Consider the following 72,089-nt stretch of genomic DNA (forward strand, 5'->3'; position numbering starts at 1 on the left):
TGGCTTGGACATGTTGTCTAAGTATGGCATGACAAGTTATAAGCGTATTTAAATGCCATTAGAGCAGAACACAAAGCTTTACGTAGATACATGTGAGCTTTTGGAGGACCCCACTATGTACATGCGCATTAGTGTGTCGCTTGATCTACTAGGCCAAACTTAAGCTATGCTATTAGACTTGTGAGTTAGTTATACACACCCCCAAGAAGCCAGACTTTTATGTGGCTAGACGGTTTCTTATGTACATAAAGTCCATAGTTGATTATGGACATTTCTATGAGGCTGGCACAAAGATACAACTACATGGGTGCACATATGCTAATTGGGTTGGCAGCATCACAAACTAGAGACCTATCATTAGCGGATTTATGGTGTTTTTTTTTTAGTGTTGTTATGGATTAGAGCAGCAAAAAACAATTGACATCAACCTTGTTGAGTATAAGAGTGCTCCTAAGGGAGCTTATAAGGTAGCTTGGTTTCAAAAGCTACTTGGTGATATGGATGAGCCTATAGATACAGCTGTTATCATTTATTGTGACAACATGAGAACCATACAGCTGGCTAGTAACCTAGTATACCATGTTAGGACGAAGCACATTAAGATACATTATCACTTTATGACGCAAAAAGTTCTACCAAGTGATATAGATTTGGTATATATGTCAGGACAGAGGATCGGTGGTTGACATCTTTTTAAAGGCATTGGATATACAGAAGCTGCACAAGTTTAGGACCTTACTTGGAGTGCAGTGTATGGAGTTGAGCTCAAGGAGAAGTGTTGAGATATTAAGCTCAACTAGTGTTGCAGACATTGATGACCCACTTGGGTAATAGCTTCCGCACTTATGCCACTACTAGCACAGTGAGAGATTATGGTTGATATACCGCCAGTGGATGACAAGTTGTGTGACAATCACATTTAGATTATTAGAGTATTGTATAGTTATAGCATCAACTCGTATAGTCGGATTCACACTATGGAGAACTGATCATCGTATATTATAGTAAAAGAGTACTATAATTATAGTACTCTAGTCATAGTAGGAGAGTACTATATTCATAGAGTATGACATAATTATAACGCCAACTCATAGTCAAGTTCACACTATGGATCGACCATTGTATATTACAGTAAAAGAGTACTTTCCCTTATAGGATGTACTCTTATCTCTTTAATTTATAGTTATAGAGAAGAGAAGAAGATTCAGCCACCCATCTCTCTCTTGTGTATGCTCTATTGTGTGTGTCTGTTTACTTGCAAGGAACTCAAGCTCTCCCTCTCCCTCACATGCCACATATGTGCTTTAGTGTGTGTTGAGTAGGGATGCTAAGGGCTAGGTGATGCGCACATAACCTATGTAAGATTGAGACTAGATGGCACCAATAGAGCATGGCTAGATAGTAGGGGTTGCTCTGTCATAGCCAACTAGTTGTAAACGAGAGGCTGTGATTGAAAAGGAGCTGCCATGTGTAAGGAGGCAAAGTCAGGGCCACGAGGTTGCACAAAGGCAGTGTGTGTGGAGAAGCCCATCATGGAGAAGAGGGTGCTCAATGCGTGTTGCAAAGGAGGACCAATGGGCGACCATGTGGCTAAGAGACCCGCGTGTGAGGGCATGCAAGACTACACAAGAGACAAGGCCCCCTACTATAGGAGGGCAACTGAAGCACCGCATGGAGAAAGGCCAATGGTGTCGTATGTCGAGCCTAGGGAGGAGATCAGTCCCCCTTGTGTTGGGGAGAAGCACAACCAGAGTGTTGTTTAGAGGACCTCCACCTGTGGAGGGAACAAATGCTTGATGCTGAAGGAGCTTGTTCCTTAACCCACCATCGCTTGAGGGGAGTGAAACAAACAATGCCCCCTCTTTGTAGTGGAGGGGCTGCGCAAGGTCTTGGATGCGAAGCTCCTCATTGCCAGAGGGACCAGTTGCTTGACATAGCTCGGACGACCCCAACCCCCCATCATTTAAGGGGACTGATTGAGGAGAACCGCCGTTGACCTGAGACAGCAAAAAGGCCATGGCCCGGACGACCAGGACAACATAAGCAACGGTGCTAGGAAAGTCACCAAAGATTGAAGGCCAAAATCCTCTACAAGAGGCTACCGACAAGGAGGTGGAGCACAAGCAAGAGGGAACCCCAGCTAGTCCAAGTTTGGCAAGGATACCATGTGAGAGTTAGGGTTAGAGGTTAAGAGCCATTGTTGTGCAATATGCAAGGATACCGTGTGAGAATTAGGGTTAGAGGCTAAGAGCCATGGCTTCGTATCATTTAATTATTGAAGTATTTTAGAACAAATGATCAAATGTCTGCTTGAAGTCTGATCCAAGGAAAAGATTGATAAGGTGGCTTAAGCCTCTAGGCTGTGGCTAGGCAAGTAACTTAAATCATTAAGAACCACTAATGATGATAGCAGCTCTAATGATATCACGTATAAGAAAGGATTTCTAGCCCACCTTACACCCTTAAAAGCTGATTTAATAGGCGTGAGCATGTAGCTTGATGGTAACAATAAACATGTTTTTGACTTAACAGTTTTATGATAATTTTCAAAAGCTTGCTTGATTTGTGTATAGACAATACTTCACGTCTCCTCTGGTACACAGTCATTGAGAAGTTTTGCTGGCAGTGAGAATGATGTGATGGCCAAGATGAGATCGACTTATGATAATGTTATCCCAGGTTCAATTTCACAAAACCTAGACTTGGATCCAAAGATTCACGACCCAATACCCATTATCTTCAATCGCCCATTGCAGGCTTAGCACAGGAAGCGGGATAAGCATGCAACCTTTTCTGCCAGCTTTTGCACCTACCAAGGTTTCTCACATGCTTGATAAAGCAGCAGTATCATTGGATTTCCCGATCCATGCTGAGAGACTGAGCCCTTGTTTGTTGTCGACGCCCTAAAGTCAAGGCTGCCAAGAACCAAACGAAGCAAACCTGCAAGTAGGCATGAAATTATCCCCCCATCAATACACAGCAAGAGGAAAATTGCATGAACACTTCGGGATAGAGCTGAATTTGAGTATAACTGGTAAAGCACAAACAGCAACAGTTGATGGTTCCATAGGGAGCAAAATCCCTATGAGTTCATATATCCCAGCAGCTGCAGCATCCCCTAGCCTCTGTACGAATGTGTCAATGAACACCTGAAAATCAAACCAGATGACAATTATGAGAAGGGGTTTACAGACCACCTATCACATCTTGGAGCTAGTGAGTCTCAAGAAACCCAAGGCAAAACTCTCCTATACACTGCATGATCGTGATACATAATGTCAGAAGCTAAGCTATTACCTTGGCTTTATACTTCTCTTCCTGACTTGTAACAGTAAAAAGAACTTCCCTACCGGGCTTCGTCAAAACATAAGTTGTAACCTGTGCAAATTCAAAGGCAGCACACTTTGTCAATCAAACTAAAAAACCTCTCTAAAAGTAAACAAGCAGTCAATTGGGGGAGTTGAAGATAGGAAGGGTCCCTCTGGACTGAATATACCCTTTCATCTTCCAGGCTGTCTTTGCATGTGGGATTACTTGACATCCCTGCACAAGGACCGCTAGCACCCACAAGGTGCACAAACTTGGCATGGGATAGTGGGAGGCGCTGGCATTGCTAGACAAGTTCCCACTCTGCCTAAAGAGCCCTCCCTTCCACAAAAGACAAGGTTGGGGGAGTTGAAGATAGGAGGACCCTTCTCCTTGATCTTCAACACTATCTTTGCATGTGGTATTACTTGACATCCCTTTTCCCATCTTGCCATCCCCTTTACCCATGTGAGCTTTACACCTCCAACAAATAGCTTGTCAACAGTCTACATAAAATTTATGCAACTTACTCTTTAGTGATATACTATTAAGACAGCATATGTATCCCTCATGAAAATGCAATTTGGATGGTTAAGAAACGCAATGAAGAAAAGAGACTTATGCTGCTCAACCAATACAATGGTGCATTGTGCATTAAGCATGTTTGTTTGACATATGACATGCACGTGTGAACTTGTTTTCCGGTGTGGACATTGTCTAATTTTTAATGCTTGTGAATGACCACACGACCATGGATACCTAGGAAGCCCGTCGTACATGCGCATGTTAGTAAACTATAGCCTACATCAGTCTACTCAAGTAACCCCCCTCAATCTAAACAAGAATAAGTTGTAATGACGAAGCCTTTTATAAAATAAGGTGTACAAGAATGAAACATACATGGTTTATTACATCTCATTTTGGGGGACATCCCGGGTAGAGAACCCAACTCACACAAACACATATAAAGGTAGGCTTTAACAAGCCCAGTCATAATCTTCCTCCTAAAGAGAAGATTTGAGAAAGTAGTGAAGGCTTTTTCAGGTGCTGCAGTAGAGGTCTTTGGTACATCTTTTGAATCTTCTTCTTCTCCCTCAGCAACCATGTTGGCATGATTCTTTTCTTGCTCCTTAGCCATGCGTCTGTATGTGGCTTCACCTTCGAGATTTGCATCCAATCCGTTGACAATATTCCATAACCCGTCCCACATCAGGAGAAGCCTGATCTTAGTCTGCCATGTTGGAAAATTTGAGCCTCAGAATTTTTCAAAGGTGATGGCTGTCCGTGGCAGATCCACGATTACTGATGCAAGCTAGTATAGACAATGAACACGATGGAAGGCCTTGTGTCAGCTGTATAAGCATCCACAGCTTATGGCAGACCTTGCAGGCAGAGGCATGTCATAGTTTGGTCGAGGCCTCTAGGAGTGGTGACCTTAGCATCTATGAGAACAGGGGCCAGGAAAATGACAGGCAAGGCAGGAGCGACAGCAGGAAGCGAGGAGAGGGTTGTGCGGGCACACAGGTGGCAGCAGAAAGGAGCTCGGGAAAAACAGAGAAGGCAAGGGAACGAGGCAGGGCCACGTGGGAGAGCAGAGGCAAGAGAAGCAGCACGGCTTGGAAGAAAGCACACGGGAAGCGAAAGAGTGCCAGCAGTTGGAGGAAGGCACGGGAGAAGACGAAGATGCTGGAGGTCAAACATAGAAGGGCGCCAAGAGAGGGCCACCAGGGAGGCCAAAACGGACAGAGCTCTGCCAAGATACTTGCCCCCCCCCACCCCCCCCACACACAAGCCACCGCTCTGTGTTTCTCCAGATCCGACACGAGGAAGATCGATTCTATGTAGATGAGTGGGCTTGTGGTCATGGTGACATAATTGGTATTTTTGCTAGCACTATCTTCTCTGATCACACACCGGTTATTCTCTCTCTAGATGACCCCTGGAGGCAGGACAGACATTTGAGTACCTGGATTCCAGATAGCCTCATCCAGGACCCTGAGATTTACAGCAAGATAAAGGGGATTTCAGAGAGGCTAGATTTTCATTCAAGAGCAGCTCCAAGCGCCTTGGATGCAAGCCTGGGAGCCAAGAGAGGGGCCTTACAGGGACCCGGGGCAAAGACAGACTTAGCCTCAACATCGACGACTCCATCCCTCAAGAGTGGTTGGCCCCGATACCGGAGCCTCCTCCCCCACAATGGCTGGGAGTGTTCACCAAGCACGATATACCCCTGAGAGTTCATGGCATGGATGAGAGTTCTACCTTACTCACCTTCTCTATTGGGCTTCATGGCAGGTTGGAGAGAACAAAGACCCCCTTGGAGGATTTCAAGGGATGCACCTTGTAGAGGGTAAGGGTGATTGGTTTTCATGCACATGAGTGGCACATCAACCCTCCTCCAGCCAAGGTGGCCAAAGAGAGACTATGGCGGTTATGGATTTGGAAGGGCCGGCCACTCACGAGTCGTCAGTGGGACCCAGGAGAGTGGACATGGCATGATCCAAAGGACAATGAGGAGACACCTAGCAACCCCTTTTTTGCTTACACTGCACGGCTGAGCCGTAGGATCCAGATGTCAGAGGTTGAGGGCACTCCAACAGCAGCAGGACTAGCAGTCCCATGGCCTCCCGCCGCACTTCTCTAAAAATTCTCGAAGCGGCTGTCAGATAGTTTTCAGCCGCGGAAGATCACTCTCTTCATGTGGCAGCTGGCACATAGGAGCTTGGCAATTGGCACTTGGTTGGCCATTGGGGATAGACTAGCATTATGTCAGAGGTGTGACCATCCCCAAGACTCTCAGCATCATTGTCTTTGGGACTACCCGAAGGCTCAACACATTTGGCAGAGGATCCTACACATTCTCACTATGGATCAGGCCCCATACTTACCACAACGCTATAAATCTCATTAAGCCAAACAGTGTTTGAGACTTCTGAGCAGGGCCTCTTGTCTAAAATCTAGTGAGACCAGGACACTCTAGTCTGCAGCACCTGTGAAACATATCTGTTCACCTTGGACCAAACCAAAGCAAGTGTCAAGTATCCTCTTTCGCAGTTAGACATCTAGGGCATATTCCACCAGCCCATCTCTTGTTACATAGTTTCTCACTAGTAGGCAGAGCACCAATCATGAATTTCCACAAAAACACAATGTACTTAAGAGGGATTTGCAAGCTCCATAGTTCCTCCCATCTTTTCCTGCACACCTGCTGCCAGCCCCAGTTCAGTCTCCATAGTTTATTCACCCTATTGACATTGCATTCAGGGAAGACCATTTCCTTGTAAATTTTATTCGTAATACATCTGCCCATGGGTGACCCCCCTTCCAACACCAGTCCTTAACCCAATGCACACTATTAGAGGTAGTGGACACCTGGATCAAGTCCATATTTTTGTCAGAACCAATCTTATCACCCACAAGTCCCTATTATTAACTCTGCAATCTTCTTTAACAAGCTCCCTCCAGCCAGCCACGCTGACATCACACAAGTCCTTTATATGAGAGATGCCTTTATTATTAAGCCTTCTAGCAATTATTTATCAATCTCAACTAGAGGGGGTTTGAACAGATGAGACCACCAAATGGGGTACTCCATCAAAGGGTTACCCATGACTCTCCAGCAACCACTCCATTCTGTAAGCCCAATGTTTTCTTTCCAAAACTTTATAAAAAGGCAACACAGTGTGAGGCCTCAATCTTCACAGGGACATGTTAAAAAATGTATTCTTCCAATCCATAAGTTTCCACACCCGTCTTTAACAAGGGACACCTTCACAATCTCTTTAAGCATTACAAACCAATCAGTAGTCAATAGAATAGCATCCCCCGGCTTATAGCAATTCTGGCTTTTACATGAATCTGCATGTTTAGAATTCCTAAACCCCCCATCATTTTGCGCATAGAGACTTTGTCCCAAGTAATCCATCGTCGAAACTTTTTGGCAGTCTTAGTCCTCCAGAGAAAAACCTTCATAGGGCTTGAGAGCTTAAGCTAGTGGCATTTTTTGAATTTCACAACAGGAGTCCACAAGTGAATGTAGGGCAGCAGAATGGAGTTAATCACTGCAATTTTGGCATGAAAAGGGAGGAGCACATAATCCCACTTTTTTAGTTTGTTCTATATTTTAGAGAATACCCATTCAAATACATGTTTAGTGGTGGTTCCAAATCCCATTGGACAACCCAAGTGTCTTAAAATTTCTCTTTGTGCACAAATTGATAGCCCCAGCTATGTAGCTCAAAAGAATCATCCTCAGTCAAACTAATAATCCTGGATTTAGCAATATTACACTTAGAAGCAGAGGCATTGGCAAAGCACTGAACAATATTCAGAGCTCTTCTTACGTTGTCACTGTTAGCCCCATGAGGAAAAGTAGTGAGTCATCAGCAAAACATTGAATAACTAACTAACCATACTCACCCATTTTCAAACCAGAGATGTCTCCTCCAAAGCAAGAATTAAGGGATGAGTGGCCACAGTAAAGAGCAAAGGAGCAAGAGGGCATACCTGTCTCACAGATCTCATCGAAGGGAACCAACCAACCAAGAAAGCAAGCACCTCCTCCCAATGTGAAAACACATTGAGATATCTGCCTCCCAAATCCCAATTTCTGTAGCAACTTGCTAATAAATGACCAATGGACTCTTATCATAAGCCTTCTCAAGGTCCAGCTGAAGATTATACATTTCTGCTCAGCCCATTCCTTCCCAACCAAAACATTCATGATGTTATCATAAATAGACCTACCCTTCATAAATCCAAACTGTCTCTTGCTCACACTGTCCTGGAGAAGAGGAGAAATTCTAATTGCAATTGTTGGAGTGGAGATCGAAGTAGCAACACACACAGATGCAACAAGCAAGGAGAGATACACGGAAGCACAACACTCAAAGTGATAATGAGTGAAGTGACATGATAAGGTCACTTACACACATTCAGTACAAGTGAAGTGACATGATAAGGTCACTTACACACATTCATAAGAGTGCGTAGATATGCTCGGGGAAAAATACCTCCTAAAGAGGGAAAAAGTCCCGGCCCATTATTAGCCTACGTCCACACATCACTACCATATAAATGGCTGCAAATCCCCCTATAGTGATGATATGAACATGTACAAGGATCATGTGGTTGATCAATCCTCAAATGGCAATAAGCCCAAAGCTTTGCGAAAAGCTTCAAACTTCTCTCGTGAGAGAACCTTCATGAACATATCTGCCACATTGTCGTGTGTAGAGACATAAGCTATATATAGATATACCTGGATGAATCTAGAAACATGCCCAAATTCACCTTATAAGAAAGTGCAATTTATAACCTCATGGTAGTCATCCACAAGACAATAAACCATCAACTCCATCATACATAGTATGAACCGGATACTACGACATCCCCACTAACGTCATCAATTCCCAATAGTGGGTGTAGAACTTGGTATCAATATATGCTCCCACACACACACACCCCACGTGCACACACATACACACACACATAAGAGCATGCATTCATACAAAGGTCTGTGTATTGAGTTTCTATCAGAGCTCCGGAGATACAAGGCAGACTAAGCCATAATGAAGCCTAACACTAAGGATCATAACAAATAGAAAGAATTATTACAACAAAAAGGTAGTTGATAGAGCATATGCACCACGAAAGATAGAAAGAATTAACACAATATCAACTTACTGCAACTCGGACAAAAACTTCACAATGTGAAATTTGCATGTCCGCTAATAATACAGCATAAAGATATACCTAGATGAATCTAGGAACATGCCCAGATTCACCTTATAAGAAAGTGCAATTTTAAACCTCATGGTAGTCATCCACAAGACAATAAACCATCAACTCCATCATGCATAGTATGGACCAGATACTACGACATCCCCACTAACGTCATCAGTGCCCAATAGTGAGTGTAGAACTTGGTATCAATATATGCTCCCACACACACACACACACCCCACGCACACGTGCGTACACACACACACACATAAGAGCATATATTCATACAAAGGTCTGTGTACTGAGTTTCTGTCAAAGCTCCAGAGATATAGAGTAGACTCAGCCATAATGAAGCCTAGCACTAAGGATCATAACAAATAGAAAGAATTATTACAACAAAAAGGTAGTTGATATAGCATATGCACCACGAAAGATAGAAAGAATTAACACAATATCAACTCGCTACAACTTGGACGAAAACTTCACAATGTAAAATTTGCATGTCCGCTAATACAGCATAAAGATATACCTAGATGAATCTAGGAACATGCCTAAATTCACCTTGTAAGAAAGTGCAATTTATAACCATGATCATGGTAGTCACCCACTATTGGACACTGATGACGTTAGTGGGGATGTCGTAGTATCTGGTCCATACCATGCATGATGGAGTTGATGGTTTATTGTCTTGTGAGCCTAATCTCTCTTGCAATGAGCCTCTCCCTGACATAATGATAATGCACCTCAATATGCTTTTTGTGAGTATGAAACATTGGGTTCCTCGCAACGGCTAATGCACTATGGCTGTCAGTGAAGATGGAGATGGGGACTGCTGTCCAACACCAAGATCTGCGAAAAGACGTCTGAGTCATACACACTCCACAATCGTTATAAAAGTTGCCTTGTACTCAGCTTCACAGCTCGAAGTGGCCACTATCAGCCATGATGGACATGAATCACCAAGGTGAAAGCAAAAGCCACTAGTGACCATGGTGAAAGCAAAAGTCACTAGTGGCTTTTGCTTTCACCTTGGTGATTCATGTACATCATGGCCAACAATGGCCAATTCGAGCTGTGAAGCTGAGTACAGGGCAGCTTTTACTCAAAATCACTAAAAGCATGCAGCTGAACATCACTCCCCTTAGCATAGAATAAGCCAAGATACTCACTTGGCAACTTACCTGTCATGTGCACAGTGTGTATCTACCGTGTGCTACACGCACGGAAGACTAGTTTCGAGGCTTGGGAAAGCTTGGAACTAGGCAGGCTGATTGACGAGCTGAGTTAGGGAAATACTAACGGGCGGGCACCCAAGTATGGACGGGTGGGCGTCCAAGTGTGGACGCCCGATGACCGGCCAAGAGCCTATAAAAGGGTGGCCAAGGTTAGTTATTGGGATATAGAGAATCTCGCGAGTTTGTGAGAGCTCTATGGTCTTGGAGCCTGGATCTAGTGCAGACGTGCACCTGCTTTACGTAGCCGAGGCCGGCAGCAGTCTCGAGGCCCGCGAGGGCAACTTCGTGGTGGTATGGGACGTCGCGAGAAGGAGGCTAGTCGGTACGTCATCCTAGTTAGCTCAACTCGTGGCTCGGTGGGGACAGCCAAGACTGTGGGCTTGCCCACGGCTGTCATGGTTGGGAGGTGAGTCAGGCCTGCACCCCCTTGTTGTTTGTTTATTCGTTTGTTTGCAGGATTCGAGTTCCGAACTAAGATCGATCACCAGGGGATCCGTGGGGATTTGACAGTGATATCAGAGCATACCGCGTGAACGAGCAAGTCGGTAGGTAGAGAAGATGAGGTCGAAGAAAGGTATGTGTTAAAAAGCTTGCTGTTTTTTCTGTGCATACTGCTGTTTTCAGAATAGTATGTGTTTTTTTTCCTTCATCAAAGAGACCCATGTTGATGGGAGATGGTAGTCTTAGAAGGATCGTTTGCTTTGCAAAGAAGAGAAGAGTTTGTTGGTGCAGTCGCATGAATTGCAGGGAGAGAATCAGAAAAAGCATGTTGCTTTTCGTTGAACGAATGAGCGAGAGAGCACGTGTGAGAAGGTGGATATGCGGGCAGGTTTGTGCGCTGGCGAGAGACGTTGGTTGGCTATCGGAGGCTGGCAGGCGAGTGCATGTGCCTGCGTAGCCAGGCGGCCAGGCCTGCCAAGCTAGGCGGCCAAGCCTGCCAAGCCAGGCGGCCAGGCAACCAGGCCCACGTAGGCGCCTTGGCCTACGCAGCTAGGCGACCAGCCTAGCGCGCAGGCGCCCAGGCTAACGAGGCTGGCCTACAGGTAGCACCGGCCGACGGCTACACGTGCGACGCACTCAGGCGCCGGGAGCAAGGCGTGCACCGGTAGCAGTCGACGATGGCAGCTCGTGGATGACGCCTGCAGACAGCACGCCGGCGGCGGTTAATCCTAGAGGGAAGAGAAAAAAAAAACGAGGAAAGCCTTCGCCGTTTTAGGCTCGCTTTCGTTTCTTTTTAAGTTTAATTGTTAGAGATTACCCCCCCCCCCCCTCCAAGGTTAAATGTGTTTTATTTTTTTTAAAGAAAATTGAATATATATATATATATATATATATATATATATATATATATATATATATATAATATTTTGAAAAACACAAAAGCTAAGCCTAGCTTTTGGGGAAACCTTTATGAACCCCCTCTAGTGGGCTTCTTGCCACACATCTCTCAAGTTTTCAAGCTCTCAAGCTCTCAAGTTCCCTTGCACTTTCATTGTGCAAAGATCGAATTTTCTCTCCATGTACCCTCTTCACGATGTCGACCCAAGAATCAAAGTTGGAGCCCCTTGTGGAACGCGAAGGCTTGCCGGCTACGGAAGCTACCGATGCAGATCTTTTTGACGATTTTGTGTCAAAATCAGATTTCCAAGAGTTCAAAGTAGCTCTCGAAGCTTCTTCATCGGAACGTCAGGCACAAATCGCAGCTCAGATGCAAGCTTTGCAGAACTCCATCGCTCTATTGACCACTACCCTCTCTACTTTCTCGGGTATGGATACCTTGGCTTCTGCTTTAGGCTCTAACATTACTCCGGAACCGTTCGGGGGCGAGCAAAAGCAACGCAGCAAGGAGATCGTGGACGCGTGGCTACATAAGTGGCAAGTTCACTTTCAGTTTCATCCATATGATGATGGGAAGAAGATACAATTAGCAGCAGGTTTTCTGTCCGGCAAAGCTTTGCTTTGGTGAAAGGAACTCAACCCTAAGCCAATGACTTGGGCACAATTCGAAGACGTCTTCAAGAAAGAATTCCTCAAATTAACTACAAACTTGTGCAGAAATTGAGTCTTGATACGACACTCAGCAACCATACCTATGAGGTACGCCTACCTGCGGGAAGGCAAGTTTGGGATCGCAAGGTGGAGATGCTTCCAATCCAGATTCAAGACTACAAAGACACTCTGGAATGCTTGTAATGCATCTGGAAAATGTAGACTTGTTATTAGGGATTGAATGGTTTAAGACTCTTGAAGTCCAGATAGATTGGTCTAGTCATATTTTTTCTTTTCAGCATAGGGACACCAAGTATAGTATTTTAGGTGATTGTATTCATCCCTCACAGGGACCTCTTGTAAATACAATTGATTTTGGAAATATAATGGATTCTTCTTTGTATATCGCTTTCCATTGTGTATTGATTCCACTTTCTTCTTTTCTCATCCCTTCCATGGATGTAAATGAATTAAGTGTGTTTGAAAGCAAAGAATTACAGAAGATACTTGATTCGTTTCAAGATGTATTTCCTAAGGAACTACCATTGGGTTTACCGCCTGAACAGGTAGTAGATCATCGTATTGACTTGATCCCTGGTGCTCATCCTGTCAGTATTCCACCTTATAGGATGAGCAAGCCAAGGAAGATGAGTTGGCTAAACAACTCGAAGATTATTTGAGGATAGGCCAAATCCGTCCAAGTAATTCACCTTGGGGTGCACCTGTGTTGCTTAGGAGAAAGAAGGACAACACCTGGAGAATGTGTATAGATTACAAAAGATTGAACAAGCTGACCATTAAGAACCATTATCCTCTCCCTAGATCAGATGACCTGATTGACCGGTTAGCAAGAGCGAAATATTTCACGAAGATAGATTTACGCACTGGCTACCACCAGATACGTATTCATGAAAGACATGTCGAAAGAACCGCCTTTCGGACTAGGTATGGCCATTACGAGTTTCTCGTATTACCTTTTGGGTTAACCAATGCTCCAGCCACTTTCCAGCAAATGATGAACGATCTTTTTCATGAACATTTGGGGAAATTTGTGATGGTGTTCCTGGATGATATTTTGATTTATAGTCGTACTCTTGAGGATCACGTCAAACACCTCACAATTGTCTTATCTATTTTAAGACAGAATCGACTATATGCTAAGTTAAGTAAATGTGAGTTCTTTATGACCGACATCATTTACTTGGGACACAAGATCACTAGAGATGGATTGAGCATTGACTATGACTGAGTTCAAAAGGTTATGGACTGGCCTATACCGCGAACAGTGAAATAACTTCGTTCTTTTCTCGGTTTTGTTGTTTTTCTTCGGAAATCTGTACGGGAGTACTCTCAGCTCACACTACCGATGACCGACTTATTGAAAGGTCGTGGACGTAAGTCAAATCAGCCTATCACTTGGAATAACGATTTGGATATGGCCTTCAGACTTTTGAAAGATAAAGTCAAGGAAGCACCTATCTTAGCATTGCCTGATCCTAGTTGGCCTTATGTTCTTGAAACTGATGCCAGTGACTATGCTATCGGGGCTGCTTTATTTCAAGATGATAGACCGGTTGCTTTTGAAAGTAAAAAGCTAGACGACACTCAATCTCGTTGGCCAACCCTTGAGAAGGAGCTTTATGCTGTGATTCATGCTCTCAAGGTTTGGAGACATTATTTATATGGCTCCAAGTTTGTGGTATTGACTGATCATCGGTCAATCAAGTATGTGTGTGATGCGGATGATTTGAGAGGAAGGAAAGCTCGTTGGACAGAGTTAATGCAAGATTTTGATTTTGAGATCCGTTATCGGAAAGTCACCGAGATTTCTACTGACTTATTTCAGTCATTGAGAGGGCTTTGCAGGACTGATAGTTATTTTGGTCCATTTTGGCAGAAGATCCAGGACGGGAGCTCATTGATTGACCAAGACTCGATGGACTGAGCAGTCTACCATTCAGGCTGCAGGAGGCCAGTGAATGATTCGGAATGGTTTACTATTCCGTAATGACAAAATTTGTGTACCACAGATCCCGGACATTAGGTCCAAGATTCTTAAGGAGTGTCACGACGCCCCTTCTGCTGGATACCCTGGGGTACACAAGACACTATCATTAGTGAAACACACTTTTTATTGGCCGAAGATGAAAGGGTATGTAGAAGATTATGTTCTCAAGTGTCAGATTTGTCAGGCAAATAAAGCTGAACGCTTTAGACAGGCTGGGTTGTTGCATCCTTTGCAAATCCCAGAGTAATAAATGGAAAAGTATTTCCATGGATTTTATTACCGGATTGCCAAGAACACATCAAGGCCACGATTCTATTTGGGTTGTGGTAGATCGCTTGACAAAAATGGCTAGATTTTTACCGACCCGGAAGACTATTACAGCTACGCAATTAGCACGGCAGTTTATCGAGCAATTGTTTAGACTGTACGGATTACCGCAGAACATAGTCAGTGATAGTGATTTTTGGAAACTTGTTTTTGAGAAGTTGGAAACAACTTTGAATTTGAGTTCCTCTGATCATCCTCAATCTGATGACCAGACTGAAAGAGTGAATCAGATTTTGGAGGATATGCTTCGAGCATATGTATCCAAAAGACAGAGTTCATGGGAGGATTATCTTCCTATGTTAGAATTTGCATATAACAGTACTAAGCATACGAGTACAAGGTTTAGTCCTTTCATGCTTATGTATGGTTTTCAACCTAGATCACCTGTTACAGTAGGATTCTCAGGACTTCAGCATGATGCAGTACGTAATTTTTTGCAAGATATGCAGGAAATGTTACAAGTTGCGAAGGAATCTATTAGAAGTGCTCAAGACCGAGACAGGTTTTATTCTAATAGATATCGTTCACCTAGAGAGTTCTCTGAAGGAACGATGGTGTATTTGCGAGTTTCGAAAGATTCCGAGACTTTACGGACAGGTGGATCTCCGAAATTATCTCCTAGATACTGTGGACCATTTCGTGTTACACGACGGATTGGTTCAATTGCATATGAATTGGATTTGCCTTCTCATGTGAAAGTTCATCCTGTATTTCATGTCAGTAGACTTAAGGAAGTACTGGGTGGAGCAGATCAGTTAGTTACTCCTCAAGAAATTATAGATGTCGAGGACATGACATTTGTTCCGCACGCTTATCACGGAATACAAGATCAAGTGGAAGGATCATGTTGAGGAGGCGCTACATGGGAGACATTGACAATCTTCAGAGAGATTACCCTGGCTTTTTAGTGAGCTCAGGAGTGAGCTCTTAAGGAAGGGGAGTATGTCATGTGCACAGTGTGTATCTACCGTGTGCTACATGCACGCAAGACTAGTTTCGAGACTTGGGGAAGCTTGGAACTAGGCAGGCTGATTGACGAGCTGAGTTAGGGAAATACTAACGGGCGCCCACCCAAGTACTTGGGCGGGCACCCAAGTATGGACGGATGGGCGCCCAAGTGTGGACGCCCGATGACAGGCCAAGAGCCTATAAAAGGGTGGCCAAGGTTAGTTATTGGGATATAGAGAATCTCGCGAGTTTGTGAGAGCTCTATGGTCTTGGAGCCTGGATCTAGTGCAGACGTGCACTTGCTTTACGCAGCCGAGGCCGACAGCAGTCTCGAGGCCCGCGAGGGCAGCTTCGTGGCGGTATGGGACGTCGCGAGGAGGAGACTGGTCGGTACGTCATCCTAGTTAGCTCAGCTCATGGCTCAGTGGGGACAGCCAAGACTGTGGGCTTGCCCACGGCTGTCATGGTTGGGAGGTGAGTCAGGCATGCACCCCCTTGTTGTTTGTTTATTCATTTGTTTGCAGGATTCGAGTTCCGAACCAAGATCGATCACGAGGGGATCCGTGGGGATTTGACATTACCAATGCCTACTTTCGGGACTGTGCATAAAACTTCTCAATTGGGAGACCCCAAACTAGATGTCTTGCCTCATATTACATATATAGATGAGGCATCCAACAACCTATTGATAAAGTGATGCATCAAATAGTTCACCTGCATCCTAGAGACTAAGCCTAGTACCTGTCTCCACTAGTGTAGCAACAGGCTTACAGTCTTCAAGACCAAACCGTGTAAGCCACCTCTGTATGTACTTTGATTGCAACATCACAATACTATCATCACGCTACATAAAATGATGCAACAAGACCAAATGACACATGTAATTCAGCCTTGAAGGCTGAAATCTTCTTCTCATTAGAGCCTATGAGCAACATGTCATCAACGTATAAAACAATGACCAAAAAACAATCTTTACTCCCCTTGACATAGAGATACTCTCAATTGGACTATTGCAAAAACCATTTTCAACTAAGTACACCTTTAGGGACATTATCTTTGCACAGGTCCCAAACCGCAGTACCATGGAAACGACATGGCAAAAAGGGCTACATCACCGGCATCGAGAAGAGAATCTTCCTCAAAATCCTTTTTTAGTTTTTAATGTGTGTGTGTGTCGGTCATCATGGGTCCTCTACCGAGGACGTCCCCTAAAAAAGATTTGTAATAAAATGTTGTGTGTTTTTCTCGGTGTGCTTTGAGTTAATTATCTTCAATAACACTCCGCTAAAAATCCCTTATCAAAGCAAGGGGGGATTATTGTGTATGAAACCAATGTAGATCATGGACCACTAACTCCTAGTGTTACCTTGGCCTTTGAGTCTAAGTTGGGGACAAGCTACATGAACCTCTGAGCCAAGCATGATAAGCCTCTGAGCCATGCTAGTGTTAAGCCTCTAAGCCTATTGAGGCCATGCTCACCAACCTCTAAGCCAAGCTTACCAGCCATTGAGCCAAGTTACATGAGCCTATGAGCCTGCAACTAGAACATGCCAAGTTCGGACCAAAGTTGGAGCATTTTCACACTTCCACCTTCGCTCCGAAGGGGGCTTTGTTGGGTATTTCGGTGGTTGTATGTCCATCTTGTCCAGTGTGTATCCACTTATGTATATGTGTGTGTGAACCACCTCTTAGAGGGGTCACAATAATATCTACATATTTGTGTGTGATGACATAAGCAATGATGTCAAGAAGAGGATCTTTGTATTTATAAATGGTACCTGTACTACATTGAAAAATCAACTAATACAATCATCTATCACATCAATTAGTTGTGTACTCCTCTCTAGTCCAGCCACAAAAGCTCCCTTGACAAGAGGACATGAAGGTGAAGCTTACATCCATCTGTTGTATCAGATTTATTAGTAGTTCACTTTTGTCATCAATCTCTGTTTTTGTGCAAGTTGTGCTTTGTATATTGAAAAAACTTATTCTGCAAGTGTTGTTTTTGGACGTCACAAGAAGTATATTCTCATTAAGGTATATATATATTAAAAATAAAAAATAAAAAAATAAAAAAACAAAAAAACCAAAAAAACAAAAAAACCAAAAAAACCAAAAAAATTTGACCTTATGCACTTACGGTCAGGACGTCATATAGACATTGCCATAGGGCCTAGGGCACCTTCTAGAGTACCTACGCAGGAAAGTGGGACCCAATCGGTAGGAAATTTGGCAGATATTGCTGAAACCTTTTCTGAATCCCAATCTGATACCCTTTCCAGAACAACTACTTCATTGTCCATGGACAATCTAGGGCCGTCAAATAGTCATCCCTTAGCCCCAAATAGGACACCCACAAGATCTTTTAATCCATTTGAAGCCGACACCATGGGGTTACCACTCAATGTGAGACTCCAATATGTCTACACGAATGCTCAAGGAGCTGAGATCTTTAGGGATCCACAACGGTATCTTGTTAAGATCGCAAACTTTTTCTCAGAACTTGATAGAGCACCTCTAGTCAATGACCAGGGTAACATGTACATGGGTGGAGATGGTGTTCGCTACGAAGTCACCTATCATCCAGAGAATGTAGACAAATTAGGGGAGCTCTCTAAAAGCGAGTTCTTAGACTTATCAAAGCTTTCCAGAGCAAGGGAGTCTAGAGATGATTGGCTCATTAAGCTGGACATGCTTGGACCATCCAATGCCCAGTCCTCACAGCCATCCATAGATGATTTACTTCTTGTAGATCTAAATTTGGAAAGGGATAGGAAAGGCAAGAGCAAAATGGATCAGGGGGCTGAGAACCAATGGGAGTTTGTACGACAAATTCCAGTGACAAAGGTCTTACAGGATGACCCACTTCAAGAGGTCTATAAGGACTCTTTAGAAGGATATTATGCCACAACTAGATTGCCAGAGCTAGATCTTCCTTTAGCACTTGTGGTGGTAGTCGAGAAGCTTGCAGGACACATGAACCGAATCATTGATAAATGGGCCAATGAATACCGAACCTTAGATTGGAAGGAGATTCGGGAGCTCACGTGGAAAGGACAACCATTATTAATGGAAGTGTTCTCAACAAATACAGCTAAACCAGGAGAGACAGCCTTTCTTGGAGAAACTGTTGCTCCCCCCCTATGAGAGTTCATTAGAGAGGGACCCTCAACATCAAAGTGGACCACTGCAAGTAGCCCAACTTTAGCACCAAAATATTCTCCTACACCAAAAGTGCGACCACAGATCACACCACAACAACGTTTCTCTCACTATGACAATCGGAGGGTAGGGGAGCCAACTCGGCCTCCCATAAATGCACCTCCTGAAATGCGGGTAACAAGATCTTTGGAGGGGGTTGGTGAGGCAGGTAATAGGGGACCCACACCAATTTGGGATGCATGTGGACCATCTTACCAAAGAGAGAAACAATTCCCACTGAGAGTGAGGCCGTAGACCCTATGATGAGTATTCAAGACAAGTAAGACCATCAACTCTTCAGAAACTGGTAAAGAAGTACGAAGGGTCGGGAGATCCATATGACCATGTAGCAGCATTTAGGCAAGCAGTTCGAGCTGAGCAAGTGACTGCTGACAAGCATACTCAAATTGAAGGATTTGGGCTCACTCTTAAGGGAAAGGCCATTGCTTGGTTTCGGGCACTAGAGGCTTCAGACAAATCTTCTTTACGAGTTCTGGAAGAGAGATTCATTGCTGCTTTTTCCTTGATGGGGATTCAACATGACATGGTAGCAAACATCTACTCTTTCAAGCAAGGCGAGACTGAGAGTGTTAGAGATTGTGTAAATAGGATGAAGCAGTACATTAATCGTTGCCCAGAAGATGAGAAGCCAACCCAGAGTCGATTTCTCTTCTTAAAAGGACTCAAAAATTCAACACTGCATACACATCTCTATGCAAAGAAGCATACAAATTTCAATGAGTGTTGCCATGATGCTATGGATTTCACAGATAACTTCAAATTCCAAGATGGTACTGGCCCTGAGGTGAAACCTAGAGATCAGTGGTGTGATGACCAAAGTTCAGGGTCTAGCGCGCTAGTAAATCCAGACCAAATAGCTAACCTAGTACTAAGGAGATTGGGACAAACCTATCGCCCACCCATGCAGCCACAACAACAGCAGCAGCGAATGAGGAGTGTACTACCTACAGGTCCTCATCTTTGTGGAGCATGTGGCGGTAACCATAAAACCGAAGAATGTAATACCTTTTCTCCTCTACTCACAAACCAACCCACAAAGAAGTGGTGCCAGGCCTGTGCTTGGAACTTTACCCACACCACACAGGAATGTACTCGCATTGCAAGAATGAGACAGGAGCGTGAGCAGCAAAGGGGTGTGACTCCACAAACGCATCAACAGTATACTAATTTTGAACGTAAGCCACCGATGGCACAAGAGCAAGCACGACCTGTTCTTGGAGCTCAACCTCCTGCTCCTGGGCTGCTCCTGTGAGGGTTGTTGACTACAACAATTCAAATATGTGTAGAGACTTGGTAAACCCAGGCTATGTGGAGGAGGAATATGCATCATATTCATCCAAAGAAAATCTCTTTGAAAGTCCCGCATATCCAAGCCACGCACTGGAGGCTCAACCAGGGGAACAAAATTCTTTGATGTTGCTAGGCAGCTACCAATCTAAGACTCCAGGCCCCTCAGGTCAATGGCAGCAAAGGAAAGTAGAAGCCAAACTAATGGGCCCCTGTTATGAGTGCGGAGAACCCCATTGGGCTCGTGATTGTCCACATCGCTCAAGGCAAGCAGCTCGATCCAATACAACAGTACCACAGTTTCCACCAATTGAAAGATATTGTCTAGGGTGTTGTGTAGAACACTTCCCAAAGGACTGTTTGCTGAAACCACATGAGGAAGGCACCTCTCAACCAAAGGTCTCACTCAACCTTGTAGGGGCAGTTCCATCACCACCTTCATCAGAGAATGAGGATGTCGTGCCACTTAGAGTCACGACTAGATCACAGACACGAAATGCCGAAATGCAGACTGATGAGACACCTCGAACTAGGGATGCAAAGGCAAATCTAGTGGACAAGACCCTACATTCCAATAGAAAAAGGACCACTAGGAGGAAAAAGAACCGCAACAAGCAAACTAAAAGTGCATCCACTAGTTCTCAAGAAGTCTCTAAACAAAACATGAGGGATCAAGCTTTTACATCCCAAGAAGTGCACGAGGAGCATCAACCTCAACTTGGGCCTAGTGCTAAACAAGATGAGGCTAGTACGACCGAGGATAGTTCTGGGGGTTCTGTTTTTGTGGATAAGGTGAACGAGACTCTAGATGCCATCATTGATGCTCATAGAAGTCGCATTGCAGCTTTATCTGAGCTACCTAAGAAGCTTCAAGAATACCCAAACGCTCGTGAGAAGAAGATCAATCTAGCTGTACATCAGCAACTCATTAGGGAAGCTCAATCAATACTTGAGGGACCACCTCCACCTATCCCTCGGGGCCTAACCTCTCTTAAGCCAACATTAGAAACCATACCAGAAGTGTCACCAAGTCGGGAAATGAAAAGTGAGCTCATCTCACAAGCTCATAGCGAGAGGTCTGCACCAATTGACACCCAATTGAAAGAAGGTATTCTGCCACCACCTAGCCTTGCCTTCCCATGCAATGATGAAGTTATTGATGCTAACGAGGACATGGCAAATGAGATGTGGGCAGCAGTTCATGAGAAAGTTAATGAGAATATGTCCTCTATTATTTCACCTCCATTCTCTGAGGTGGATTTTACCAGGGGCACAGAAAACAACTCTAGACGCCCAAGCATCCAGAAGGAAGTTCAAACAATTGTTTCTCCTAGAAGTAAGCATACAATGAAAACCTTACCATCATATTTGGGAGAATATGAGAATTATTCTCAAACCTTGAGGATACCCTCCATGCATAAAAGGTTGACAAAGGAGATGGATATGGGTATCGTACAAGCTATTTTGTTAGCACCAGTGGCTTGTACCTTACCTTTGCTTGATTTGATAAAGCTTCGACTTGAGTTGTGGAATGATATTGCCACATGTTTGTCAGAGCAGGTATTGCTACAAAAGGGTCACCATCATTGTACTATACACCCCGAGACAAAGCATGTTATGCCAGTTCCTATCAACAAAGTAGGAAAATTTTGTGAGGACGATCAGGGAAATGCTACCCTCCCATTAGAAGTGCAAAAAGTAGCTTCAACTGCAATACTTGATAGTGGTGCAGGAGTGGGTATTGTGACAAGGTCCATTTGGGAAAAGTGGGGCAAACCAGCTATCAGGAGTACCAGGATGCGCTTGCAGCTAGCAGATGGAAGCTTAGAACATCCCCTTGGGCTGCTTGAGAACATATTGGTCACCACATGTGGGATTGAATATGAGCACACCTTTGCAGTAGTGGATTTTGGAAAACATCCAAACTATGAAGTGATATTGGGTAGACCATTCATGCGACAATTTCAAATGATTCAAGATTGGGGATACAATTATTTGTACCTCCGACATGATTCTGTCATCACAAGGGTCAACCTAAAGGATCACTCATATCGTGATGTAACAAGGTCTCCAATAGATGAGTTTGATTCTGCTTCCTCTGAGGGCTCAAGAGTTACATTGTCAGATGGACGAGAAGATCTGTGGATGTGTGGAGCCTCATGTAGGGATTTCAACACTGAGAGACTTAAGGGTAATCGAAGTGTATCAGACGAGGCATACATTCCACAACCCTTCCCTGAGCATTTAATTGATCCACTAGAATGGAGTCATGTCCTTGCAACATTATCGACCTGTGCTTTACCTAAGCCAATTCAATTTTGTGACTCAGATGGATATGACATTATTCCTATACGAATGGTATAACCACGTGACCTTCTAGATGTTTTGTACTATAGGGATGCATCCACAACAGCACTGCATGTAGAGGAAGTCTCAATGGAGGATTTAACACTCGAATCTGCTAATGATGCTGATAAGGAAGATGGATGGGACTCTGATTTTGATAATGATGTGATAATCCCTGAGGAAGAGTTAGGAAAGGCACGCCTGCTCTTGAGAGGAAGGGAGGTTCAAGTAGAGATCCCTCGAAGCCGACCTAAACGTAAATGCTGTAAGAGCCACAAGAGAATCCGTAAACAAGATGAGAGGGAACGACGTGAGAGACTACAAAAACAAAAGGAGGAGTTTAAGAATGAACACTCTCGACCACCACCTCACTTCTCAGGAAAGAACGGATATCTATACTATGTCCAAGCACAAGATAGTATCAAAGACCAAGTAAAACGATCAGATGGATTCCAACCAGGGGAAAAGCTAAAAACTGTTAGCAAAAATCGCAAAAAAACGAAGAAACAAAAACCAAAACTCAAGTCTAAAACTGATTCAAAAGAGAGTGTCGGAAGTGCAAAGATAACGGTTGAACAAAAAAATCTGATACAAGATTGCAAAGGAGAGTTCAAAACCGCATGGTCTTCAATGAGTGACGACTCAAGTGGACAAGAACAGGGTCTCAATGTTCCCCCCAACTTCACACAGTACACTCTTCAAGATCGAAATATTGTTCTTCAACAACCCATGCGACAAAAGCCAAGCATGCCAGGGGTTTCATATGATGGTCCAGAAGATGCAAAAAAGATTGATATTGCTAAGCCAGGCGAAGGGCCTCGCTATGTGTGGATTGCCACAGACTTGTCCTTAGATGAGGAGAAGTTATTAATTCAAACAATAAAGGAGTATCGCGATGTTTTTGCTTGGAGTTATAAAGACCTCAAAGGAGTTGATCCAAGCATATGTCAGCATACAATTCCATTGCGAGAGGATGCAAAGCCTTCCAAGCAACGTCCTTATACTTACAATGAGAATTTTGCACGAAAGATAAAAGAAGACATAGACAAGCTCTTAGAGGCAGAATTTATCTATGAGATTGAACACACTGAATGGGTCTCCCCTATTGTAGTGGTGTCCAAGAAAAATGAAAAACTTCGAGTATGTGTAAACCTCAAGAAGGTAAATGCAGCTACTGTACGTGATCATTACCCACTTCCAATCACGGATCATGTTCTGGAACGAGTTGCAGGGAAAAAGGCATATAGTTTCTTGGATGGATTCTCCGGTTACAATCAAGTGTCAATTGATCCAAAGGATCAACACAAGACAGCCTTTGCTACTGAAGATGGCATCTTTGCCTATCGTGTTATGCCATTTGGTCTAACAAATGCACCAGTAACCTTTCAGCGGTTAATGAGTTATGTATTCAAGGAGTACCTTAGGCAATTTTTTGAGATCTTCATGGATGATTTATGTGTTCACTCACAAGAGCGTGATGATCATATAGAACACCTCAGACTTGTGTTTCAAAAGTGTCAAGTTTATCATATATGCTTGAATCCTGACAAGTGCAAATTCATGGTAAGACAAGGAAAAATTTTGGGCCATATTGTTTCTCGCAATGGGATTTCAACAGATATGGATAAAATTGATGTCATTGTCTCATTACCTCGGCCTATCAACCCTAAAGGGGTACAAACATTCATAGGACATTGTGGCTATTATCGTCGATTCATCTACATGTACGCTGTCCTAGCCAGACCATTATATGCTCTTCTTGTAAAGTTTAATTGGACTGATGAGTGTGAGGAATCCTTTGAAAAGTTGAAGCAAGCATTAGTGACTGCACCCATCTTACGGGCACCAGATTGGAACCAAATCTTTCATGTCCATATTGATGCTTCAAACTTTGCAATTGGATGTATTTTGGCTCAATAGGGAGAACATAATAAGGATTTCCCAATCTCATATGCTAGTTGACAGTTGAACAATGCTGAGAAGAATTATACCACAACAGAAAGAGAAGGTTTGTCCATGATATATGCAGTTAAAAAGTTTCGCCATTACCTTTTGGCAAACAAATTCATATTTTTTGTGGACCATCAAGCACTGCTATATTTGGTCAATAAGCCTTGTGCAACCGGAAGGATTGTGAGGTGGTTTATCATCCTTCTTGAGTTTGATTTTGAAGTGGCAGTCCGAAAAGGAACAACTCATCTTAGGGCAGATCATTTGTCTCGAATCACCTCTGGCGAAGCTCCGGTGGGTATGGATGATGATATGTTAGATTCAACACTTTTCCTTGTAGAGACACTCCTAGATGGTCTGAATCCATCTTAGAAATTTTGACAAGTGGGCAGATACAACTAGCGGGTCCTAATGTGGACCTATGGCGACCATTCAAGTTAATCTCAGGGACATTATATCGTTAGGGTAATGATGGAGTGTTGCGGCTTATACCTAACCCTGACCAATATGAGGAGATCTTGGAATGGGCACACATGCGGGTATCGGTGGAATCCATGCATCAGCTACTACTTGTGTGCGACATATATCTCAGGATGGGCAATGGTGGCCTACCATGCATGCGGATGCTAAAAAATTTGTTTGCAACTCTGCTTCATGTCAAATTCAACAGCCAATTCATAATGTCACATTATTCCAAATTTCAACTACACCAAGTTGGAGTAAGTATATTGTGGACTATCTTCAGCATGGTCAGACTGATCAAAAAATTCCTAAACATCGAAAGCATGCTATTGAAGTTGAAGCGGCCAACTATCTGCTGATAGAGAACCAACTCTACAAGAGGGGCAAGGATGGCAACTTACGCATGTGTGTATGTGAAGCTGACTACTTGAAAATCTTGACTCATGCACATGCAGGTGTTGGGGGTGGACACTTTTCGGGCAATACCACAGCTAAGTTTTTTCCGAGAATTTTTTTTTTTTTTCCGAGAAATACCACAGCTAAGTTGATTAGGTGGTCTGGGCTTTGGTGGCCAACCTTACAAATGGATGCCGAAGAATATGTAAAACGTTGTGACGATTGTCAAAGGACCAAACCTCCCATCACAAAGGACAATATGTCATTGCGGCCTATGTTAAGCACACGTGCTTTTGCAAAATGGGGTATTGATTTTGTCGGTCCCATTAAACCTCCAGCTCGTCACACGCATGCCGAATATATTATAGTCGCAACTGACTATTTGACCAAATGGGTAGAGGCAAAGGCTACAGTTAAAAATGATGCCAGAACCACAGCCAAGTTCTTGTATCAGTACGTGTTTACACGCTATGGCTTACCTATTGAGATCGTTAGTGATCAAGGTGTGCACTTTGTGAATGAGGTCATAGAGTTTTGCTTTAAGAATTTATGGTAATTCACAAGCGTTCTGCACCCTATCATCCCCAGACCAATGAACAAGTTGAGAGTACTAACAAGATTCTCTGCACAGTACTCACAAAGATTGTTGAGGGACATAGGACTGATTGGGAGCAAAAGTTGCACTCAGTTCTTTGGGCATATAGGACAGCCTATAAAACATCTGTGGGCACAACCCCATTTGAGCTTGCTTTTGGGCTAGATGCAATTCTTCCCATTGAATTTCTTGTACCTACTCTACGAGTTGCTAAACAATTGGACTGGACTGGTCATGAGCTTTCACACCGCATTGATGAATTGGAAAAGCTTGATGAGACCCGCTTATTGGCGGTAATGGGGATGTGTGCCGAGAAGAGGAGACAAAAGCAATGGTATGATAGAAATGTAACAACTGGCCGATTCAAAAAAGGGGACCTTGCGCTCTTGTACACACTTAAGAAACATACGCGAAAGCTCAAGAAACGTGGCCTAGGACCGTTTGTGATTAATGAGCTTACTCCAAGTGGTGCAGTGCGTTTAGAGACACTAGAAGGTGAGCAAATGCCTAACTTCATTAATGGAAGTCGTCTCAAGAAATACAATGAACCATTAACTGAAGCCATGCTTCAACAAATGCATCCTGCACACACACGGAAAGAAGCACATGACCTACTTAAACGTCAGGCTCAAGAAGAGGCTAAAGCTAGAGTTGCAAAAGCCAAGGAGCGTCGCAAAGCTTTTATGTTGGCCTTACAGTTGGCTACTGATGAACCATATGTCGATCCTTTCAATATTCAAGTGTGTCTTCATCTTCATGAGACTACCTACTTTGTCTGTGCCTTAATTGACTCTGGTGCAGATTATAATGTTCTCTCGTTTGACACATGGATAGCCTTGGGACAACCAACACTTGTGCACATTCCTATTGACTTACGAAGCTTCTCAGGTGAAGATAACCCTATAGAGGAAAAATGTGTCATTATGATGTCCATTCAGGATCACCAGATGTCACTGCCCTTTTATGTGGCAAGTAAGTCCAAGGCAGTGGTAGAGGCTGTTCTCGGTCAATCATGGTTAAGTGCTACCAACTGTTCTTTAGATTGGAAGAATAGACAATACAAATTGCAAATTGATTCTGATTGCGTATTGGGATCTGCTACTCCACGAGCTTTATCATGTCAAAAGGGTGGTGTTTCTACCTTACACAACCCACTCTCAAAATCTGCTCTTGAAGCTCCAACACAAATGATGTGGATACTCGATGAGTCCTCAAGTGAGGGCCATGGCTGGCATGTTCCAACTACTTTAGTCACTGCTCAAAGAAGGTCAGGCAAGAAGGAATTATCAATTTGGCTACCCAAAGATGCGTACAAACTTGTACCATCTAGCCTAGTTGCTAAGCCTCCTAAAAAGCACATCTTTTCCAAGACTAAACCTCAGATTGTTACTCGTTGGGTCCCAAAGCATGTTCTTAGAGCACAAGGCTATTATGAGGGTGCAACAGCAATTTGGCTTCCCAAATGCCATGGTTTGCTAGGAATAAAAGAGTGTATCAGAAAGATTCCAAAAGCCACCCTTGGTTTTCCATATCAGTGGATGCAAAGAAAATCAACACAACCTCTTCAAGATAGGATAGCTGGTTGTGATAGCACCTACAAATCTTCTTGTGTTGATCTTCCCAAAACATGTATTGAATCACCAGTTGTCCCAATTTCTCCTTGTTATACAATTCCACCATTAACTTGTGTACCTAAGACAAGTCCAATTTTACATGAGTCTCCTTTGAGCAAAGATTCTAGCACTTCAATGCCTAAATCCTCTTATCTTGCTCAAATTCCTCGACAATTGCTAAAATTCCCACCTCTTAAGAAGGACATACCGAAAACCAAAGATAAGGCATTAACACTACAATTGGAGCTCTTTGGTAGATCAATGTTTGAATAGTCTCACATTTACTAATGTGGTTCCTTATGCCTTTAGAGGATTGTGTTCTTTTTGAGATGATCTTATCTAAAATGTTTTTAATTGGGATTGTAATGATGGATATGAGTGTTTCTAAATTTCATTGTTCTACGACCAGATACCTCCTGATGGATACTTGGCGAGATACATGTCCACCATGCATTGACCCTGATAGTACTCAACCTGAACATCGCGGGGGTTATAGTGCTCTCCTCCTTTTCAAACTCATTCTAGGTACTTTTATGCTCCCTTAGGTGAAAATTGCTGTGGGCATCACTTTGTCACGTTATTCTATCAACAGCATCACCCATTTCCACATTGTCAAGAGTGTGCACGACTCGTATTAGGAGAAGCTTCACACATTTGTTAGATATGCCGCTCTTACTTTAGACGATATGGTACGGGCTTAATGAAACAAATTGTGGGAATTACACCCCAACGCCATAACCTTCTTAATGTGAGAATACCAGAGAGAGGACCAAATCAACGTAGATTACCTGAGGAGGTTCAAGCACAACAATGGAGGGATACATGCATAAATGACTTGCAACCACCTATCTTGCAAGCCCTCCTTCCCCAAGCCTTAACATGTCAATTTTGGATCACTATGAGTACCTATATTGAGCAGTTCCAAAATCGAGATTGTCTGCTTAACCTTCCCATAGAACCAATGCCATATTTTAGCGATAAAGCACTTCTTCCTCTACCACCTTCTCCATAGGCCGGTTTTTGTGCAGGGTTGTCCTTGCATCCTGAGGTCATTGATACCATCTTTCTAGCAGAAGTGGACACGGATCCACCATCAGTACAAGGGTAAGCTCAGCGACTCCACAATAAGATCAACAAGCCAGGGCACTTTTCTCCCACTGGGTTTTTCCCCTCGGCTATATTCAGTGATTGACACCAATAACAAATTTTATTCCTTTCTTTTCTTTTCTTGTTTGTTAATAAACATTTTGCAGAGATCTTAGAGCTAAACAAGAGCATCAACCACGCCCCAATAGTCCACCTACCGTGCACACAAATTAGGAAGGGGGGAGACATGCAATGTCTACAAAGAGCAAAGAGAAGCAATCTGCACAACATCAGCAATGCATCAATGCAAACGCATAACATCAACGAGCACTACAACAAGTGTATTCAAATCATAATCTTTTGTTCTTTATGTGCTTTTAACTTTTGGATACATTATTTGCATGTTCACACACAGTTGGCTGGTTTAAGTTTTAGATTAGTTGTTAAAATGTGGTGAGTAATTTCTAGATTCTTAGAGGACTTAGTAGAAGGTATTTCTATTTGAAGACGGTGTAGGATATATACCAACGGAGTATGCCAAGTTCTTATGCTCTCGAAGTATATTAGTTATCCCTAGTGGTAGCTACCTCTTAGGTATGGACTAGGTGCTAGGATTAATAAAAAATTTACGAAAATCATAAAAAATATATACAAGTGAATCGAGACATGACGTGTCTACAGCCATGTGGAATGCTTGGTAGGACCTGGGGTTGTCTTAGCACCTTGGGGCCGATGCCTTGGTTTCCATGGAGTGAACACTGACGTCTAGGAGATTAAGAAAAAAACCTTCAAGGACTCTATCGCTTTGATAGATGTTGGTAGGACTCTGGGGTACATTATGGGCCCTCGAGACCGATGCCCTCATCTTCATGGGGTACTCCTTATGTCAAAAAGAAAGAAAAGAGTCTGTCGCCCTTGAGATACTTAGCGGCCTTTAGATTCTCTTGGCGGAGGTCTCTTGGCCATTGCTTGGGTCTCATTGGGATGGAACCTTCCTCTTTGAAAGTCCCGCATATCCAAGCCAAGCACTGGAGGCTCAACCAGGGGAATAAAATTCTTTGATGTTGCTAGGCGGCTACCAACCTAGGACTCCAGGCTCCTCAGGTCAATGGCAGCAAAGGAAAGTAGAAGCCAAACTAATGGGCCCATGTTATGAGTGTGGAGAACCCCATTGGGCTCGTGATTGTCCACATCGCTCAAGGCAAGCAGCTCGATCCAATACAACAGTACCACAGTTTCCACCAATTGAAAGATATTGTCTAGGGTGTTGTGTAGAACACTTCCCAAAGGACTGTTTGCTGAAACCACATGAGGAAGGCACCTCTCAACCAAAGGTCTCACTCAACCTTGTAGGGGCAGTTCCATCACCACCTTCATCAGAGAATGAGGATGTCGTGCCACTTAGAGTCACGACTAGATCACAGACACGAAATGCCGAAATGCAGACTGATGAGACACCTCGAACTAGGGATGCAAAGGCAAATCTAGTGGACAAGACCCTACATTCCAATAGAAAAAGGACCACTAGGAGGAAAAAGAACCGCAACAAGCAAACTAAAAGTGCATCCACTAGTTCTCAAGAAGTCTCTAAACAAAACATGAGGGATCAAGCTTTTACATCCCAAGAAGTGCACGAGGAGCATCAACCTCAACCTGGGCCTAGTGCTAAACAAGATGAGGCTAGTACGACCGAGAATAGTTCTGGTGGTTCTGTTTTTGTGGATAAGGTGAACGAGACTCTAGATGCCATCATTGATGCAGCAATGACAATTTCACACGTGAGCATACAAGTGAAAGACTGATTAGAGTTTTAAAAAGTGCTAAAAGAGGTGAGTTAAAACTAGTCAAAGTGAGACTAAGTGGTAGATAGTGCTATGCAAAGGAAAGTGTACTTGCACACCACAGGTTATGACCGGAGTCTCAATGTCCTACAAGTATTTAAGTTATTCCTAAGTGGCAAATCTACTCCTAAATATGAGCAATGGTGATTGGACTTTTTTTTTCTTTTTTTTTTCTTTTTTTTTTTGTGTAAAAGATGATAAAGAGGAAGGTTCCATCCCAATGAGACCCAAGCAATGACCAAGAGACCTCCGCCAAGAGAATCTAAAGACCGCTAAGTATCTCAAGGGCGACAGACCCTTTTCTTTCTTTTTGACATAAGGAGTACCCCATGAAGATGAGGGCATTGGTCTCGAGGGCCCATAATGTACCCCGGAGTCCTACCAACATCTATCAAGGCGATAGAGTCCTTGAAGGTCTTTTTCTGAAGCTTTTAGACGTCAATGTTCACCCCATGGAAACCAAGGCATCGGCCCCAAGGTGCTAAGACAACCCTAGGTCCTACCAAGCATTCCACATGGCTGTAGACACATCATGTCTCGATTCACTTATATATATTTTTTAGGTCATGATTTTGTAAATTTTTTATTAATCCTAGCACCTAGCCCATACCTAAGAGGTAGCTACCACTAGGGATAACTAATATACTTCGAGAGCATATAAACTTGGCATACTCCATTGGTATATATCCTACACCGTCTTCAAATAGAAATATCTTCTACTAAGTCCTCTAAGAATCTAGAAATTACTCACCACATTTTAACAACTAATCTAAAACTTAAACCAGCCAACTGTGTGTGAACATGCAAACAATGTATCCAAAAGTTAAAAGCACATAAAGAACAAAAGATTATGATTTGAATACACCTGTTGTAGTGCTCGTTGATGTTGTTCGTTTGCATTGATGCATTGCTGATGTTGTGCATATTGCTTCTCTTTGCTCTTTGTAGGCATTGCATGTCTCCCCCCTTCCTAATTTGTGTGCACGGTAGGTGGACTATTGGGGCGTGGTTGATGCTCTTGTTTAGCTCTGAGATATCTTAAAAATGTTTATTAACAAACAAGAAAAGAAAAGAAAGGAATAAAATTTGTTATTGGTGCCAATCACCGAATATAGCCGAGGGAAAAAACCCAGTGGGAGAAAAGTGCCCTGGCTTGTTGATCTTATTGTGGAGTCGCTGAGCTTACCCTTGTATTGATGGTGGATCCGTGTCCACTTCTGCTGGAAAGATGATATCAATGACCTCAGGATGCAAGGACAACCCTGCACAAAAACCGGCCTCTGGAGAAGGTGGTAGAGGAAGGAGTGCTTCCTTGCTAAAATATGGCATTGGTTCTATGGGAAGGTTAAGCAGACAATCTCGATTTTGGAACTGCTCAATATAGGTACTCATAGTGATCCAAAATTGACATGTTAAGGCTTGGGGAAGGAGGGCTTGCAAGATAGGTGGTTGCAAGTCATTTATGCATGTATCCCTCCATTGTTGTGCTTGAACCTCCTCAGGTAATCTACGTTGATTTAGTCCTCTCTCTGGTATTCTCACATTAAGAAGGTTATGGCGTTGGGTGTAATTCCCACAATTTGTTTCATTAAGCCCGTGCCATATCGTCTAAAGTAAGAGCGGCATATCCAACAAATGTGTGAAGCTTCTCCTAATACGAGTCGTGCACACTCTTGACAATGTGGAAATGGGTGATGCTGTTGATAGAATAACGTGACAAAGTGATGCCCACAGCAATTTTCACCTAAGGGAGCATAAAAGTACCTAGAATGAGTTTGAAAAGGAGGAGAGCACTATAACCCCCGCGATGTTCAGGTTGAGTACTATCAGGGTCAATGCATGGTGGACATGTATCTCGCCAAGTATCCATCAGGAGGTATCTGGTCGTAGAACAATGAAATTTAGAAACACTCATATCCATCATTACAATCCTAATCAAAAACATTTTAGATAAGATCATCTCAAAAAGAACACAATCCTCTAAAGGTATAAGGAACCACAGTAGTAAATGTGAGACTATTCAAACATTGATCTACCAAAGAGCTTCAATTGTAGTGTTAATGCCTTATCTTTGGTTTTCGGTATGTCCTTCTGAAGAGGTGGGAATTTTAGCGATTGTCGAGGAATTTGAGCAAGATAAGAGGATTTAGGCATTGAAGTGCTAGAATCTTTGCTCAAAGGAGACTCATGTAAAGTTGGACTTGTCTTAGGTACACAAGTTGATGGTGGAATTGTGTAACAAGGAGAAATTGGGACAACTGGTGATTCAATACATGTTTTGGGAAGATCAACACAAGAAGATTTGTAGGTGCTATCACAACCAGCTATCCTATCTTGAAGAGGTTGTGTTGATTTTCTTTGCATCCACTGATATGGAAAACCAAGGGTGGCTTTTGGAATCTTTCTGATACACTCTTTTACCCCTAGCAAACCATGGCATTTGGGAAGCCAAATTGCTGTTGCACCCTCATAATAGCCTTGTGCTCTAAGAACATGCTTTGGGACCCAACGAGTAACAATCTGAGCTTCACGCTTGGAAAAGATGTGCTTTTTAGGAGGCTTAGCAACTAGGCTAGATGGTACAAGTTTGTACGCATCTTTGGGTAGCCAAATTGATAATTCCTTCTTGCCTGGCCTTCTTTCAGCAGTGACTAAACTAGTTGGAACATGCCAGCCATGGCCCTCACTTGAGGACTCATCGATTATCCACATCATTTCTGTTGGAGCTTCAAGAGCAGATTTTGAGAGTGGGTTGTGTAAGGTAGAAACACCACCCTTTTGACATGATAAAGCTCGTGGAGTAGCAGATCCCAATATGCAATCAGAATCAATTTGCAATTTGTATTGTCTATTCTTCCAATCTAGGGATAACTAAATTTTTTATGATTTTCGTAAATTTTTTATTAATCCTAGCACCTAGTCCATACCTTCCTTATCAGCATCATTAGCAGATTCGAGTGTTAAATCCTCCACTGAGACTTCCTCTACATGCAGTGCTGTTGTGGATGCATCCCTATAGTACAAAACATCTAGAAGGTCACGTGGTTGTACCATTCGTATAGGAATAATGTCATATCCATCTGAGTCACAAAATTGAATTGGCTTAGGTAAAGCACAGGTCGATAATGTTGTAAGGACATGACTCCATTCTAGTGGATCAATTAAATGCTCAGGGAAGGGTTGTGGAATGTATGCCTCGTCTGATACACTTCGATTACTCTTAAGTCTCTCAGTGTTGAAATCCCTACATGAGGCTCCACACATCCACAGATCTTCTCGCCCATCTGACAATGTAACTCTTGAGCCCTCAGAGGAAGCAGAATCAAACTCATCTATTGGAGACCTTGTTACATCACGATATGAGTGATCCTTTAGGTTGACCCTTGTGATGACAGAATCATGTCGGAGGTACAAATAATTGTATCCCCAATCTTGAATCATTTGAAATTGTCGCATGAATGGTCTACCCAATATCACTTCATAGTTTGGATGTTTTCCAAAATCCACTACTGCAAAGGTGTGCTCATATTCAATCCCACATGTGGTGACCAATATGTTCTCAAGCAGCCCAAGGGGATGTTCTAAGCTTCCATCTGCTAGCTGCAAGCGCATCCTAGTACTCCTGATAGCTGGTTTGCCCCACTTTTCCCAAATGGACCTTGTCACAATGCCCACTCCTGCACCACTATCAAGTATTGCAGTTGAAGCTACTTTTCGCACTTCTAATGGGAGGATAGCATTTCCCTGATCGTCCTCACAAAATTTTCCTACTTTGTTGATAGGAACTGGCATAACATGCTATGTCTCAGGGTGTATAGTACAATGATGGTGACCCTTTTGTAGCAATATCTGCTCTGACAAACATGTGGCAATATCATTTCACAACTCAGGTCGAAGCTTTATCAAATCAAGCAAAGATAAGGTACAAGCCACTGGTGCTGACAAAATAGTTTGTACGATACCCATATCCATCTCCTTTGTCAACCTTTTATGCATGGAGGGTATCCTCAAGGTTTGAGAACAGTTCTCATATTCTCCCAAATATGATGGTAAGGTTTTCATTGTATGCTTACTTCTAGGAGAAACAATTGTTTGAACTTCCTCCTGGATGCTTGGGCGTCTAAAGTTGTTTTCTGTGTCCCTGGTAAAATCTACCTCAGAGAATGGAGGTGAACTAATAGAGGACATATTCTCATTAACTTTCTCATGAACTGCTGCCCACATCTCATTTGCCATGTCCTCGTTAGCATCAATAACTTCATAATTGCATGGGAAGACAAGGCTAGGTGGTGGCAGAATACCTTCTTTCAATGGGATGTCAATTGGGGCAGACTTCTCGCTATGAGATTGTGAGATGAGCTCACTTTTCATTTCCCGACTTGATGACACTTCTGGTATGGTTTCTAATGTTGGCTTAAGAGAGGTTGGGCCCCGAGGAATAGGTGGAGGTGGTCCCTCAAGTATTGATTGAGCTTCCCTAATGAGTTGCTGATGTACAGCTAGATTGATCCTCTCCTCTCACGAGGGTTTGGGTATTCTTGAAGCTTCTTGGGTAGCTCAGATAAAGCTGCAATGCGACTTCTATGAGCATCAATGATGGCATCTAGAGTCTCGTTCACCTTATCCACAAAAAAAGAACCCCCAGAACTATCCTCGGTTGTACTAGCCTCATCTTGTTTAGCACTAGGCCCAGGTTGATATTGATGCTCCTCGTGCACTTCTTGGAATGTAAAAGCTTGATCCCTCATGTTTTGTTTAGAGACTTCTTGAGAACTAGTGGATGCACTTTTAGTTTGCTTGTTGCGGTTCTTTTTTCTCCTAGTGGTCCTTTTTCTATTGGAATGTAGGGTCTTGTCCACTAGATTTGCCTTTGCATCCCTAGTTCGAGGTGTCTCATCAGTCTGCATTTCGGCATTTCGTGTCTGTGATCTAGTCGTGACTCTAAGTGGCACGACATCCTCATTCTCTGATGAAGGTGGTGATGGAACTACCCCTACAAGGTTGAGTGAGACCTTTGGTTGAGAGGTGCCTTCCTCATGTGGTTTCAGCAAACAGTCCTTTGGGAAGTGTTCTACACAACACCCTAGACAATATCTTTCAATTGGTGGAAACTCTGGTACTGTTGTATTGGATCGAGCTGCTTGCCTTGAGCGATGTGGACAATCACGAGCCCAATGGGGTTCTCCGCACTCATAACAGGGGCCCATTAGTTTGGCTTCTACTTTCCTTTGCTGCCATTGACCTGAGGGGCCTGGAGTCCTAGGTTGGTAGCCGCCTAGCAACATCAAAGAATTTTGTTCCCCTGGTTGAGTCTCCAATGCTTGGCTTGGATATGCGGGACTTTCAAAGAGATTTTCTTTGGATGAATATGATGCATATTCCTCCTCCACATAGCCTGGGTTTACCAAGTCTCTACACATATTTGAATTGTCGTAGTCAACAACCCTCACTGGAGCAGTCCCAGGAGCAAGAGGTTGAGCACCGAGAACAGGTCGTGCTTGCTCTTGTGTCATCGGTGGCTTACGTTCAAAATTAGTATACTGTTGATGCATTTGTGGAGTCACTCCACCCCTTTGCTGCTCACGCTCCTGTCTCATTCTTGCAATGCAAGTACATTCCTGTGTGGTGTGGGTAAAGTTCCAAGCACAGGCCTGGCACCACTTCTTTGTGGGTTGGTTTGTGACTAGAGGAGAAAAGGTATTACATTCTTCGGTTTTATGGTTACCGCCACATGCTCCACAAAGATGAGGACCTGTAGGTAGTACACTCCTCATTCGCTGCTGCTGCTGTTGTGGCTGCATGGGTGGGCGATAGGTCTGTCCCAATCTCCCTAGTACTAGATTAGCTATCTGGTCTGGATTTACTAGCGCACTAGACCCTGAACTTTGGTCATCACACCACTAATCTCTAGGTTTCACCTCAGGGCCAGAACCATCTTGGAATTTGAAGTTATCTGTGAAATCCATAGCATCATGGCAACACTCATTGAAATTTGTATGCTTCGTTGCATAGAGATGTGTATGCAGTGTTGAATTTTTGAGTCCTTTTAAGAAGAGAGAAATTAATCGACTCTGGGTGGGCTTCTCATCTTCTGGGCAACGATTAATGTACTGCTTCATCCTATTTACACAATCTCTAACACTCTCAATCTCGCCTTGCTTGAAAGAGTAGATGTTTGCTACCGTGTCATGTTGAATCCCCATCAAGGAAAAAGCAGCAATGAATCTCTCTTCCAGAACTCGTAAAGAAGATTTGTCTGAAGCCTCTAGTGCCTGAAACCAAGCAAGGGCCTTTCCCTCAAGAGTGAGCCCAAATCCTTCAATTTGAGTATGCTTGTCAGTCACTTGCTCAGCTCGAACTGCTTGCCTAAATGCTGCTACATGGTCATATGGATCTCCCGACCCTTCGTACTTCTTTACCAGTTTCTAAAGAGTTGATGGCCTTACTTGTCTTGAATACTCATCATAGGGCCTACGGCCTCTCACTCTCAGTGGGAATTGTTCCTCTCTTTGGTAAGATGGTCCACATGCATCCCAAATTGGTGTGGGTCTCCCATTACCTGCCTCACCAACCCCCTCCAAAGATCTTGTTACCCGCATTTCAGGAGGTGCATTTATGGGAGGCCGAGTTGGCTCCCCTACCCTCCGATTGTCATAGTGAGAGAAACGTTGTTGTGGTATGATCTATGGTCACACTTTTGGTGTAGGATAATATTTTGGTGCTAGAGTTAGACTACTTGCAGTGGTCCACTTTGATGTTGAGGATCCCTCTCTAATGAACTCTCGTAGGGGGGGGAGCAACAGTTTCTCCAAGAAAGGCTGTCTCTCCTGGTTTAGCTGTATTTGTTGAGAACACTTCCATGAATAATGGTTGTCCTTTCCACGTGAGCTCCCGAATCTCCTTCCAATCTAAGGTTCGGTATTCATTGGCCCATTTATCAACGATTCGGTTCATGTGTCCTGCAAGCTTCTCGACTACCACCACAAGTGCTAAAGGAAGATCTAGCTCTGGCAATCTAGTTGTGGCATAATATCCTTCTAAAGAGTCCTTATAGACCTCTTGAAGTGGGTCATCCTGTAAGACCTTTGTCACTGGAATTTGTCGTACAAACTCCCATTGGTTCTCAGCCCCCTGATCCATTTTGCTCTTGCCTTTCCTATCCCTTTCCAAATTTAGATCTACAAGAAGTAAATCATCTATGGATGGCTGTGAGGACTGGGCATTGGATGGTCCAAGCATGTCCGGCTTAATGAGCCAATCATCTCTAGACTCCCTTGCTCTGGAAAGCTTTGATAAGTCTAAGAACTCGCTTTTAGAGAGCTCCCCTAATTTGTCTACATTCTCTGGATGATAGGTGACTTCGTAGCGAACACCATCTCCACCCATGTACATGTTACCCTGGTCATTGACTAGAGGTGCTCTATCAAGTTCTGAGAAAAAGTCTGCGATCTTAACAAGATACCGTTGTTGTGGATCCCTAAAGATCTCAGCTCCTTGAGCATTCGTGTAGACATATTGGAGTCTCACATTGAGTGGTAACCCCATGGTGTCGGCTTCAAATGGATTAAAAGATCTTGTGGGTGTCCTATTTGGGGCTAAGGGATGACTATTTGACGGCCCTAGATTGTCCATGGACAATGAAGTAGTTGTTTTGGAAAGGGTATCAGATTGGGATTCAGAAAAGGTTTCAGCAATATCTGCCAAATTTCCTACCGATTGGGTCCCACTTTCCTGCGTAGGTACTCTAGAAGGTGCCCTAGGCCCTATGGCAGTGTCTATATGACGTCCCGACCGCAAGTGCATAAGGTCAAATTTTTTTGGTTTTTTTGTTTTTTTTCTTTTTTTCTTTTTTTGTTATATATATATATATATATATATATATATATATATATATATATATATATATATTTATTTATTTATTTATTTATTTATTTATTTATTTATTTATTTATATATATTTTTAAACCCTAGCTAACCCCTAAATGCAACTAAAATAAATATGTGTGTAACTATCTATCCTATTTTTTTATTTTTTTTATTTTTTAATTTTTTTAATTATTTTTTTTCTAATTACACAAAAATATGAATTACGCTAAAAAAATACTAATTATGCACAAAATTACAAAAATTTTAAAAAAAATGCAAGTTACACTAATTATACAAAAAATTACAGAAATTTTAAATAAAAAATTTACAAAATATGCAAAAGATGTGGACTCCTAAAAAAAATGTGGACCTTGCTTATGGACACATTGGGCTAAACTCATGTTTGAGCTCTCTTGAGACTAGCTCTCTCTCCTTTTCTCCCTTCTGCGCTCGCTTTACCTCCACGCGGCCTTTGTCAATCCTTCGCCGCCTTCGAACCAGTCAGCCAACAGCCACCGGTTGTGTGTTTGTTTTTTTTTTTTTTAAACTTTATAATGGCTAGTTCAAAGACTATTGATTTACGTTCTGTGGGAGAGAGAGAGAGAGAGAGAGAGAGAGAGAGAGAGAGAGAGGTTATACAAGTAATCTCCATGAATTAATCATTAAACTCAAACCTACCCCACCATCTACTAAGGACCGCAGGATTCATCCGCGAGCCCATCAAGTGCTTCAAAAAGCACGAGGAATTTGCGCAATAATGGGGGAATGTGCATGAAATGACAAAAAACAATGAAGGTAAGCATAATGAACGGTACTTGAAAAAGCATAAAAGCAATAAAACATAAAAAACAATGCGGGAGAAACCTCAACCGCTCAATGGGTTTTTCTTATCCTAACCTTATCCACTCACACCGGGATCGCACACCCGAACTTAACCTAATCACTCAATGGTTTTGCAACCAAAAGAGGAAATAGTGGTGGTTTCCACACACTCTCAACCGGATTTGAGTCTTCTCCCCGGCAGCGGCGCCAATGGAGAGACGGAAAACTCTCTCACTTGTAGCAAGAGTAGCATGATCCACGTATAGCTCAATCCAATGGGATTTGCATCCCTTTCGGAGCTAGGGATTCAACCCGTACCGGTACACAAAAGCTTATCCACAAATGGAGAGAATGCTAAGAATACTACTACTATTGACATAGACTTAAAACACACACAAGCTCAATCTTGCCGTTGCTCACTCACTCATCATCCCACTCATTCATGCATCCAATACAAGAAGAAAGCTAAGCTATTGCATACACAAGATCAAAGCATTCTTCATTCTCAAGCACTCACTTCCCTAGCATGCACACAAACCTTGAAGCTATCAACAAGAAACATGCACACTAGAGAATAGACATGAGAAGAGAGACAAACAAACATCATCTCATTACATTGCATTGAATTAAATAAAGAACATTGCTCATACCATAATGTAGATGGGGAGAGAGAAGAGCTTGCACCTCTATGGAAAAAGAGGGAGAGCTAGTCTCAAGAGAGCTCAAACATGAGTTTAGCCCAATGTGTCTATAAGCTCTCAAATGAGCCACTTTTTATACAAAAACTCTAAAACTCCCAAAAGTTCCCATGTGAGATTATTGTCAAGCCCACTCCCACACTCATCTACAACTTGGAACTCTTCACAAGAGCCCTAAATAAGCCCGTCACGCAACAGGGGTGTTGCCACCTGCAACAAAGCCAGTTAGCACCCCCTCACCTCTTGGGACATGTAGCAGCCTGCTATGAAAGGGAGACCCCATCTTCCCACTGAGTTTTTTTCTCTCGGGAGATTGTGATCCACCATGGCCAATGTAATTTTTCACTTTACAAACAAAAGAGTCTTGTTCTCACCACCCACGTGTGCTCTTGCAACTTTCTTTGAGCATGCATCTACATACTTTGCAAAAGTCTCTTGTAGGAGACAGTATGAGAGGAAAATAATCCTTCTATCATTAAGTAGATGTTAGAACTTGCACTTTATGTTTCAAACTAACATGTTCTAAAATCTACAATGTGTGTTAGAAAACTTACTATAGACCCTACACGCCTTCTACAACATATGATTGCACATGATTACACCCACAAGGAATAATAGTATGAAGCAAATACTGTTCTTTTAAAAGCAGTCTTTCATGTGAAAAAAAGCCTGAATCTGTATTTTCAAGAGGTGTTTACTACCAAACCTTGCGAGATGCTTCAGAAACTGCAATCACCAGTGGTATAGGCGATATGCTGATTGCTGCCATGTTGAAGAATGCTACCACTGGGGATGCACAAAGAGCAATGGTGACTCCAAAATAAGTCAATAAGCGTCCCTAAGAAACACAAAGCATAAATTACACCATCAAAATCAGTCCAGAAACCTCTCCCCTCCACACCGGCAACCTTAAATACATCATAGTGAGAAATCTGGAGATTTCTTTCCCCTTTATTGAAAACACTTTGACCAACTTTCGGGGTACAATCCTTCCTTATGTGTTATGTACAGCATAGACTGTCTCTTCCACATAGATGACACACCTGAACAAAGTATACTGATTGCAAGTAATATACCAGGACTCCTAGAGAAAGGATGTTGCAGGGCACAAAAACTTTGTGAATGCTAATGAAAGAAACTTTGTGGATGGGTTTATGTATATATGTGGACTTGTATGTATTTTCACCAACAAGCAAGATACAAAATCCCAACTTATCATAGGGAACATCTACATTTGAAAGTGCACAGAACATGAATATACTCAAAACCAAGCAAATCGCTCTGTACCGTGATTGTGAGCTGGCCAAAGAGGATAAAAATGGCGGTGAAGCTGTTGATCTTTGCAAGAAGCATGCGTCTTCCTAGAGGATCGTGTGTAACTCCAGCCACCACATTTGCCCTCTGAAAGTTAAATTTTGACTTTGAGAAAATATAACAACTGAGTTCTTTCCAAGATTGTACCCTTCTTGCACAAAGAAAGGCTTAGTGTCAATGGCCTTGCCTGGAAGTAGAAAAAGGAGGACACCACTGCTGTGAGCCACAAAAAACAGCAAACATTGAGGAGGTAGCTGGAAGCTAAGATAAGCCGTAAACCCTCAAGTGTAGCAGAAATTTTACTGCATACATCTTCCCAAAGAGAATTATCAATCTGCACAACCTCATCGTTGCTCTGACAGTCACTCTGTATATCAATAGAATCACTGGAGACAGAAAACGAAACAATTGAAAAGTTGTGTGTTATAAGTCCTCTTTAATTTTTGAGTTAGACTTTTCTTGCAAAAATATTAGATGCCCTCACACCTATTTGAATATGGAAAGCTTGGGATTTATTATACCTGCTAGGAATGCCTGAATAGAATAGGTGATCTTGCCCTATCCTTAATGCACAGCGAGCGCCGAATTCCATAAAGAGTGCGGATACAAGAAGCAAGACTGAAACACAGACATGAATCAGCTAGTCAGAATTGCAAAAACAAAAAAACAAAAAAAAAATCCCTCAAATGTAGGAATGATACCTATGCTAAGGTCCAAGGATACAAAGAATGTACAGTTTCTCAGGTTATTTGCATAGTAAACAAACTAATTACAAAGACACGAGGACCTTGGAAGTGTAATACATGATCCAAAAGGAGCCAAGACAACAGCAAGGATAGATCCAGCCAATTGACCTAAAGTAGCTCCTGCACCCACAAATCCAAAGAGCCTTGATCCAGCCTGCACATTGTTGCCTTGAAATTCAATCCCACAAATCAAACACCCTTTCAAGGTACAAGCCAGGCACACCGAGTATATCAAACTTCCCATACTCACCTCGCTATTCAAGATATCAGCAAGCCGTGCCCACAATGCTGATGTTGTAAAGAGGTTCAAAAGTGCAATCTAGAAAAGAAATCACAAGATGACTTTAAGCTTAACAAAGCCATGTGTAGTAAGCATCAGAACACACCTGTCCCATCTGTCTTCCAAGGCAAGCACAAAACATAGAGACAATTTTTACCCAGATGTAAAAGAAAACTCGCAAACAAATAAAAGTCTGATGGCTGGCATCCTTCTGGATTCCCAGTTTGAAACTCTGCAGCATCATGCCAAGGTCACCCTACACAGAGCACACACACCTCACTGCCTTTGCCACCTTCTCTTGATTTGTAAATACATGCTTTCTTCTAAACTTGTATATGTTCAACGAAAAGAGAAAAGAGAAAAGATATGCTTGTATATCATTGCCCTGTTTAACTATATGCATTGAAAGGAATAACGGCAAAAAAAAGTAAAGTTTTTACCTTATTTGATATTGAGGAGGAGGTCACTGACTCCAAAGCGTATAGAACAAAAAATAGAATCAAAGAAGCACCAAAAAATCTGTACATAATAAGAAGAGCCTGCAAGCAACCAATTAACAAGCAGAAATTTAAAAGCATTCTTTATGAATGAGCATGAACATGTGTCTGCTTTTCCCCTTTGTTTCTGTGCTCTATGTTCTGGCCGATTTTTTTGCCTCTCATTAGCTGTCCTATGTGTGCTACATCCAACTTCACATTTCTCTCTGCCCCAGCATGGGACACTCAGAGACTTGAGTGGCAGCTAGCCTCTTGCCCTAGTGTAACACGCGGAAGCTCTAAGAGTCTTCTTTCAGCCCTAAACACTCTTGGAAACCTTCTGATGCAAAACGCAGATATAGAGAGACAGTAGAGAGAGAGAGAAGTGCTGGAAATTCAGTATATTGTTATGGTACAAAAAGGTACCTAAATCTGCAGCCCCTTGGCTGCCTTCCTGAAAAGGTGAACATCACCAAAACACTCCTATCCTAAAGAGTTGAATGCCTTAACAATGAGCACATGGTCCCCTTTTATAGGACCTTTCCAAGCTTGGCCAACTGGCCGACTGCTGGTCGGCCAGTTCCACGACCACAAATCCTCTTCAGCGCTGCCCGACTGGACTCCAATCTACACATACTGTAGCGCTTGCAGCCGACACACTTCTGGCCCTGCTGACATCCTCCTCCATGCAGCCGACAGCTTCTTTTGGTTGTTCTCCTAGCCTTGCTTCAGTCTTCACTGCCAAGAGTGCTCTGTGCTCTGTGCTCTATCATCTTGGTTTTTCTACCTGGTTCATACTCTTTATCGGGCTGCCTCTTCTGGATCTAGCCCTGAGAATGTCCATGGCATCTATGATGCACATGACATCCCCCTCTGCTAAACTTGATGACGGGAATCCAACCTGCTCTTGGATGACTGTCATCATCCCAATCTTTTCTCGAAGTCCCTCTGTCATCATCTGTCACGACCTTGTGTTTTTCTCTGGACAGTATGCAGGTGTGCACGGGGACATGGTGGACAGTGTGAATGGCATCAGGTTTGAGTCAAAAAGTAAACCCATGTGTGGACAACCCCAAGTGTGAAGGGGGCAAAGAGATTTTGATTTAAAAAGGTTTTATAACCTTTGTTGGTCAAAAATTAATGTTGTAAAGGTTTTAAAAACCTTGGGAGGCCCCTAGGCAATTTATAGAGGCTACTCCACTTCTGGAGGCCCACGTCTCTCTCTTCTCTCTCTCTCTTGCTTTTTGGGAGAGGAGGTACAAGTCTGCTGGCTCCGTGGAGGAGACAGGTCATCGACTGCAGCAGTTCTTACGTTTTCTCTCTCTCCTGTTCATAGGCGGCTGGTTGGACTGCATAGAAGTGTAGCTTTGGACTGCACGTGGTCAGGACTACTGGATGACAGGACAGTTTCTCTCTCTTGTAGAGGGCGACTGCTGTGCGGGCGCATCATACAGGCTGCTGCAGGACGAATTCTGTGCTGGCAGCGCATTAGACAGGTGACTGCAGATGCTGACCTGTACGGACAGGTATAGGTGGTTATTGACAGCTCTGTCCAGCGGGTACAGCAGGGTTCAGTTCAGTCCCGTACAGCTGGTACAGGCGGCCAGGACTGCAGAGGAACTCCTTGGAAGGCTGATGGTTTAGGCTGCAGGAAACGCAGGGCTGTCCATGCCTTTGGGGAGGAGGTCGGGCTGCAGCACGTGTATTTTCCCTGTTGGCAACAAGCGGACAAGGGCTGGTTTTTCATGAACATAGACATCATGTCGATGGCGTTCAACTGATGGAACTTTCAGCTTCTCTTTGCTTTGGTTCGGGCCTGTTTTGAGACTGTTTATGTGCTGTTTTTGTTTGGCTGCAAATTCAGCTATGTACTTGGGTTTTCGGCTCTAAGTACAAGGTCACTTGAAAGTGTTTCTTGGCATGGGAGTGATGCAAGCTCGCATGGCTGCGTGCTCATGGAGCAGATTGTTTTCTTCTTGCTAGAAAGGAACAGAAGGACCTACAGTTATGGGCATCTCTATGTTGCTAGATGTTTCATGAGGGAACAGGTAACTAGATGTATGTTGTTGTTGGCACTGTTGTTGAATGGTGCCATGAATGGTTCTGTATGGAAACAAGACAGAAGTTTCAAAGGGAAACAGGCCTAAGGGTTTCATGTGGAAACAGGTCGTAGGTTTCTGGAGGAAACATGTTTTTGGGTTTCTCCAGGAGATAGGTCACATGCAGGCAAAAGGTACAGGAATGGACACATGTTTGGTACAGCCTTGCTACTGATTGGGCAAGGGACAGGGAATCCATGACAGAGATGGATAGTACCCTTGGAAGGTAGAGAGGGTTGGTACAGGTGTGTCGACTGTATGGTATGCTGTGCTGTGATATGAGTTCTCTTTTGAGAGACAGTTTGGGTGATGCGAACAATGGCTAGACTTGTTTGTGGATGCCGAGTGGACAAGAAGCCATGATGCAGGTTCTTTGCAGGCTTCAGGAGTTCTACTATGACGGCTGAGTTCCCAGCCTTATTGTAATCAAAGCTCTTATAATCAATTAAAGAAATACCGCAAGGGGTCCCACTGCGTTTTGGGGCCAATCGGTGTCTGTGTACTGTTTGCAGGAGCACTCTAGCTCCCTTTGTTTGTTTTCCTTTTCTAGGTCTTCAATGGCGTTGAAGTGTTTTATGTGCGAGTGTTTGTTTCACCGCCCGCCAGGCCGGTTTCAAGGTTCCGTTTGCCGGGACATCGTCGACTTTCTCAAGGAGGCGAGCCCGTGGTTGTCACATCAAAAGCTTCAACATGAGGAAAGTGAAAAGGAAGTGCAGGAGGCAGTGCAGGGTTGTGTGTCTTTGCCTATATGAGGTGAAGAGCAAGAGCTGAAGATAAAGCTCAGGAGAAAAGACACCAAGAACAAGAAGCAGTTGAAGTGTTATGGTGCAAAACATTCGACAGTTTGTCACCGGTCGTATCTTCATAGAGGCTTCATGGGTTCGGAAGACAGTTTCTTTCTATGTTTAGCAGTGGTGATCTATTATGCTTCATCGAAGACTTGTGCTTACCACTTGGGTGGAGTGCAAGCAGGTTTTGGGTGCCTGAGGATGTATCAGATGAGGCTCAGACGGAAGCGGAGGAACTTGACAAGGTTCTTATTCCCGTGCAGATACTGGCACATAAGGAAAGAAAGGTATAGGGTAAGGTTTCCCGTCGCTATCCTATGAAGTTCAAGAGCTGTTCACTAATGGATGCGAAGTGGATGGAGGAGGGTGACTTAGTAGATTCACCTCAGGATTTGCAGCTTTATCTTGATGCCTTTGAGTTGGAGTCGACTCTTGTTACGGCTCATTCAGGTTCAGCAAAGCATAGGTCTGGAGCATTGCCAGATGCTCAAGAGGGGGGTAGCACCTCCGCTCCCTTGTTACAGACAGGCTCATTTGTTATCTAGGAGTTGCTTGGTGACATCTTTGTATCGAAGGTACTGGAGGCTGACAGTACAGCTGCTTATGGGACTTCTATGATCTTGTGTTCTAGACACATGAGATGGTAAAGTTGGGTATGGTTCACAGTCGGCCGCACCTTGAACTATAACTTATGGATAACTCTATGGAGGGCATAAGTCTTGCGAGCAGTCCTAGAGTTGGTTTGGTTCATATATGGATTGAACCCTATTTGTGCATGTATGCATACACTTTTTGAGGTAGAGGTATTTTTGTATTCGGGTGCAATTGGATCCTGGTATCATTGAGAATACATTGGAAAATACTCTGCATTGTGGCGTGTGTTGCATGTATGTTGGTATGATACATCAAGTGCTTTATTATGTTCATGGATGAACCACTGGATGTGACTCCTGCGGGATGGCCATGAGACATATGTGGGAAGTACTTAGTGGATGTAGTGTTTGGATGCATTGAATGCTTTCATATGCTCATGTTGTACCATCAGTCTCGTGGGTCCTGCGGGATGCCCATGGGCGTAAGGCTTGCGAGCAACCCTTAGACTGTTACTTTAGAGTAGGTAGAGCAACTTGAGGAGCATATTGTTTGCGAATGCATTGTATGTCATGCATATGTGTGCCATATGTAGAATGATGCATGGTTTTGTTTTTGGCTAACACAGTTAACGTGTTTCCACTTGGTTTTAGACTTTTGCTGCAGGTTCTGAAGGAACAAGCAAGAGTTGTTTGTCACTTTGGCGTGACAATGTGGCCTATTATGCAGGATGATTGTCTTATTATCCAGATGCATTGGAGGACCATTGTTTCTGTCATATGGGGAGTCTTTGCTCATAAGATGCCTTACTGTGCCATTGAGCGCAATCGAGGACGCTTGCCATTTTTCAAGAGGGGGGTATGTCACGACCTTGTGTTTTTCTCTGGACAGTATGCATGTGTGCACGGGGACATGGTGGACAGTGTGAATGGCATCAGGTTTGAGTCAAAAAGTAAACCCATGTGTGGACAACCCCAAGTGTGAAGGGGGCAAAGAGATTTTGATTTAAAAAGGTTTTATAACCTTTGTTGGTCAAAAATTAATGTTGTAAAGGTTTTAAAAACCTTGGGAGGCCCCTAGGCAATTTATAGAGGCTACTCCACTTTTGGAGACCCACGTTCTCTTGCTTTTTGGGAGAGGAGGTACAAGTCTGCTGGCTGCGTGGAGGAGACAGGTCATCGGCTGCAGCAGTTCTTACGTTTTCTCTCTCTCCTGTTAATAGGCGGCTGGTTGGACTGCATAGAAGTGTAGCTTTGGACTGCACGTGGTCAGGACTACTGGATGACACGACAGTTTCTCTCTCTTGTGGAGGGCGACTGCTGTGCAGGCGCATCATACAGGCTGCTGCAGGACGAATTCTGTGCTGGCAGCGCATTAGACAGGTGACTGCAGATGCTGACCTGTACGGACAGGTATAGGTGGTTATTGACAGCTCTGTCCAGCGGGTACAGCAGGGTTCAGTTCAGTCCCGTACAGCTGGTACAGGCAGCCAGGACTGCAGAGGAACTCCTTGGAAGGGTGATGGTTTAGGCTGCAGGAAACGCAGGGCTGTCCACGCCTTTGGGGAGGAGGTCGGGCTGCAGCACGTGTATTTTCCCTGTTGGCAACAGGCGGACAGGGGCTGGTTTTTCATAAACATAGACATCATGTCGATGGCGTTCAACTGATGGAACTTTCAGCTTCTCTTTGCTTTGGTTTGGGCCTGTTTTGAGACTGTTTATGTGCTGTTTTTGTTTGGCTGCAAATTCAGCTATGTACTTGGGTTTTCAGCTGCAAGTACAAGGTCACTTGAAAGTGTTTCTTGGCATGGGAGTGATGCAAGCTCGCATGGCTGCGTGCTCATGGAGCAGATTGTTTTCTTCCTGCTAGAAAGGAACAGAAGGACCTACAGTTATGGGCATCTCTATGTTGCTAGATGTTTCATGAGGGAACAGGTAACTAGATGTATGCTGTTGTTGGCACTGTTGTTGAATGGTGCCATGAATGGTTTTGTATGGAAACAGGACAAAAGTTTCAAAGGGAAATAGGCCTAAGGGTTTCATGTGGAAACAGGTCGTATTGTGGATGCCGAGTGGACAAGAAGCCATGATGCAGGTTCTTTGCAGGCTTCAGGAGTTCTACTATGACGGCTGAGTTCCCAGCCTTATTGTAATCAAAGCTCTTATAATCAATTAAAGACATACCGCAAGGGGCGCCACTGCGTTTTGGGGCCAATCGGTGTCTGTGTACTGTTTGCAGGAGCACTCTAGCCCCCCCTGTTTGTTTTCCTTTTCTAGGTCCTCAATGGCGTTGAAGTGTTTTATGTGCGAGTGTTTGTTTCACCGCCCGTCAGGCCAGTTTCATCATCCATCCCTGGCACCCCTTTTTCTCTGAACACCCAGCCTGTTCTCCAAACCACTCTGTCTCTGACGAAGATCCATGCATCGGTTTTTCCTCTAGTCCACAATCCATTCCTGCCCTGACTCTGAACACCGTCTTGGTCTTCATTCCTGAGAAATGAGTATGGCACTCTCACATCACCCTTGGAGGATAAACCTCCCTTGGGACCGTTGCTGAGAACCTATCTGACTCACAGGACTGCCATCCCCTCTGGCACTGTGGAACACCACCAACAAACCTCCTAGGAGTTCTTCCCGGTTCTGTGCTCTTTGCCTAGGGCTTCGTATCCGTGTACTTTCCTGTACCTTGGACTTGTACACCATCATCTGGGACTGAATCAGTGTTTAGCTTTGCTAAGCCTGATGCTCTGATACCAATGTAACACGCGGAAGCTCTGGGAGTCTTCTTTCAGCCCTAAACACTCTGGGAAACCATACTGATGCAAAACGCAGATATAGAGAGAGAGAGATGTGCTAGAAATTCAATATATTGCTATAGTACAAAAAGGTACTAGTCGACAACCCTAGGCTGCCTTCTTGAAAAGGTGGAATACACCAAAACACTCCTATACTAGGGACCCAACTCCTAAAGAGTTGAATGCCTTAACAATGAGCACATGATCCCCTTTTATAGGACCTTTCCAAGCTTGGCCAACTAGCCGACTGCTGGTCGGCCAGTTCCACGACCATAAATCCTCTTCAACGCTGCCCGACTGGACTCCAATCTACACATACTGTAGCACTTGCAGCCGACACACTTTTGGCCCTGCTGACCTCCTCCTTCATGCAGCCGACAGTCCTTTTTGGCAGCCGACAGCTTCTTTTGGTTCTTCTCCAAGCCTTGCTTCAGTCTACACTGCCAAGAGTGCTCTGTGCTCTATCATCCTGGTTTTTCTACCTGGTTCATACTCTTTATCTGGCTGCCTCTTCTGGATCTAGCCCTGAGAATGTCCATGGCATCTATGATGCACATGACATCCCCCTCTGCTAAACTTGATGATGGGAATCCAACCTGCTCTTGGATGACTGTCATCATCCCAAACTTTTCTCGAAGTCCCTCTGTCATCATCCATCCCTGGCAACCCTTTTTCTCTGAAAACCCAACCTATTCTCCAAACCACTCTGTCTCTGGCGTAGATCTATGCATCTGGTTCCATCAAGTCCACAATCCGTTCCTGCCCTGACTCTGAACACCGTCTTGGTCTTCATTCCTGAGAAATGAGTCTGGCACTCTCACATCACCCTTGAAGGATAAACCTCCCTTGGGACCGTTGCCCGGGAACCTATGTGGCTCACAGGACTGCCATCCCCTCTGGCACTATGGAACATCACCAACAAACCTCCTGGGAGTTCTTCCCAATTATGTGTTCCTTGCCTTGGGCTTTGAATCCGTGTACTTTCCTATACCTTGGACCTGTACACCATCATCTGGGACTGATTCAATGTTTAGCTTGGCTGAGCCTGATGCTCTGATACCAATGTAACGCGCGGAAGCTCTGGGAGTCTTCTTTCGGCCCTAAACACTCTTGGAAACCTTCTGATGCAAAACGTAGATATAGAGAGAGAGTAGAGAGAGAGAGAAGTGCTGGAAATTCAGTATACTGTTACGGTACAAAAAGGTACCTAAATCTGCAGCCCCTTGACTGCCTTCTTGAAAAGGTGAACATCACCAAAACACTCCTATACTAGGGATCCAACTCCTAAAGAGTTGAATGCCTTAACAATGAGCACATGGTCCCCTTTTATAGGACCTTTCCAAGCTTGGCCAACTGGCCGACTACTGGTCGGCCAGTTCCACGACCATAAATCCTCTTCAGTGCTGCCCGATTGGACTCCAATCTACACATACTGTAGCGCTTGCAGCCGACACACTTCTGGCCCTGCTGACGTCCTCCTTCATGCAGCCGACAGTCCTTTCTGGCAGGCAGCCGACAGCTTCTTTTGGTTCTTCTCCAAGCCTTGCTTCAGTCTACACTGCCAAGAGTGCTCTGTGCTCTGTGCTCTATCATCCTGGTTTTTCTACCTAGTTCATACTCTTTATCTAGCTGCCTCTTCTGGATCTAGCCCTGAGAATGTCCATGGCATCTATGATGCACATGACACCTAGAGAGAGAGGGAGAAATGACCTTAATTGAAAGCTCCAAGAAGAAGAATTCATGTTTGTGTTCAAGGACATAGCAAGAAGGCTAGTGGACAAAGTGGAACAAATGCAAATATGAAATATCTCTACATCAGATAGCCAAGAAGAGAAGGATGCCAGATACTGGAGACCATATGTGGAGATAGGGGATAATGACAGTCATCCAAGATCAGAAGTTGGAATCCCATCATCAAGTTTAGCACGAGGGAATGCCATGTGCGCACATGGACATGGCAGCTTTCCAAGGATTAAACATTAGGTTTGGACAGTATTAGCCTTAAAGGAAGATTAGGACAGTTGTCAGCCAGCCGGAGAAGCTATCGGCCAGCAGGATTCTTACACTTGGGGAATGGCGCCTTAGCATGGGCTGTTTATCCAGGTCATGAGTAGGCCAACATGGGCCGACCATAATGTCAATGCCTATATAAGGCAAGGGCTTGTCCAATAGTGAATTATCACACTTCCTATGGAGTGAAGTCGTAGAATAGGATTTTTGTTACCCCTTTTAAGGCCACATACATTGTAACCTTTTACACATCTATGAATATACTGAAAATACAACCATCTCTCTTTTTCTATTCTCTGTCTCTGCTGATTGTTCTTGCATCAGGTCTTCCTATGTAGTGCTTACGACTGAAAGACAACTCCCAGAGATTCCACATGTGGCACTGGAGATGAAGTGTTGAGTGAGTTGCAGTATTTCTTGGGTATAGAGGTGGTGAGATCACCTCAAGGCACTTTGTTACTATAGAGACAGTATGGCTTCGACATGTTGTCTAAGTATGATATGGCAGGCTATAAGCCTATAGGCTATTTCATTATGGCTTTTCGCAAATACAGGTAAGCTTTTGGAGGACCCTACTATGTAGGGGCGCATAGTGGATAGCTTAATCTACATGACCATTATAAGGCCAAACTTGAGCTATGTTGTTGGACTTGTAAGTCAATTTATGCAGGCCTCCAGGAAGCCATACTTAAATGTGGCTAGATGGATTTTCAAGTACATAAAGTCCACAATTGATTATGGACTTTTCTATAAGGCTGGCACAAAGATACAGCTACATGGTTACACAGACGTTAACTAGGCTGGTAGTGTCGCATACAGAAGATCTACCAACAGCTTTATGTTTTCTTTTGGGAGTGCTGTTGTGAGTTGGAACAACAAGAAACAGCCAATAGTTGCCTTGTTGAGTACAGAGATAAGAGTACAGGGACGCTACTATGGCAGCTTGTGAAATAGCTTGGTTTCACAAGCTACTCGGTGATATGGGCGAGCCCGTTGTCGTTTATCGTGATAACATCAGTAGCATATAGCTAGCCAATAACCCAGTCTATCATGCTAGGACAAAGCTCATTGAGGTGCATTTATCACTTTGTGAGAGAGAAAGTTCTAGCAGGTGATGTAGATTTGGTATCTGTTAGCACAAAGGTTCAAGTGGCTGACATCTTCATGAAGACATTGGGTACAGAGAAGCTCCGCAAGTCTAGAAGCTTACTTGGGGTGCAATGTATGGAGTTAAGCTTGAGGGGGAGTACTGAGATATTGAGCTCAACTAGTGCTATAGACATTGATGACCTGCTTGGGTGATAGTTTCCGTCTCATGTCATTGGCACAATTGGTGAGGTTATGGTTAATATCCCGCTATAGAGGATGACAGGCTATGTGACAACCACATTTGGATTACTAGAGTATGGTATAGTTATGACTCATATAGTCGGATTCACACTACGGATGACCTTAACGGAAAAAATACAACCATCCATCTCTCTTGTGACTTGCTCTCTCTCTCTCTCGTGTGTGTGTGTGTGTGTGTGTGTGTGTGTTTTGAGTCACGGCATTTTTATTTTCATTCTCATATCTAGTAAAGTAAATATTGGTCAAAAGAGGGGCGGAGGGGGGCTTGGCCTTCGGGACCCAGTGCTATGCCGCTTGTAAATGAGTGTTTTGAGTAGCCTCATGTGCTTAAGTTTAATTGTGTTTTAATTGACTGACTTCCACCAAGCTCTCTCACAATGTGTGAATTGCATACCACTTGCCTTGGCACTTTCTTGTTGTTCTTGTCTCCCCTCCTCAAGGTCCAATTCTAGCATCCTGACTCCATTTCTGTCGTGATTACTCAACCCAATCTGCTTACTGACTGTATCTAATCTTTGCTTGTAAACGGAGGGTTAACCACAAAGGAAAAGGCCGTGCTGCTATGAAAATGAGCTGATGATACCCTCTCTATATCTTTACTCGCATGTATTGAACATCCAGAGCATGTTGCAGGATGGATGCAATCCTTCAAAGGTATGAGTGAAGCAAAAGAGCTAAAATCTGATGCCTGCATTTCTCAGCCAAAAGTGGACTCCTAGATGTAACCAAGCCCTTCTTCTAGACCTCTTTATGGACTCTGATATGTCTTTATCTACAAGATATTGTCTCTTTGAGAAATGTTTCGATAAACTTCTAGGCTCAACAATCAGATAGGATCGTAAGCAACCTTCTTGATCATAGAAATACAACTCTTCCAGGCACATCCCGGTCAGCTGCAAAGGTGACTACTAGCCCATTCACAACAATCACTACCACATAAACATTAGTATGATTATGAGTTTAACCACGTTAGGAAGCATCACTTTTGTAGAAAAAGGCTAGATACAAAGGAGAGTGATTTTCCGTACCTTTGACTTTGATAGAAAAGGCAGAGAGAGAAGATGGGATGAAATTGGAGCTGCAATGAGGGTCAATAACAGTGATGCAATGAAAAGCATGGGCAAAGCATCCGTCCCCAATGAAATGGCTGCCTCATCCCTGAAGGGAATGACCATAAAATAAGCGCTCAAAAGCTGCCAGCCATTGCCCAGAAACAGTAAGATGAGATACTGTAAAAGCACTTGCTGTCCTTAAATACATAACCCTCGTATCTTGCATGATTTTAAACTCAATCATGAAATTTCAAAAATACCAAGAAATGAAGAAAACCTAAGCTACTATCAAAGCCCTTCTCTTATCTCCAAATCTTGACAATGCGATGCAGGTGCACATGTTCACATTTCACAAAATGAGTGGGGTTTGAGAAGTTATCATTTCCCTCTTTATGCATTCCACTTCTTGTTTAATAAATATTTGGATCTAGAGCTTCTACAATGGATCATGGTACCATGCAAGCTATGGATTTCTCCAAGAGGCTATCTGGTTATGACTCTATTTTTGAGGCTAATTTCAGGAGTAAAAGCTACCCTCAAATCCAAAAATGAGGGTTTTCATTGTTGGGTAGAAAATGAGAAGTTTCTCCTTTGCACTCGCACAGGGTTAAATTTTAATTCTTGTGATGTGAGGCTGATGCTCTTAAGTACTCCGCTAGAGATATGGCTTCCAAGCCAGCCCAAAAAGCCATTTCTCTGTGTCAGACTCGGCAAGCATGCTATATACCCAAAAACTCAGTTCTCTGTGGCAGACTCAGCAAGCATGTTAATGCCTTGCATGTTAAGCCAGCCCAAAATGCCATCTCACTGTGCATGAGATATATTAACTTGCATGCATTTATGGTTCTCTTATTCTCTTCTTTATTTCTGGTAATCCCAGCGGATCTAATGGAGAAAGGCTTTGAATTGATGACATCATGAAGATTTGTTAGAATTAATGTATGCGTGTTGGATGGAGATCATGAAGCTGTGTAAACGCAAATCGAGATCTGTGTGGGTGTTGAGGGCACAGTTGTGGACTTACGAAGAAGAAGGAGGCGCAGGCATGGAGCAGCGTGGGCATCTCGTGGGGGTGCACAGTCACGAAATGCGCCACAAAGGCTTCCAGGCGCTGGGACGGCACGAAAGAGGACATCATCGAATCTCTCTATCGAGAACTCGTCGCTTGATGATTCCGCAACTCTACGCGATCCGCCACTGCCATCTCCGAGCAGCAGATTTGCTCAAATACCCTAGGCGTGCTCATTTGTAATATATGGCAAGTTGACTCTACAACGAGTCAACAAGGAACTCCTGTTGTGAGTCTCACCAAAATATTTTTTGCATTTCCATTATGTGAGATTAAAATCCAAGTTAAATCAAATAACATGCATGTGCTATTTTCTATGGAGATTTTTGTTTTAAATCATAAAATACTTAATCACCACATATATATATTTCTATTTATTTGTGTATGTATGTACATATGTATACATATTCATGCATGCATGTATATATATAAAAAGAATATATGTATATATGTATATATATGTATATGAAAATAATTTATTGTATGTATGTATATATATATATATATATATATATATATATGAAAATAATTTATTTATGTATGTATATGTATATATAAATAAATTATTTTCATATATATATATGCATGCATGTGTGCACCTCTCTCTCTCTCTCTCTCTCTCTCTCTCTCTCTCTCTCTCTTGTTCTTTGTTGCAAATTGTCTTGGGCAGAAGTGAAAGAAGAGTTGTCCAATTTGCGTTTCTTAGTGCTTATTCCAAATTTGAGCAAGGTGAGCTATAAGGTACTCAAGACAACTATTAAGATTAGTTGCTTATTGTTTAGCAATTTTTGTCCTAAATATATAGTGTCTAATATGATTTTAAGTATCTTAGGTATGGTATTTTGTATAAAGGATGCAAGTTTTTATCTAGTGTGTGTGTGTGTGTGTGTGTGTGTGTGTGTGTGTGTGTGTATAAACACACTTATTTGTGTTTGTCTTATATATACATATAACAAACACACGTATTCACATACATACATACACACATATAATATATATATATATATATTATATGTGTGTATGTATGTATGATATATATATATATATATATATATATATATATATATATATATGTATGTATGATATGTGTGTGTGTGTGTGTGTGTGTGTGTGTGTGTGTGTGTGTGTATCAAGAAGGAGTGAGATATTTAAATACACATATGTAAATATATATACATATATTCTTCACACTATCTCACTCCTCTCTGAAAGATCCCTACCCCCTCCGCGCAACTAATTCCAAGGTGCTAGCAGCGGAAGTAGCACGAGCCATGGACTCATCCATATCCATATGTTGGTTGATCAACAAGATCAACCAACATATCCATATAAAAGAGCCATGGACTCATCCATTTGAGGACCAGCAAAGGACAATCAACCAGATCCATACCCGAGTTCAGAAAACAACTCTAACACCTTGTTCCATTTTTCTTCCCCGATGCACGCGTGAGTATCTTCGGCGACCCAAAGCCCGAGCACCGTATGGTCAACACCCTCTAGGCTCCTTCGCAGGTCACCTAGTGCTTCACTCATAGGCCGCTTCCTTGGTCTCTCATCCACCGTACCAGAAGCTCACCATTTAAATCGAATCGAGGCTGGTCAAAACCTCGGCCGACCTTGCTACGTGAGACGTCCTCCATTGACTCTCTATCAACTGTTGCAACTTTATCACTTAGGTCTCCATGACCTCATTCACAAGATGGTCAAAATGCTTCCCCAGCATTATTGACATAAAACAGTCATTTAAAAACAGGTTTCATAAATACAGTTTCTAAATCGAACCGAGGCTGGTCAAAACCTCGGCCGACCTTGCTACGCGAGACGTCCTCCATTGACTCTCCATCAGCTGCTGTTGCAACTTTATCACTTAGGTCTCCACGACCTCATTGACAAGATGGTCAAAATGCTTTCCCAACATTATTGACATAAAACAGTCATTTAAAAACAGGTTTCATAAATACAGTTTCTAACAAACTCTCATCTTTCCACATTGTTTCACATTATTTCTCGTTATTCCACATTCTTCTACATCAATTCACATTGCTTACCACATCCAGTCATATGTATTCCCATCGTCCTTCATCCATTCTCATCCAATCACATCATATTACATCTCATCACATCTATCCTTATCATTACATCTATCCTTATCACATCACATCACATCTATCCTTATCACATCACATCATATTACATCTCATCACATCTATCCTTATCACATCACATCACAACATATTCACATTGCATCTCATCCATTCATATCACATCACATCCATCTACATTCATTCAGATCCACATCACATCCACATATCATCACATCACGTTCACATCTATTTACATTACTTCACATCCATTCACATCTACCCAAATCCACATCACATCACATCTCATCTATCCACATCATATTTCATCCATTCATATCTAACCAGATCCACATCACATCACATCCAATCATATCTCATTACATCACATCTCACCACATCTCATCTCATCCAATCATATCTCATCTCATCTATCCACATCATATTTCATCCATTCATATCTAACCAGATCCACATCACATCACATCCAATCATATCTCATTACATCACATCTCACCACATCTCACCGCATCCACTCACATCCATTCACATCCATCACACCCATTCACATCTCACATTCATTCACATGCATATCTATCACATCATATCTCATTCTCATCCATTTACATCACATCACATCCTTTCACATATCATTACATCTTATTCACATCTCATCACATCCACATCCACATCCATTTACATCACATCACATCTCATCCACATGTCATCACATCCACATCCACATCCATCACATCACATCTCATCACATCCACATCCATTTACATCACATCACATCTTATCCACATCCACATCCATTTACATCACATCACATCCACATCCATTTACATCACATCACATCTCATCCACATCTCATCACATCGCATTCACATTTAGTACCATTTTCTACTTTCGATACCGATAGGACTTTTCTAAGTTTCTGCCAATTGCTTGGCCTAGTTAAAGGTTCTTTTTCTTGATGGATATTTTCATATTCTTTCTCAAATTTCTCAAGTGAAATATATTCAATATTCTTCTTTTGAGTAAAAGATTCATGGGATTTACAAAAATCAATTCTACCCATATTTTCTAATAAAATTAATAATGCTCAAAATTCCACTTTTGATAAATACTCATAATTTGAATTATGCCAAAAATTTCTCTTTTACCATTTAATTACTTGGATCTCAAATATCATGGGAATTCCTCTTTTTGCATAAAAATAAATTTACCAAAAATTACTCTTTACCATTTAAATACTTGGATCTCAAATATCATGGGAATTTCTCTTTTTGCATTAAAAAAATTTACCAAAAATTACTCTTTTACCATTTAAATACTTGGATCTCAAATATTATTGGAATTCCTCTTTTTGCATAAAAATAAATTTACCAAAAATTACTCTTTTCTCTTGATCAATTAATTAAGAATAATTATAAAAAAAATATTTCTCATGAATATAATGAAAATCATTCTTTTTGCATAGGATGTCCAATCCTAGAATATGGTAGAAGTCCTCTTTTAGCATTATGCATAAAAATAAGATATGTATTATTTTTTGAAAATTTTACCATAGCTTTGCTGCTATTACTGATAATTTCTAATTTTTTTTCTATAGAATAAAAGCTTGTAATGAAAATATGATATTAGTTCCCCTTTTATGCTTAAAATCAAACTATGAATTTAAATCATAATTTTAACCATAATCATAAACTTAAATATGATTATCCCACTAGATTAAGCTCATTCCATTATTTCTCTTTTCCCAAATTGATAGGATAATCTATTTCTCATTTAGAATCAATCAAAGTAGTTTTTAACTACTTATAAATAATCTAAAAGAAATAACCATTATTTTGTTAACACAAAATCATAAAAATACCATTTTCTTAATCTCTAGCTTATCAAGCCTAGAGTTTAGCTTTGAATTAAGAGACTATCATTGAGAAGCATCCTTTTTCAAGGGATTTAGCCATAAGATGGTTATTCTTTTAGAGAGAGAGATTTATTTAAAGAAAGCATTACAAATAAGCATAAAGATTAACTTTCTCTTAATTAAGCATTAAGACTTTAAGGGAAAGCTTGATTTGAATTAAAACATTCATTTAGAAAGCTTCTCAAGCTTGAGAGGGATTGAGAAGAAGAAAGTCATTTTGAGATAAATTAAAAAAACCCATAAAATTTGATTTTACCTCTAAGTTTGGCTTGATTCTCTATTAGTTGTGAAGCCCCTGACCAATCAATTGGTCCACCAAGAGGAGAAGAGCAACTCCAAGAGTTGTTGTAGAGAGAGAGAGCTCCAAGCTTCCAAGAGAGAGGAAAATTTAAGGGATAATAGAAAATATGATTATTTTAATATAATACTTGTTGGAATTAGGGTTGCAGGAAAGCACACAAAGCTTGGAGAAGAAGAAGCAAGAATGCACACAACACAAAAAGTATTAGATTGTGTCAATGTACAAAGATAAGTTAGCCCTAGAAGGATGGGCGTATATACAAGCCGGGGGAAAAAACCTCCTAAAGAGGAAAAAAGTGCCCCAGCGGTCCTAAGTGTGTTCACACACATCACTGCCTATATATATGGCAACAAATCCCCCCTGGGAGTGATGGTGTGAACGAGAGCTGGCACTCATGTATAGGGGAGTGCCATGCCCGAAGTAGATCAATCCACAAAGGGGAGCAAGCCCAAAGCTTTTCGGAAAGCTTCGAACTTCTCACGAGGAAGTGCCTCTGTGAAAAGATCGGCGAGGTTGTCCTGTGTTGGCACATAGGCCAAGCTGATCTCTCCTGCTGAGAGTCTCTCCCTGACATAGTGATAATGCACCTCAATGTGCTTTGTGCGAGCATGAAAAACTGGGTTTCTCGCAACTGCCAATGCGCTCTGACTGTCAGTGAAGATAGAGGTGGCAGACTCCTGTCCAACACCCAAGTCAGCCATAAGCCGTCTGAGCCACACACACTCAACCGTAACTGTGAAAGCTGCCCTGTACTCAGCTTCACAACTAGAAGTGGCCACAGTAGGTTGCTTCTTGCTCAACCAAGATATGCATGAGCTACCGAGCATGAAACAAAAACCACTTGTGGACACTCTTGTGTCATAGCAACCAGCCCAATCTGAGTCCGAAAAAGCATGTAAATCTGGCGGCAACGATCCCCCCTTGGGATAAAACAACCCAAGATGTATGGTGCCACTCAAGTAGCGAAAGATACGTTTAACTGCCTTCCAATGCTGAGACCCTGGGCTATGCATAAACCTGCTCACCTGTGAGACTGCAAACTGAATGTCTGGCCTCGTAATGCATACATAAATGAGGCAACCAACAGCTGTCTGATAGAGTGTGACATCAAAGTGATCTCCAGCATCATGAAGACTCAACTTCAAACCTGTCTCCATTGGAGTAGCAATAGGCTTGCAGTCTTCAAGGCCAAATCTCCGCAACAATGTCTCAATATACTTTGTCTGACACAAAGCAATACCTCCATCACACTGCTTAAATTGTATCCCCAAATAATGATGCAAATGCCCCAAATCTGACATCTCAAAAGAGGCATTCAAATCAGCCTTAAAATCAGCAATATGACTTTCATTTGGTCCTGTGAGCAGCATGTCATCGACATAGAGAGCAATGATTAGATGTACACCATCCACACGTTTAACATACAAAGTGCTTTCTGTTGGACTATTTTGAAACCCATGTGCAGTCAAATATGCATGTATCTTTTCATACCAAGCTCGTGGAGCTTGCTTTAAACCATATAAAGCCTTTTTCAACCTGCACACTTTGTTTTCCTGCCCTCTTTGAACAAAACCACGAGGCTGCGATACATACACCTCCTCGTGCAAATCTCCATTCAAGAACGCAGTCTTTATGTCCAACTGATGTACATTCCAACCATTATGAGCTGCCAATGCACAAATGCTACGAATGGTAGTCATACGACAAGTGGGAGCAAAGGTCTCATCAAAATCAATGCCCTTTTCTTGAGCATAACCCTTTGCAACAAGTCTAGCCTTATAGCGATCAACACTACCATCTGGCTTTCGTTTCAATTTAAAAACCCACTTACATCCAATGGCCTTTTACCAATAGGCAAATCACACAAAGACCATGTACCATTCTTCATTATAGCATCGTATTCACTTTGCATTGCGGCCAACCAATTTTCTGAATTTTGTGCCTCATCAAATGAAAGAGGTTCTTCCTCTTCACACATACTAGACACAGCCAAAGCATAACAATCTGATGCATAAGAGGCATGCTGAAAACCTGAACGAGTACGACTAGTCATAGGTGAATCAATCTTACTATCACGCAAGGTTTGCACCAGCCATTTAGGCATACCTCTAGCCTGCTCATTTTCAGCCCTATCCTCATGAATTACATCCTGTAAATCTGCATCAGAAATAGGCTGATCTATGATGTCGTTTGAAATCTGCATAGGCTGAATATTTGCCTCATTAGGACTTACATTTGAATTCCCACCTGTAAAGAGAGGCAACAACGTATCAAATACATCCCGTGAGCTCACACCTGTCTCTTTGGTACATAATAACAAGGGCTGCACAGCATCTTCCACAAAAACAACATCTCGACTAATCAAGATACGCTTTGACTGCGGATGATACAATCTGTAACCCTTGCTCTCAGCACTGTAACCAACAAAAATGCATTTGACAGCCTTATCATCCAATTTTCTGCGTTGTTGCACAGGCACTAAAGCATAGGCCAAGCAACCAAAGACACGCAAGTGACCAATAGAAGGCTTCCTGCCATGCCAAGCTTCGTATGGAGTAATAGACTGCAAGGCCTTAGCTGTTGAGTACATATGCAGCACACATGACAGCCTCAAGCCAAAACGCATGTGGCAAAGCTTGGCTCTTGACCATACATCGTGCCATCTCCATAAGTGACCTGTTCTTCCTCTCAGCAACACCATTTTGCTGAGGGGTATACGGCACTGTACATTGGTGTTTTATCCCACGACTAGCCAGAAATGCATCAAACTCTTTAGACATGTACTCCCCCCCTCGATCAGTACAGAGGGTGCCCACAGTACAATTGGATACATTTTCAACCATAAGAAAAAACTGTTTGAAGCACAAAAACACTTCGGACTTTGCCTTCAGTGGATATACCCATGCATGCCTTGAGTAATCATCAATGAAAGTCACGAAGTACAAGTGTTTACCAAATGACGGAGTTTGCATAGGCCCACATACATCACTATGTACAAGCTGTAATTTGCGAGTGGTCCGCACAGAACCATCCTTTGGAAACGCAGAACGCTGCATTTTGCCCAAAATACAGCCTTCACAAACATGTTTCAATGGTGCCTCAAGAGGGGGCAATGAAGCAACCATATCAAATTTCTGCAAACGCAGCAAACTAGCAAAGTTCAGATGACCAAAACGAGCATGCCATAGTTTTGCATCTGAAACTGCCTTTTCATCGGAAACTGCATTTGCTGAATCTTCCACACACTTGTCATAAGAATTGAGCCTATACAGCCCACGAAACAAGGTGCCAGATACAATAATCGTATCACCAGAAGTCAAATCATGAACAGTACATCTGTCATCCACAAATTTGACTACAAGTCCAAGTCTAGCAAGTGCAGAGACAGACAATAGATTCTTCTTTATCCCTGGCACATACAAAGCATCTGAAAGTGTGAAAGCGCTGCCATTTGCAGCAGTAAGCATAATTTTACCAATGCCCTTCACTGGGTAAGAAGCATTGTTGGCACATGTGACAGTATTCCCATTAGGGACAGCCTCAAGAGAAGTGAACATATCACGATGCGAGGTAATGTGCTTTGTAGCACCACTGTCAAAATACCAAACATGAGAGTCAACAGAAACTGCCAAACATGCATCATGTACAGATGGGTCATACTGGCAATACACGCTAAACGCCCATTCTGTATCCTGCACAACATTTGCAGAATCTGCATTTGTAGAAGCATCCGCTATTGTGGCTGCATTTGACTCTTTCTTCTTTGCCTCTTTAGCCTTTAGCTTAGGGCAATTCTTAATGACATGATCATTTGCCTTACAATAGTTGCACCTGGTCTTTTTCTTGCCTTTATCAAGAGCCTTCTCATTCTTATTGTTGCTACCTGTGGAAGGAGAAGAAGTTGCAGACCTACTAATAGGAGAAGAAACAGTGGAAGGGACTGCCTTACCACTTCTTCTCTGCTGCTGGGCAGCAATAAATGCTTGATCAACTGCACGCTGCCTGGCCCTGTTTTGCCTGGACTGCGCTTCTTGCAAGAGCTTGTTGACTAAAGTATCATACTTGACAGCATCAGGTCTGTCCTCATTAAGAAGTCTCCACGTGGAAGCAAAAGTCTGATATGTCTCAGGTAAAGCATCAAGAACAGTCTGCACAAGAGAATGATCAGGAATAATCTCACCTGCAGAAATCAACTGTTCTTTGAGATCTTTAATCTCAGCAAGAAAAACATTCATGTCATCATCTTCTTGCATAATCTTCAATTCTAGCTCTTTACGCAGGTAAGCGATTTTTACCTCGTTACGACCTGCATACAAACCAGCTAGAATATCCCAAGCCTGTTTTGCTGTTTTAGCTGAACGAATATGTGGGGTGATGTTACGTTTGACAGAAAGTGCAATCAAGGCATGAGCCTGCGCATCTTTACCATCCCAACGAGCTTGTTCAGCAGTGGGTAAAACAGCAGCAACAGTAGAGCTGCTAGAACCTGCAACATCCTCAACAGATCCTACATCCACAGAACCTGGACGTACATCTATACCCTGCACAATGTTCCACACTCCTTTTGCAACCAAAACATGCTGCATCATGTATGCCCAAAGTGGGTATTTACTATCTCCATCCAGTTTGTCTTCAGCAGACAACATGCGAAATACATCATTGCTGTTATCAGCCATGGCCACTGACTGAAACTGATGCAAAAGCTGCCTATAATGAAGAAAAGATTGAACAGAAAACAACTCGTGCTATGTAGCACGGTCCACAATGGAGTACGTATGCCTGTTTTGCAGGAAACTGCACTGTCGAAATTTCTACAGAAAATGACGAAAACACCTGTGCAGAACTTGAAATGCAAAAACGGAGCTCGAAACGACCTCAGATGCGAATTCTGAGAATAGGGACCTGCAAGCGCTCGTGAAAACTCACCTCAATCGGAGAACGTGAGTCGGAGGGTGCTGGCGGTGTTGCCCTGGGAGCCGATGCCTGCTCTGATACCAATTGTTGGAATTAGGGTTGCAGGAAAGCACACAAAGCTTGGAGAAGAAGAAGCAAGAATGCACACAACACAAAAAGTATTAGATTGTGTCAATGTACAAAGATAAGTTAGCCCTAGAAGGATGGGCGTATATACAAGCCGGGGGAAAAAACCTCCTAAAGAGGGAAAAAGTGCCCCGGCGGTCCTAAGTGTGTTCACACACATCACTGCCTATATATATGGCAACAATACTGGCATAGTATAGCTCCAATATTTTATTACAAATGATTGAGGGTCTATTTATAGGTGAGGGAAGCCACTAACCAAGTCCAACTGGGTTCTAGAATTTTCCAAGTTCAGTTTGACTCAATTTGGACAACATTTGGACCAGTTTGGCTCCCTTTTTTATTTGGTTTGATCCAGGAGAGAGGAGAGATAAAACTATCACAATTTTTTTGAATTAAAAACCTTCCACACATGTGAAATAGGCGCCTACCTCAAGAGTCCCCCTTTCCTTACCAAGGTGTCAAAAATGCATCATTATTCTAAAATATCTCATTTTTTTAGTAATATCTCATAATTTTTAACTAATAAACCTTGTACTCAGTCAACTCTTCATCTTATGTGAGCGTTTACTCATTTTTGGGTATTTTCTTTTATTCTGTTGGATTTATCTCATCCCAACACTTGGATTAATCCAATTGGCCCATTGGAACCTTAATTGGACCATAATCCAAATATTTCTGAAAATGTAGATCCTTAGGCTAAGGTTCCTTATACCATTTTCAATTGATTCCTAATGCACATTGGAAAGTTCATTTTGAACTTCTGTTTTAGGGGAATCCATTTTAGACACTAGGAGGATTTTTATATCCAAAGATATCTCAATTTAGGATTATCTATCTCGACATTTTTTCTCTCTAGGCCAAAATAGGGTAAAACAAGATCTTTCTTCTATTTCAGAGAGGGGAATAATTATAAGAACAGAAGGGGAGGTTCTTAAACCTTTACACCTCAAAAGCTAGAGGGAGGAATCTTACATCCTACCCCACTTAAAAAACGTGAGATGTCCTCATCTCGCAGGTGGAGTATAATCTCTTTCATCTTCTTCTTCTTCAATCACTTCCAGCGTTACTGCCTTGGAAGTGGACGGTCGATTTGGGAACGGAGACGGAGGTCTTCTTCTTCTTCAATCACTTCCAGCGTTACTCCCCTATTCTGAGACGGAGGTCTTGCATTACTTTGGATTGAAACTGAGGGTTGGTTAGAGGGTCTTCCTCTGGGATTTCCCTGATTTTGACGGAAAGGAACCTGATTACTCTGGAAGGAAGGAGCTAGAGTCTGGAATCTTGGTCCTTGACTTCCCTGCCCTGAAAACCTTGATCCAAAAGGAGTTGGGCAATCCATACTGCGATGTCCAAATCCTTGACAGTTATAGCATCTCACTTCTTTGTTCAAGGGTGGAACTTCTGAAGTTGAATATTCCAGGGGATTGAGTTCCGGAAAAGGACCTTTCTTCCATTCTGGAACTTCCCATATCCTGAATTTGACCTTGTTGTCTCTTAGGCGGTGGAAAGTTGGAATCACCTTCCGGGGCTAGAAATCTTTTGAAAGATGATGGTGCTGGCTTCGGCGGGACCTTGACATCAAAGGCCTTGACGAAGTCTTTCGCCATCCGCACTGCTTCGGCCATGGAAACTGGCTTGGCATTCTTCACTAGGATATTCCAAGGTTCGTTCAGTCCCCGAATGAACCTGGCCACATCAGTTGTTCTTCATCCAGCGGTGGTGAGTACTTGAGGAGGAGAGCGAATGCCTGATGATACACTTCGATAGTTCTACTCCCCTGGGTTAACTCTAAGAATTCGTTCATCTTGGTTTCCAAAAAGCTGGGAGGACAGAATCTCTTCCTTAGGTAAATCTTGAGATCATTCCATGTCTGGGTGTCCGATCAAGACAGTTGGTCTTGCAGTGGTTTCTCACATAACCTCAACCATACATATTTTCTCATATCCTAAGGTTGCTACCCACACATAAATCATAATGGAAATGATAGAAACCTACATGGGTTGACATGCACACATACAGTTGTACAGCATAATTTCAACACCACCCCTTGGTGCCCAAACGAGTCTCATCCCAAGAGAGTAATGTGACATACGTGACACTCATGTGACATTACATTCTTTGCCTCCCCTCGATGGAGACACAAATACATTCATGTAGCCTACATCATCGATGGCTAGAGGTAATTACATCAACATGATATGAGACATAACACGATCATAGACATAGAACATAATCATAGACATCATCATTTCTAGAAAAGGTGTTCTTTTGAAGCATCATCAAGAATTGCTTCTACCATTACATTTGATTGTTGATTTTCCTTTAACCAACAATTCTTCTCAAGGTGACCTACCTTGCTGCATGCATCACATACAAGCTTGGGCTTGTTTCGATGATGGCATTGGGTCATTACATGCCTTGTTCTACCCTTGTTTTCCCATAATGGGTACATTTAACATTAGATTTATTAAAGAAAACAGTCTCCCTGCTATTTTCATTGAACTTTGTATTATACTTTTTAGCTTCTTATCTCTTCAAACAAGGAGGATTCAATACCTTCAAGAGTAAGATTTGGAAGATTCGTAAGAGTTGTTACCACCGAAGAAAACTCTTGAGGCATGCTTTTGGTTAAGATCGCTATTGCATCCTTCTCATCAATCGTGACAAGTTGCATTATAATACTCTTCATCTTACTTACATGATCTAGAAATGAGTCTTTAAACTCCATATCAAGCTCATAGAATTGAATTTTCATATTTATTTCTGAATTTTTTACCTAGCTCCAAACACTTTCTCTGGCTCATCCCATGCTTCTTTGGCATGCTTATTGCTGATGTGATGAATGATATTATCCCCAAGGCTTAACCCAATGATGGCAATGGCTTTTCTATCTTTATTTATCCATGCTTTGACCTTAGCAGCATCACTCCCTTCCTTAAGCTCATCTCCATTTACTACTCCCCAAAGTTTCTTTTGCTATACATGAGTAAATACATGGCTTTTATTTTCCATGTATGGAATCCTTCACCATTAAACTTATCCATTAAGATTTGGGTAGCCATGGCTCAATGAGGAGGGTCTTACCAAGATTTAAACATGTATCTCAGTAGTGCATCTAATCCTCTTACAAAGATTTGAACCTTATTTGTGTGCTAATAATCAGCATAAAGACCACTAATGACAAATTAACCCTAAAAAATAGTGAGTAATATTGAATGGTTAATTTAGATGAGAAGGCTTCACATTCTTACTTGAGGAGCTTTAAGATTTGGAAAAATAGCAAATAGGCTTGACTTTAAGCCATTGATAACAAGGATTAGCATAATAGAAAGGCAAATGAAAGGAAGCATCCAAGCCTGGATCTTGTCATACACTACACCAATCGTATTTCTGACATTGCTTGAAGATTTGCAACATGCAAAAACTCGCAAGGGAGTGTCCTTTTGAGCTGATTTGAAGCAAAAATTGCAAATTTACAAATGTTTCAAAATTGATGAGCACCGCCATCAATTGACGAATTCGCATGGCTATTGAGAAAATCCATTGATTCCTTTGAGTAGCAGTTGGGTCCTAAAGTGCTGAAGGTCCCTGTAGAAGCTTATGAGAGCAATGACAATGTGTGTTGATAATGCTAAGCCTCCAAGTGGCTGGTTGTTTTAGCCAAGCAAAAAAAAGAGATGAGATTACTAATATTTGCGATTAGCACTAATGACAATGCTAAAACTTGCTAATGCTGAGTGCTGGGAGTGAAGATGAGGTGCCCTATCTTTGATACCATGATGAAATCCATGATAAGAGAAGGTTATGGGTGGTGTGAGGATTGCGGTGGATGGAAGGTGAGATAAGGCATAGTTTAGGGCATAATGTTAACCTAATCACAAATATTATGAATGAAATTGGTACTAATAAAAAACCCATGATTGAAGAATAAGCTTCATACATCAATTTGTAGCCATTTGCTACCTATCCACAAGATAGGATCTTTCTTTTGGACCACATGAGGTGTCTACATAAGGTATCCACATGCTATATGCCTCTATCCACTTTGCTGCTACACATGAACTTGGTTAGTCATTCATTGTTCCTACCCATTCACCTTAATGCTACACATGAACTTGGTTGCCCATTCATTGTTCCTACCCACATGGTTCACAGGTGACCTTAACTATACATATTTTCTCATATCCTAAGGGTGCTACCCACATATAAATCATAATGGAAATGACATAAACCTACATGGCTTGACATGTACACATACATTTGTGCACCATATTTTACAAATGTTCCATACGTGAATTGGCCCCATAAACCATAAAGCAATTACATATAAGACATGTAATGTAAAATAGAAAAGAGAATTGTGCCAATAGAAAAGAGAACTATAAGTACTACTTTGGACCTATGTGTGCAATAAAGGGTTAGCTGAATTAGCTTATCCCTATAGAATGGCATTAGGCAATAACACAATGTCTACTACTCAAAGAGATGATAATATATGGCATTACAAAAAATATAAAAACTAAACTATCTTAAATCTTATAAAAATATATTTGATTAGAATGATATGTAAATTGGTGCATGTCTGCTTGTGTAATGGCCAATATGTATTTGTGAGTAGCAAATTATGCCAAAAAAAAAAGTGAAAGTGAGAAAATAAAGATTTATGAAATGTGAGAAATTATATGTTTCATATTTGAATTGCTCATAGAGCAATCATAAATAAGCCATGTATGCAAAATAGAATAGATAATTGAGCCAATAGAAAAGAGTACTCTAAGTACTACTCTAGACCTATGTGTACAATAGAAAAGAGTACTCCAAGTACTACTCTAAACCTATGTGTACAATAAAGAGTAGCTGAATCAACTCATTAAGTATCATCCTCTCGAGTGACATCTAGTAAAAACTCGACTACTCTGATCTATGGCATGCATCTCGAGCTGGCGAGAGAGAAATATATATATATATATATAACAAAACATACACTTATTTGTCCATGATATGATAGTATATGTTATAAATTTAAAATATAAAGATAAGAATATCAAAAAATATGTTTAAATTAATCTTAATTTTTATAAAATTATATTTGACTAGATTAAATAAAAATCTATTAAATTATATGTTTTATACTAAATAATTTTGTAAAGTATTGAGAATTAGAGAAAGCGGAAAGAGTGTGTGTATGTAAGATAGTGTAGGTTATAAATGGTTAAAGATAATTTCAAAATATAAAGAAATAGAAAAATTAATATAAATTATGTAAAATTATATTTTATAACTAGAATAATGTGTAAATTGGTGTATATATCTCTGTGTGTGTGTGTGTGTGTGTGTGTGTGAATAGTAGATTGTGGAAAAATAGAGAAAAGTGATAAAATAAAATATTTTAAAATGTGAGAAAATATAAAAAAAGATTAGATGATATGATACATATTAAAAGTCATTTTCTGTGACATAGTTAAGAAGATGTCTTCTAATAACAACAAAGTCGTTGTTTGCAAGAATGAAGAAACCATCATTTATGATATCGTGTTCTCATTCTAAAACGAGAACGTCGTAGTCTCCGTGCAATTAAACAGCTTGCAAGAGGGTTGGTTGTAAGGTGTACCACCAAGTAGATACCTAAGTGATTCTCGCCTTCCAAGCAAAATTCTATTAAAATTGTAAAGCGTTTGAAGTCACTTTAAGAGATGTGCAAGTGCACTAAGGCAAGCATGCCGTATACACGAGATATTTAAACTACCTATGAAGTCAAATCCATGAAATGAGTTTGGATGGTACGAGGACATTGAGAGAGGACATGGAAACGTCCTTCAAAACTCTCATTGCCAGTAGTGCTCAGATAGAATATAATGAAAGGGACATGTACATGTAGCATCTTATGTGGGAAAGTGATGAAGGCTCGATCCTATGTAACACAGGATGTAAGCTACAAGTCAATGCTTAAAGAACAAGTTACCCTCTTGTGCACCAAGATGTCAACTTGTAAGTCAGTTTGAGCAGGCTAAAAACTATAATGACCAGAATGAGTCACAAGTTGGATCATCGTGCAATGCCTAACATGTGAGATGCTATAAAGACTTCTCTATTTTGGCTTTTTGCACTTTGCATTGGACTTACCACACAAAGCATGGTGTAATATTAATAGACAAAGAATAATATTTAAAAAATGGCCAATTAGAAATATAGAAGGAAGAGTTGAGTTTATTGGGACAAAAACGTTCATTCGAGAAAGCAAGTGTGTTTTTTGAGGGAGCTTTTACTCTTCTCTCTTAAACATGTGGACATTCTCTCTCTAGTTCCTTCACCACTACCTCCAACCTAGCCCACCACTACCTCCTACAACCTCCACCACCACCTCTCAGCCCAGCTCACTTTCTCCCCTCTAGCCCACCACTACCTCCAACCTAGCCCACCACCACCTCTCAGCCCAGCTCACTTTCTCCCCTCTAGCCCAACTTAGCTCCTCCCTTCTCTCTCTCTCTCTCAATCTCCCACCCTCTTCCCTCTGTCTCTCCCTTTCCCACCATCTTCTCTCTCTCACTCTTTTTCCATTATCCATCATCCCTCTCAATCTCTCTCCTTCCCTCTATCTCTCTCTCTCCCAACCTCATCCCTTTCTCTCTCCCTCTCCCTCTCCCTCTCCTTCTCCTTCTCCCTCTCCCACCCTCTTCCCTCTCTCCTTCTCCCAACCTCGTCTTTTATTTTGGGTACTCACATGTGCACAAAAATATTACACCCCCTCTCTTTCTCCTTCTCCCAACCTCGTCCTTTCTTTCTCCTTCTCCCTCTCCCACCCTCTTCCCTCACTCCTTCCTCCTTGCCCTCTCCCTCTCGCACCCTCCCTATGCATAATCTCTCCCTCCCTCTCCCTCTCCCTCCCTCTCCCTCTGCCTCCCTATGCATAATCTCTCCCTCCCTCTCCCTCTGCCTCCCTATGCGTAATCTCTCCTTCCCTCTATCTCTCCCAACCTTGTTCTTTCTTTCTTTCTCTTCTCCATCTCTCTCTCCCTCTCCCTTATCCACCCTCTTCCCTCTTTCCTTCCTTGCCCTCTCCCTCTCTCACCCTCCCTATGCATAATCTTTCCTTCTCTCTCACACACTCTTTCTCCCTTTCCCACCCCCCCCCCTCTCTCTCTCTCTCTCTCTCTCTCTCTCTCTCTCTCTCCCACCCTCTCTCTCTCTCTCCTTCCTTTCCCACTCTCTACCCTCACCCCTTCCTTCCCCTCTCCCCCCCACACCTTCCTTATGCATAATCTCTCCTTCCCTCTTGCTCACTCTTCCCTCCCGCACCCTCCCTACGCATAATCTCTCCTTCCCTCTTGCTCACCCTTCCTCCCTGTCGTCCCACCCTTCCTCTCACTCTCTGTCCTTCCCCTCTCCCTCCCGCACCCTCTCTATGCATAATCTCTCCTTCCCTCTTGCTCGCCCTTCCTCCATGTCCCACCCTTCCTCTCACTCTCTGTCCTTCCCCTCTCCCTCCTGCACCCTTCCTATGCATAATCTCTCCTTCCCTCTCGCTCACTCTTCCTCCTTGTCCCACCCACCCTATGCATAATCTCTCCTTCCCTTTCGCTCACTCTTCCTCCCTGTCCCACCCTCCCTCTCACTCTCTGTCCTCCCCTCTCTCTCCTTATCTCCCGATATTTTTCTCTCTCTCTTCCACACTCTTTCCTCTTTCTCTCATTCCTTTCTCTCTCCCTGTCACTCTCCCACTACCCTCTTTCACTCTCCCATACTCCCTCTCTCTTTCTCCCCATCTTAATTTCTCTCTCTCTCTCTTAACTTACTCTATCTTGCATGCTAATGCAAGATAGAGTAAGTTATCTCTCTCTCTTTCTCCCCATCTTACTTTCTCTCTCTTATCTCTCTCTCTTAACTTACTCTATCTTGCATGCTAATGCATGTATGAGCCATTATAATACATTACATTTCATGGCATGGCATAGCTTTGTGATGTTATTATATATGCATATCATTGCATGGTACTACTTTATAATACATAGTGTTGCATGTGATTTCATATCATTGCATGCACTTCAAGAGTATTGCACATCATTATGCTCATGCACATGTCATTGAATGCCTTTGTATATGACATGTCATTGCATGTGAATTTGTGTCATAAAAAATAAAATTAAAAAGGATAATATTATAGCCCATTATGGGCAAAAGATAATTGTATTCCCCAAAAGAAATTACATCGGGATAACATACTGTTTTCTAAAAACAACAAACAATATAAAAATTGACAAGGCAAATAATAAAAATGATACAGCAAATTATAGTTAAAAGAAGACTTTATTCCAGAAAGGTTGTTACATCATCCTTGCATATTGTTTACTAAAGACAACGTGACAGCCTCATGTAACTACATAAGGGTTCCTACACCTATGTGCTCTTATGGGCTAATCTATTCTTTAACTCCTCTTGAAGGG

The 72,089-nt window shown here is 42.4% G+C and overlaps 1 protein-coding gene across 3 annotated transcripts; it reads right to left on the minus strand.

Moving 5' to 3' along the window:
• Positions 1-2,540: 2,540 nt before the first annotated feature.
• LOC147638798 (TLC ATP/ADP transporter) lies at positions 2,541-54,528 on the minus strand. 3 transcript variants are annotated; one of them, XM_086784518.1, is made up of 13 exons: positions 54,246-54,528; positions 53,198-53,327; positions 42,502-42,600; positions 42,219-42,317; positions 42,032-42,100; positions 41,839-41,935; positions 41,557-41,653; positions 41,223-41,421; positions 41,009-41,122; positions 40,428-40,559; positions 3,298-3,378; positions 3,033-3,149; positions 2,541-2,940 (listed from the first exon to the last, which is right to left on the minus strand). In XM_086784518.1, exons 1-13 carry the CDS (start codon positions 54,266-54,268, stop codon positions 2,848-2,850), a joined length of 1,350 nt encoding a protein of 449 aa, XP_086640644.1. In that variant the 5' UTR covers positions 54,269-54,528; the 3' UTR covers positions 2,541-2,847. The 3 variants fall into 3 exon arrangements, with proteins under 3 accessions (XP_086640644.1, XP_086640635.1, XP_086640653.1); XM_086784509.1 differs by having other exon boundaries at positions 53,198-53,362; positions 54,246-54,489; XM_086784527.1 differs by lacking the exons at positions 53,198-53,327; positions 54,246-54,528 and adding an exon at positions 52,564-52,653.
• Between the last annotated feature and the right edge of the window lie 17,561 nt (positions 54,529-72,089).

Source organism: Cibotium barometz, chromosome 4 (assembly GCF_041138505.1).
Source record: "Cibotium barometz isolate CiBa-2024 chromosome 4, ASM4113850v1, whole genome shotgun sequence".
Lineage (NCBI taxonomy): Eukaryota > Viridiplantae > Streptophyta > Polypodiopsida > Cyatheales > Cibotiaceae > Cibotium > Cibotium barometz.

What these genes read in the sequence shown, in the direction of transcription:
- LOC147638798 (XM_086784509.1), bottom strand. Translation starts at nt 54,359, where the DNA reads ATGATGTCCTCTTTCGTGCCGTCCCAGCGCCTGGAAGCCTTTGTGGCG. An exon ending in CTTGGCTCCTTTTGGATCAT is followed by an intron (nt 41,654 to 41,838) that starts GTATTACACTTC and finishes TCTGTGTTTCAG; the next exon opens with TCTTGCTTCTTGTATCCGCA. An exon ending in CCTCCTTTTTCTACTTCCAG is followed by an intron (nt 41,123 to 41,222) that starts GCAAGGCCATTG and finishes TTTAACTTTCAG; the next exon opens with AGGGCAAATGTGGTGGCTGG.